The sequence below is a fragment of the Dipodomys spectabilis genome, unplaced genomic scaffold (assembly GCF_019054845.1).
Source record: "Dipodomys spectabilis isolate Male_0828 unplaced genomic scaffold, ASM1905484v1 ptg000233l, whole genome shotgun sequence".
Classification (NCBI taxonomy): Eukaryota; Metazoa; Chordata; class Mammalia; order Rodentia; family Heteromyidae; genus Dipodomys; species Dipodomys spectabilis.
In genome coordinates, this window is record NW_024870910.1 from 5,331,132 (window position 1) to 5,402,892 (window position 71,761).

The window sequence follows — 71,761 nt, forward strand, 5'->3', positions numbered from 1 at the left end:
AACAGCAGAAGAGTTGGGTGGTGTTGTCATGGAAACCCTGGAGGCTGTGTATACACACACACACACACACACACACACACACACACACACACTTCACCCACCAGCTACAACTCACACAAACCCCTTGTCATTTATATCCGGCAAGGGAGCTTAAAATACCAAACCCCGAAGTGAGCTGGGAGGCCCCTCCCACCCCGCCGTGGCGTGCTTGTCAGTGTATCTAATTACTATTCGCACCGAGGGTAAAAACTGTAAGTGGGGTTCAGCGACAGATTGCTGGCGGTGGAGGACTTCCTATTTAATGAGGAACCCACGCGCTCCCCCTCTCTGCTCGGAAGAAAAAGTTGAAGACGAAGGCGGCTTTCAAGATCCGCACTGGCCTGTGTTCGCTTTCCTCGCAGGATTAATTATCCTTGGCTAATAATGGTGCGTGTGTGTGTGTGTGTGTGTGTGTGTGTGTGTGTGTGTGGCAGGTAATTAGTGCTTTCCACATTGTAATTGAATTTCCTGAAAGCAAAGACTTGCATTCTACAATCTGTGTCTCTGTTATTTGACCAAGAACTGAATCTTAACAAGAAGAGGAAAGGATTCCTGGTGGTGGTGGAAGCATGGGGGAAGGAGGGGGCAGCTTGTTAACCCACATCTGGATTGAGGTGGGCAGCTCCCAGGGCACTGAACAGCTGCTCTACAGCGAGTAGCAGAAGTATAGGGCTTTTTAAATCCCAAAGGCTGTGCTGAGTATAAAATGACCTCTGAGGAGCAGACACAGAACAAGAGCCATGAATGAGTATCATAATCCAGTGCCTCCCACCCCCAGCATTTGTCACCTGCCAAGGCCAAGAAGCAGGAGAGCACTGTGTTGGTGACTTGTCCTGTGTGGGTGCCACTGAGACACGTTGAGTGCTTAGATCCCTTCCTGGGATCCCAGTCCCTCCAGTCCTCACTCCCTCATGGATTTGTCTGGCCTGTGTTATCCAGAGCAGAGCCTGAGCTGAAGGTTTAGGTGAGATATAGAATGTCTTTGGGATGGTTGATCTGAGCCTCAGGACATAGAGAGGACCGACACTCAGTGCCGGCATGTTCGTCACGCTGTGTCAGGTCAGCCCTTCCTCGGAGCCCAGGTGATCTCCTGGGCTCACCTGAGAAGCCATCTGCTGTCCTTACCTGTCTGGGCGGGGGGGGGGGGGGGGGGGGGGGGAGGGGGAGGGGAAACAGGGCTTTCTTTTTAGTTCCCCTGTTTGTCCATGGCCTCCTACAAGCCCTAAACTCTCCACTTCCCCAGGCTGCAGGTGAGCATGAAGCCATTTTCCAAGGGTGCCACCCTATGGTAGCAGGAATGCCCAAGGCTGGAAGCCAGAGATCCAAACAGGAAGCCAGAGATCCAAACAGGAAGCCAGAGACCCAAACAGGAAGCCAGAGATCCAAACAGGAAGCCAGAGACCCAAACAGGAGGCCAGAGGTCCAAAATGGAAGCCAGAGATCCAAACAAACAGGAAGTTCATCAACACCCAAGTGTAGATTTCCTGCCCAGAGGGAGAGGGGCAGGCCAGGAGGAGGCCCCGGAGACCCAGGGAAAGGTATCTAGCAATCTGGACAGAATACAGGAACCTGCCATCATTTCTTGGTCGTCGTAAAGACTGGACTGTCTATTTCTGACCCGAGGATACAGTTTTCCACCTCCTTCTTTAGTGTCTCCTCCAAGCACTACACGGTGCCTGTTTTGCATCCGCATCGATCCACAGCCTCGGCCTCACATTCTGCCCCGCTGGCCTGCCTGGGTGGCCTGGTGCCCGCCCAGACCCCTCGCCTTACACACTACAGTTTTCTATTTCCTACATTGGAAGGTCTCCAATCACACGCTCTTTAGTCTTAGAATTCCTCATGGTCACCCCTCTCTTGCTGCTTTTTTTTCTTTCTTTCTTTCTTTTTTTTTTTTGGTCAGTCGTGGGGCCTGAACTCTGGGCCTAGGCACTGCCCCTCAGCTCTTCAGCTCAAGGCGAGCGCTCTACCACTTGAGCCACAGTGCCACTTCTGGCTTTTTGTGCTTATGTGGTGCTGAGGAATAGAACCCAGGGCCTCACGCATGCAAGGCAAGCGCTCTACCACTGAGCCACCTTCCCAGCCCCTGACCCCTCTCTTGTTTCTATACATGCCACCTGCTGTCCCCTTCTGACCGGGCCCTGCTTCAAGTCCTGGCTCTTCTTCCCTTCTGTCTCCTTCCGTCTCTATGATCTAAGTCATTCTTTCTCTGCTGTGTCTTCCTTGCCAGCTCAACTTCCCTGGGGGAAATACTATATTTGGAGTAAATTAGATCTGAGAACTCGATATATTATTGATTTTTATGAGCAAGATTATGTAAATGGCTGGTAGTCTATTATCCTCCTTCCTGAAAACTCCTTCAACTGAATTATGAAGTAGAAGTTCTTTAACAGGAGGAACACTGAGAAAAAGGTGAATTTATAATGATCAAAGCATGGCGTGTGTGTGTGTGTGTGTGTGTGTGTGTGTGTGTGTGTGTGTGTATGCTGGTCCTGGGGCTTGAACTCAGGGCTTGGGCTCTGTCCCTGAGCTTTTTTGATCCGGCTAGCATTCTATCACTTTAGCCACAGCTCCAATTCCAGCTTTTTGCCAGTTAATTGGAGACAAGAATCTCATGGGCTTTCCTGCCTGGGCTGGCTTTGAACTGAGATCCTCAGATCTCAGCCTTCTGAGTAGCTAGGATGACAGGTGTGAGCCAATGGTGATGGGCTTGCATAGGTGAATTTTTTTTAACTCTCCTGTTGGTATTTCCAGCATTATACTCAGTCCCCACACAGCCTTACCCCCATCCATTATGGAAACAATATAATTTCTGCTACCTTTTGCCCAGTCTCTCTAAATTTCTTTTTCCCTTTTCCTCCAAGCATTTTTATATGACATCTGATTAGGACTGAACTTTGAGCTTTTTTTTTTTAATTTTCTATGATTTCGGTCACAAATTACTTATTTCTTAGAACTTTCTCTGAGCTGTTAATACAAGTTCCTGGGCTTTACAATAAGATTGCATCAAAAAGATAAACACTATATATTGAAAATACTGTAATATAAACTGCTTTTTTCTCAAACTGCTTTGTTGAATGGTCATTCCTTTGTACAACCAAAGATAATAAAAATATTTTTAAAAGAAAGAAAGAAAGAAAATGCATCCAATATACCCAGCTTCATCATTCATGGATGACTAGGAAATTCTCAGGAAATCTATTACAATTGGAACCATGTTCAGTAAGGAAACATCGGCATGGCACTTTTGCTCCCAGTAAGAGTTGTTGTCCTGGTACTTTCTGGAAGCCCACAAGGTTTGCAACAGGGCTGTGTGTCTGCCCCATGCTCCTCTGCCTGTCTGATTCCACATGTGTATGTTACTTCACCCCCACCCTGCATCATTTTTACTACCATTAGGAGCACTGTCTTCAGAGTCTGCAGCTGCATGCAGCCTCCTCTCTCACGGAGCTTTGCCTCCGCATTCTCGTTTTACGACGCGTCACTCACTCAATTTTCCTTGGGTACACTCAGAAGTTTTGTCCCTAGGAAGTTGTTAACCAGCAACCTCTAATGGTGAAGTGATGGTTAAATCGGCCTGATATCCGCTGAGACGGTGCAGAACATTTTCACACGGGTATTTAATAAAGGGTGGCTGAATCTACAATCACCACCCCCCACCCACCCATATACAAAGTCATCAGCAAAAGACTCACGAGGTTATCTCCTAACTACTCAGGAGGCTGAGATCTGAGGATGGAGATTTTGAAGCCAGCCCTGGCAGGAAACTCCAGGAGATTCTTATCTCCAAGTAACCACCAAAAAGTAGAGTCATGGCTCAAGTGAGCAGAAAAAGTCCAGGGAGAACACCCAGGCCCTGAGTTCAAACCCCAGGACTGGCACCCAAACAAAAACCAAACCAAACTAAAAGACCTCTCACTTCAGACCTGAAGGAAACCTCCGGGCCCTCCGGAGACATCTAGAATCATCTGAACATGCAGAATCACACCCTCAAACAATGCACAGCGCAACACCACACAAGTAGACGTTTCCTAAAAGCAGTCTTACTCCACAGAGGCCAGCAGAACTGACTTGGGAGCAGCTACCGCCCCCTGGTGTTGATGCTGGAATAATGCACTGCCTGTGCCTGGTACCAACCTGTACCCCTCTTCAGTTCCCCAGCGGGCTGCATACATCCCTCAGAAGGGCTGAGCGAGTGATGGAGAAGACACCACTGGAATAAACTCCTGCCCTGGGGTTGACGCTCTGTGGCTCTCCAAGGCCTCTTTCCAGGAAATTCACACCGGAGCTTCCAGACTTCCCCAGCACGGAGCAAAACCTTCCACCCTCAGCCCCTTGAGGGGCTGAGATCAGGCCCCTCTTCCCCATTTCCCTTCCCTGGTTCCACACACACACACACACACACACACACACGCACGCACGCACACACACACACACACACACACACACACACACACACAGTGAGGCTCCACAGGCCCTGGCCCAGAGTTTCATACAGCTGCAGTGACTTAGGTGAATGTTTCTAGTTCACCAGTTTACGTTGAGCGCATGCTCAGAGAAGGCAAGAGGCCTGTTGGTGAGTTTTACTACCTGCACAGAGCCTTCCCGGAGGCTTCTGTGGCCTGCTCTGGATTGAACCAGAGGCTCGGTCCAGAAAACAGAGAAAGTCAGCCGCACCCCACCCTGCTGCCCCTCCCGGCCCCGCTCCAAGCTGCCATACCCAAAATAAGAAGGGTGAAATAGCAGTGGGGAAGAGAGACCGGGGGTGCCTGAGAAATCATGCCCAGCCCCCTTCCCCGGGGTGTCTGCTGACAGTTACATTTTGTATTCTTCATCTTTTTCATCATCAAGTCCCGTGGTGCACAAGAGGTCCGGTCTTCAGGTGGACGTGCGACAAACTTCACAAACGGGCACGCCTCTGTCACTATTTTTTTTTTTAATAAAACGAATAGATGAGAAATCGGCACGGATGACACCGCCGAGGGGAGCGTGTTGGAAGGATCTCCGCTCTGGCTCGGTCCTAACATGCATTGCCCAAGACAGCCAGACTCACTCCAGGGTGGGGTGCTGGACCCCTGTGTCACCTGCCCCCCCCGCCCCCACGGATGCCACTGGGAATTTCTCAAGAGGAAACAGGAAAGAAAAGGGAAAAAGGGAACAGCAGGAATGCTGAAGATCGACCCCCAACCACCTGCCATGGAGACGGTGATGGAGCTTGGAGTGACAGCATCGGAGATGGGGTCGGGTACCAGCGGTCAAGTCTCAGGTCCTGAGAAATACTTAAACGATACTTAACCCAGAAAGGCAATGCAGAAGTCAGAGCTCCAAAACTAAGTGGCATTAACCCGCAGGTCATGACAGCCACTCCTGCGCTCAAAAAGAAAAAGAACATTAGACTTTAAGTCTGCAAGATCCTTCTAACTACTCACGCAGACACCATCTTGCTAATTCCTGGCCTGATAGCTGCCTGGGAAGCTGAACTATCCCGCTGAATAATAAGGGGACCAGGCATTGATCAGCTGTCTCTTGCCATCCTAGACTCTGCCGTTCACATCACAAGAATATGGACAAAGTATATTACAGCTATGTTATACTGGCTGCCACTACGGATGTGGCATTATGTCCGTTAAAACACTGAGAAACGTTAATACACACTGGTATATTTATATATGTATATATAATATTTCTATTTGTGGGAGTCAGGGTGTCAATCGGAGCTTATATGTATTTCTTTCCTGCACAGTACAAAAAGAGAGCCCCGAATAAAGAAAAGGGCACAAAGGAAGCAGAGTAAACATGTCTAACTAGTAAAACTCATCTTGCATTTTAACCCTGAAAGTTGATCTCGGATTGAGGGAGGGCAAAGGTGTTCTAAGATGTATTCTTTCCCCCTGCTGACCTGTTTTATTAGTTCAGAGAATTACAGAAAGATAACTTGAACTATCACCAGACCTCAGGCTCTCCCCAGAACCAACAAAACACTCAAGGTGGTCATTCTTATTCTGCTTTTCAGCTTCTGGAGAGTTCTGACAGGGAAATGTAGCGCTTTGAGTTCTAGGGTGTGTTGTGCATGATGTCGTGAGCTAGTACTTGTGATCCTGCTCTGGGCAAGTTCACTGCCCCCCATCCCCACCACCATCACCCCACACCCCCAGACAGGAACACCTTAGCCTCTGGCCTTCCATGGCCAGACAGCTCTGATGGATAAAAGCTCCTTTTCCTTGGGTTCCAGTCTTCTGTCTCTTGCTGACCCTTGCAAAGAAGTTTATCCTGGGTCTGCTCTCTAACCTTCCATCCACCGCCCTGTCCCTGCACCACATTGGATCTCAGGAAAGAACTTTGTGAGCACTGAAGAGAAAAAATCTGTTCGATCATCCATTCTATTCCATCAGTCCCTGTTCAATGGCTTGTGTTCCAAAAGCCCTGAGCTAGAACACGTGCGTCACCTCCACACCTCCGGGCAGCAGGACACACGTGCACCGTGTTTCGCTGCTAGAATCCACACTTGGAAGAACTGTGGCCAGTGTGACCCCATCCCACGCCCCAACTCCCCCTCTTGTTTCCTCCTCACCTACAAAGAGAACGCCAGAGACACCGGATGCTTCTTGCAAGTGTTTCTAGGTGAAAAGCAGAGTCACGTGCCATAAGTGGTCCCATCCACGTGAGCTTCCCTAATGACCTGTGTGCTAAACGCCTCTGCTCACTGGGAGAAAAGTACCTGGATTAAAAGAGACTGCGCACGCATGCGCACACACACACAGAGGGAGTTTGCAAGGTGAATCCTGCCCGCAGCGACTCCAATGGCTATAAGAAATTTTGCTTGCTTTTCCTGGATCCCATAGTTCAGAACCTTGAATACCAGGTTCTCCCCAAATATGGCTAAAATGCTGGCAAATACTTGCAGCTACCATTTGTGCAAAGAAAACGGAAGATACTTATATACAAACTTGGTTTACAGGCTGCCTACCCCATTGAGTTTCTTAGCCTAGAGCAAAACAGGGATACATGTGATTCTTAAATGTACCATGGTATCAAGTACAGCTGAAGACTTTGGGGCAGGGGTGGAGGGAGGGAAGTTGGTCTCTAAAGATCTCGCTTATTTCGTTTTCTCTATCCGAATCTCTTCAATGCTATTATGGCAAATCTCAATGGGAGAGAGGACAATGATGTTTAAAATGTAAAAAACATTTGTATCCTGTTCTTCAACAGCCACGTGATGACTGGACTTTCCCACCGAGTGGAGGAATCCTCAGGTCACTGGGATCCCCCTGAACTCCATGAGAGTCCTTTTTCCTCTCACTGGAGACACGCAGGCTCCCTGTGTGGTGTGTATCCTGGCGTGGGAGTTCTCTTCCCACCTTAGGCCGAGGAGGATGGAGGCTAAGCACAAAGATCTGGATTTCTAAGGGGTGACTCGGGGGCCACCCCCAAATCAGTCACCTGAGTTACAAACGTTATGGACAGCTGAAGTGGGTCCTAAAGTAGAGATCACAAAGTCCACCTCTCCGCCTGTGCCAGCTGAGGTGTCGCCGTGGACAGTGGCAGGCGGGAAGTATGGCTGTATTGACATGTCCGGGCCCGAGTTTCTCGCCGTATCTTCTTCCCCACCGCTGGTTCACATCAGAACTTGCTCTCGAGTCTCGGGCAGGCGGAGGGCAATCAGGCCACCCCCAACCAGAGAAGCAGCAGCGAGGAGGATGGGGACCACCTTGGTTATCCCCACGAATGAAGCGAAGATGGTGTTTCCCAGGATGGCTCCGAACTTGCACAATCCGTTGAGGATACCAAAGGCTGTTGCCCTGCAAAAGGAGAGGAGTGGAATCAGCGCCTCAAACCCTTGCACCTCGTTAGATGGAGAAGACAGGAGGCTTTCCTGGTTGCGACACATTCTTGCTTTAGTCAAAATTAGAAATAAGGAATAATGTGAAGATGGAAAGAGATCTAAAGCTGTCGCTGCTATCAACATTTTGGAGAATTGCCCTCAGGCTTTAAAAACAAACAAACAATCTTTTCTAATTCATCTCTTCTTAAACGGCTTAAAGGTAGAGCTCCTAGTGCCGGATTGAAGAATAAAGCAGAGATGTGTTGGTGTCCCTGCTCCATAGCACCCTCTAGTGGCAGCAAACTATCCCTATAGGCCACTTCTCCGCATGTGAAGACTACATTTCCCAGGCCCCCTTGCTGCTGCCGGCCAAGTGACTTCTTCTCGACCAATGAGATGGAAGGTAAGTGGCAGCTACTGAGGAAGAGGCATTCTAAGAGACATCCTGAGTGGCCTTCAGCTCTCTAGTCTTTAATCTCCTTATTTAGTTATTGTTCATTTTTGTTCAGGCTTAATCTCTGGAAAAAAGATGGCTCTCATCCTGGGGGATATTATTTGGGGTTTCTCTCCAGGTTACTGTCTGTCAAACCTATTAACCCTTAGCCTGCCATCATGACCTCATCTATAATACCAGGGCAGTATTTCCAGCACCACCCCCTTCTCAACTAATTCTTGCCAAAGGCCAACAGCCTCAGCCTATTTCTGCACTCTTTGCTTTGCTATTTACAGCTGAGCCACTCCATAGCTTTGTAACCCGGAACCTAGTGTTTTTGTGTGTAATACTCTCTGGTATATGTCTTCACATGCATGCTTTTCCAAACACATAGTTCGGGAATAATTTCTTTCCCCAAACTCCTAGAGGGAAGATGTACTCGTGTATGTTAGGGGACAAAAAAATCAAAGCTTGTCAAAACAGGAGGTATCATGACATAAACTGAAATCGTTGCTGTCTTCACAGATTCCTGGTTTTTGTCTTGTGGCTGTTTCATACGGATGCCAAAGGATGTTATCATCAGATGGACTTTAGTGGCCTTTTTAACTTTTTTTTCTCCTCCATGTATACAAACACATATGTCATTAAGTTGGTTCCTTACTGACAACCTTCTACTTGTCCCTTTAGCTCACTCTCATGAGTTTCCTAGGTGTCATTCTAGCCAAATAATGATCATTGATCATCTTCCCTCCCCTTATTATTATTTTTTTTGAAAAAAAAAAAAAGATGGGTGGCATAATTTTCCATAGCTCCCCAAGTCCTGCTACCTCTGTCGCTAATGTGGGGGTATATCATTAGTGTGTTTTTCAGAATTCCATTTACACATATCCCACACTCTTTCATCTTTTTGACCACGGGTCCACCATGGTCATCCTTAAATTTCGCAATGCCTCTCGGTGAGAAGAAACAGCTACTGAGTCCCAGTGTGAACTGTAGGCCTATAAATGAGGCCCTTTGCCACATGGCTTGCCTATAACGAAGGTAAACTTTGGGCATCCCTGCCATAGGCTCTATAAGCACCTTGGATTTTCATTCCTCCTTCCCACCTTTACTTCTCTTTGCTCCCTGTGTTATTCCAGCTCTCCCCTCCCCTCTCTCCCACACACAGGTGTATTCTCGCCTCTCTTTTTTTTTTTTTTTTTGGGTCCGGTCGTGGGGCCTGAACTCTGGGCCTGGGCACTGTCCTTCAGCTCTTCAGCTCAAGGCTAGCGCTCTACCACTTGAGCCACAGCGCCACTTCCGGCTTTTTTCTTTTTGCTTATGTGGTGCTGAGGAATCAAACCCAGGGCCTTGAGCATGCAAGGCAAGCGCTCTACCACTGAGCCACCTTCCCAGCCCCTCGCCTCTCTTGATTACACAGCCCTCTTCTCCCTCTTTCCCCTCTCTCTTGGATGTAATCTGCTCTTGGCTTTTGTTCCTTACCCTAGGATCTCAGGCCCTCGGCCACCGCCTCCACGCCTCCACCAGGTGCTGAAAAACCCAACAACTACCCCAGGGCTGTTTGGTGCATGACCACCTGGGACCAAGATGGCCGCCCATGGTGTGGGAATTAGTGGTAGACAGACGTCCACCCACACAGGTCCTGGAGGGGGACCCCCTCCCCCTCCCCCGGGGAAGAACTGACCTCTGGTTGGTGGGGTACAGCTCCACTGTGATCACACCCAGGGCGTTCCAGGCTGCGATGCTGGTGCCACAGAACAGACATTGCCAGCCGATCATCGCAGACTCGCTGTTGCCGAAAAACAGGAAGAAGCAGCAGACGGCTGAGATCAGCATGGACCCCCCTGCAGAGGGAACGAAGGTTGACGGGGGGGTCTTGAGCAAGTCTGTCACCCCCAGGGACTAGCCCATCTCCCCACAGAGGTAAGCCTGAAGTGCCCGTGGCGGGGGGGGCGGGGGGGGGTGGGAGGGGCGGCCCAGGTGACACCTCTGGCGGCTCACCCATCATCTTCAGCCTCCCGACTCTGTCCATGAGCAGGGCAGAAATGATGTTCCCGGGCAACACGGACAGACTGCCCAGGAAGCTGACGAGGTAAATCAGGAAGTCGTTGTCTTCCTCGAAGTCCATGTGGCAGCCCTCCTTCTGCTCCAGGAAGGTGGTGTTGATGAAGCGGCAGTGGATGAACTTGTGCTTGTAGAGGTCTGCGGAGAGCAGGAGGGAAGCCTTTGGTTGGTGGGAGTTGGGGGGGGAGAGGAGGGCCGGAAGGAAGTCCTGCACACTGGTGATCACAGATCGGAGCGACACATGGCCAAGAGTGGATGACTGGAGATACCTCCAGAAGGATAACAACCTGCCACATCCCCACCCTAGGGAAGAGTGAGCCTCCCGTTAACTTGAGGGTCATTGCTAAGTCCTGGGTGGTGTTTGAACCCGCTGGGTGACACAGAGGATATCTGCGGCCAGCTCACTCAGCGCGAGGCTCCTTGGCTTCGGAACCCGTAAGACGGACATGGAGTCCAGAGTCACGGGAGATTTAACCTGAGCTTTTGCTTCTGTTTTATATATGATCGAAACTGAGGGGTAGCCGGGCACTGGTGGCTCACGCCTGTCATCCTGGCTACTCAGGGGGCTGAGATTGGAGGATCACAAGTTGAAGCCAGCCTGGGCAGGGAAGTCCGTGAGACTCTTATCTCCAATGAACCACCAGAAAACCGGAAGTGACACTGTGGGCTTAAGATGTTAGAGTGCTGGCCTTGAGCTGAAGAGCTCAGGAAGGGTTGAAGAGCTCAGGAACAGCACCCAGGCCCAGAATTCAAGCCCCACTTGACCAACCACAAAACAAGCAACCGAGAGGCAGATCAACTAAGTTCCTTGGTGAATTCTGTGCACCTAATGTAAGCCAACTCTGAGGCTAAAATCCATTTCTCCTCCCGAAGGCTCAGCACCGGTGTCTACCAATGCCTTCTTTTCCTGCAGCCCCTAGCTACATCCTGGTCACACCCACCCCGGTCACGTGCTCCTGGAACTGTGTGTGTTCTCACCTGTGTTATAAAAGAAGGTGGATTCGATGGTGCAGTTCTTGAAATAGGTATCCGTCGAGGTGACGTCTTCGAAATAACACTTGTCAAAATACGTGTCCTCAAAGAGGACGTGTTTAAAGTACATCTTTGTGAACCTGTGGGGACGGACCGCATATCCCTGGGTGAGTCATCCGACACAGTTTTTAAGAAAGGAGATTTGAACCCAGAGTGGAAACAAAAATTTAGAAAGGCGAGACCAAGAACCCTAAGATGACAGATTCCAGAGCATAACTTTCTAATGAAACCCGTTTCCCCGTCAGGCTCTGGGGTTTGCCAAGATGAGGCGGTGCAATCTCCCTCCCCGCCAGCAGATGGCGGCGCAGCTCAAGAAAAGAAGCAGAGAACATTTTTATGGAGTTTCCTTGCTTTGTTGTTTTTTGAAATCAGTGTCAATGGTTCCTCTCAGGCAGATAAAGCTGCGGACTGGCGCACGGCCCTGCTCGGGGAGGGTGGCGTCGCTTGTGATTTGTTATTGGAATTATTGTCACTGTCATTGCCATTATTAATTCCTTCATGTCACAACAGAGCCTGGCTGAACCCTGGGAGTCTGGTAGAGGGGGCTCCTCTCTCTCTCCCCCTATCCCTCTCCCTCCTCCTCCCCCTTTCCCTCTCCCTCTTCCTCCCCCTTTCCCTTCTCCTCCCCCTTCCCCTCCCCCTCTCCCTCCTTCTCTCTTTCTCTGTCTGTCTGTCTCTGTGCTCTGTGTCTGTGTCTGTGTCTCTCTCTGTCTCTCTGTCTCTGTCTCTGTCTCTGTCTCTCTCTCTCTCCACACTAAGTGGATGTCTAGCTATCTGCACATCCCTTTGTCTCCAAAGTCTGTTCTTAGAGCAAGGGCAGCATTTTCACTTTGGTATACTCAGAGCACCATTTCTGACTCTTGGGAGAGTGCTCAGAGCACTCACTGTCCAAAGAGCTATGCCCTCCTTGCCTGCCTTCTGTGACTGTAACCCTCTGTCCATCACTTCTACAGTCTGGGGGGGGGGAAATCTTTTTAAAGTGCTCAGAGGACAGAGCACCTGGGGGAAGCTGCCGTCCACTCCCTCCAGCCTTGGGTTTGTGTCTCCACAGTGGCCACTCTAGGTAGATTACAGGAACTCGGCCCTGTCTATGCAGTGTGTGTGGACATCTGGACATGGGGGGGAGGAGGGCAGATATTTGACATTGAGCTTCAGCATCTTAAAAAAAAAAAAAAAAAAAACTATCTGAAGTGAGGTGCTGGTGGCTCACACCTGTCATCCTAGCTACTCAGGAGGCTGAGATCTGAGAATCGCGGTTCAAAGCCAGCCCAAGCAGGAAAGTCCGTGAGATTCTTTTCTCCAGTGAACCACCAGAAAAACCGGAAATGGAGCTGTGGCTCAAAGTGGTGGAGCACTAGCCTGGAGCAGAAGCAGCTCAAAAACAGCACTCAGGCCCTGAGTTCAAGCCCGATAACCAACAAAACAAAACAAAAAGGCTAGCTGGAAATTTTGAGCACCATTTTTAATGAACTATCCTGAGTCCTACATGTTCCTCTCCAAGACAAAAGATCCAGAGCTAAGCCTTCTCCAACGGCCACATCTTTGTCGAGAGAACATTCTCCTTCGGGCCTGCACATTCTCAGCTCATACCACAGCGACCCTTCACACCTGCCGAGATCGGTGCAAGCCACGTAGGGCCGGGGCCTCCTCAGACCTGACCCACGCCAGACAGGTGCGGCTGGGGGAGGGGTGGGCGCGTGCCCCGGCCGTGGGAAGTCGGGGCACCGAGTCCACAGTGGTAAGTACGGAGTGGCTGGTGTCACGGACGTGGGGTCCTGGGGCCGGTGTTCCCGCCACCAGCCCGTGACCCGTGACCGTCTTCCCACTCCTCAGTCACAGCCCAGTGGGCCTGCGCAACACATTCCAGAAGACTCTGAGCTGCTCAGCGTCAGCAGCTGATGCACCTCAGAGTGACATCTCCACTGTGCTGCGGCTCAGACGGAGGGAGGACACGGAGAGGGACTTCCCTCCTAACACTAGGCAGCCAGTGTGCTCCCCGCACAGCCCTGGATGACCACAGAGCAGCGATCAACCCTACGAGATTCGTACCGGGTGAAAGGCCAGGGCTGTGGCATCCCAGCAGGGGGAACCTTCCAGAATCAAAGCAGTGTAGCTCGACAGGCAGGCCATAGGTTATTTCTGTCAGCAGTGAGAGCTGTTGGCTGCTAGTTTCTGGGTCCCCTGAGTAGCCTGTGCATGCACGCATACACACATGCACATGCACATGCATGCACACGCACACGCACACATGCACGCAACCTCGCAAGCCAGTGAGCTTGCTGACTTCACTTCTAGAAGGGAATAGAAACTTCTTGAATATGGCGGGGGCATGGGCATGGATGGCCTTGTGATCCTGCCCGCACAGTGATCAGGTTCTGGGGACACGTGGCCGGGTGACCGTCCTCAGGGGAATGGCTGCACCCTCCTCGGATGAAGCCGGGGTGGTGAGGGGCAGGAGGGTGACTGGGGGATCAGCCTCAGTCGCCCTGGATCGGACGGGTGTGCGAGGGGCCAGGCCAGCACCGTGAGTGTGCGCGTGCACGCTTACTTGTCGTTCACCAGCTTCCCGTGCTGGTGGATCTGGTTTTCCATGGTGAAGTTGATCGTGGCGCCGTACACATGCTCCCCGAAAAACACTTTCATCTTCGACTTGTATTCTTCATCTTGAAAGTAGCGGATCATGTCGGGAAACCAGACGGTCAGCCCGTAGTAACTGCAGCGGAGAGGACAGAGCATCTGAGCTGAGCCTCGAGATTCGGGAGGCGGGGGGGAGGGGGGGGGGAGGAGGGGCAGGGAGCACCCAGCTCGCTGTCAGTGCTGCGACTCCGTCTGTGATCAGAAAATCTAGCAAGACAGAACTCGGCAAATTCATAGGCGTAAGGACAAAATCATGACTGGCTCCACAGAGGCTAGGAAAGCACTACGAAATTCATTTCTGATTAAAAAGAAAAAAAACTCTAATAGATTATGGGCTCATAGACACTTTCTTAACACATAGGGAAAAAAATGAGATAGCTCAGCTCAAAAGCTAGAAGCTTAATGAATAAGGAAATATGATGCTAGGGACAAGACAAGACACCCAGTGGCACTACTAAAACTATGGCTATTTGCCTTCCTGCTGTAGATCTTGGCCAACTGGTTAAATAAGAGAGAAAACGGTGTGTGTGTGTGTGTGTGTGTGTGTGTGTGTGTGTGTGTGTGTGTGCATAGATAAGCATATAGATAAGTATATGTATTACCTATCTACATATCCTATATACATATATGTGAATGCAAAATCACAAAACAAAACTATTTCTGTTGGCAAATGATACTATTTTATGCCTGGAAAAAAAATACGTTCAGTCCTACCGATAATAAGAAAACTACAACTTAAAACCGTATTGTTCCCTTCTCAGCGATGAGCCTGTCCAAACCTCAAAGTCTTCTCTCTTGGTGAGACTGTAGGTTGTAGGTTGACAAGTGCTTTCCCTGAATTTCCTGTTCTTCCAGAGCGTTACTCTTCTGGGAACTGATCCATTGATGAGCCTGCCCCAATTCAGAGTGGCCTGCAAACAGGATTCCTCATTGTGGAAACTTCCTGCATTCTGGTGACAAGGCCCTGGCATAGGATAAGGCCCTGTGATATTTTACTGTAGGTCGCTAGGCAGTAGCCATAAAGAAGAATAAAGAAAACCCTGAGGGGGCCGGGCGCTGGTGGCTCACACCTGTCATCCCAGCTACTCAAGAGGCTGAGATCTGAGGATCACAGTTCAAAGCCAGCCCCGGCAGAGAAGTCTGTGGGACTCTTATCTCCACTTAACCACCAAAACCTGCAAGTGGCGCTGTGGCTCTAAGTGGTAGAGCACCAGCCTTGAGCAAAAAGAGCTCAGAGATAGTACCCAGATCCTGAGTTCAAATCCCACAATCAACAAAAAGAAAGAAAGACGGAAAGAAAGGAAAGAAAGGAAGGAAGGAATTCCTGTATTAGTCCACACACAGCTCCAGACTAGGTCATAGAATACAAAAAAGCAAATGCAAAGTATGTTCTTTTGAATAAGAAAAGGAGGAAGAAATAAATAAGCATATATAATTATTTGCTTGCACATCGCTGGAAGGACGCATAGAAAATCCACAACGATTACGTACAGGAGGCAGAAGGAAGTGGGGCGGGGGGGCAGAGGGTACAATGCTGATTGTTGCTCCAACATTGCAATCCATCACCTAGGCCAGGAAATGAAGTTACCCACGAATAAATAGAAATAAGGTGTTTTTCTTTAAAACAAAACCAAACCTGTCATCATCCAGTGTCGTTGGCTTTGAAAACAAACAAACATTCTCTCCTAGTTGGGCTGGGAGCATTTGAGGCGGGGCAGGGCCAGGCTTCCCTGGTAATGTCTCCATCTGAGTCTAGAAGGCCAGCACTCCAGGTGCTGACACTTGATGGTGACCCTCAATGAGTCCAGGAGACCACGATGTGGGCGCCCGAGTTGGGCAGAACTTACCTTAACGCCAAGGTGAACCAGACCACGGCCAGGATGAGGGTGTTCATTCTGAAGGGGCCCAGCACGCAGTACAGCGCGTTATCCCAGACCTGTGGCACGGATCAGAGAAGGGGGGTTGGAAGAGCTCATCTCTCGGATGGTCCCCAACAAGCTGAGGGCACAGACCCCTGCGTTTCTCCCTGACGCGGGCAGCTCTGACCCATGACCAAGGGAATTCATCTCCCCTCGCTGGCCGCTCTCCAGAGAGCGCGTACGATGATGTGACTGAAAGCGCCCTGAGTTAGGATGTCACAGCACTACCTTACGGAGAGTCGTGAGCTCTGCTCCTTGACTGTGGGCATGGGTGGGAATCTAAACGTTTACTGTCCATCCATCCTGAGCCCCATGCGGTCTCCCTAGACGGGTAGCTGCTCAGCTACCCCAACTCCCAGCAGCTGACTTATTCCCTGCCTCCAGGGTCCAGCTCCCTGGAGAAAAGGTATTTTCCCCCAGAAAAGAATCACCCTCTGGGCGCTGGTGGCTCACACCTGTCAGCCTAGCTACTCAGGAGGCTGAGATCTGAGGATCGCAGTTCAAAGCCAGCCCAGGCAGGAAAGTCTGTGAGACTCTAATCTCCAATGGTTGGAGACCAGCAGCAAACCAGAAGTGGTGCTGTGGCTCAAGTGGTAGAGCGCTCTCCTTGAGCCGAAGAGCTGAGGGACAGCGCCCAGGCCCAGAGTTCAGGCCTCATCACCGACACGGAAAAAAAAAATCACCCTCAGGTCTCTTAACGCTCCCTCCAAGAGCCATGGGTTTCACTCTCTCTTTTCTTTTCCTGTGGATTAAATGGATACTTCTAGAGAGAGGGGTATTGACTCAGACTAGTCAAACCCCCAGCCTTGGAAAAAAGCAGAGCAAAGAAAAGATACAGAGGTTTGAGAGTTTGCACCCCCGGGACAATATGGCCAGTTGGAGACACACATGGGCTGGAAGCGAACATCCCGAACCAGAGCTGTGTCCTCTGCATCGCAATCGTGCTGCCTTAAAAGCTGTGGCCTCTGTTCTCACCCACTAAGCCTTCCCACGCCAACCGCGCCACCTTCCACTGGACACACATCCCCCCACCCCCGACTGTACCTGCTTGAACGTGGTGGTGAACCTGACCAGCCAGCGCTGGTACCAAGTTCCTGTTGAACTTTGGATCTCGATGAATTCATCCATTTGCTTGGGTGTTTTGATGTGGGAAACCTGGAAAGCAAAAGAAAGATGTGGGGGGGAAATATATTTGTTTCTATTATCATTTTTCTAACGGACGCTACCTGAGGGAAAACCTAGAAAGACATCCATCGAGATGCAAGGAATAATCATGACAAAGTGACAGGAAGGAGAGACAGGACTGTGATGGAAGTATTGGAAGGATGATCTTCTTTGGGCACAGCGGCTGTTACAGGAAGCCGCGTGGTGGGAAAGGGCAGCTGGCGCACAGTGTGAACACCTTCCCGGGATTCCCCCGTGGCTCACACTCGGTGTGAACACCTTCCCGGGATTCCCCTGTGGCACACACTCAGTGTGAACACCTTCCCAGATCCCCCATGGCTCACACTCAGTGTGAACACCTTCCTGGTATTTCCCCATGGCACACAGTGTGAACACCTTCCCGGGGATCCCCGTGGCACACAGTGTGAACACCTTCCTGGGATTCCCCCATGGCACACAGTGTGAACACCTTCCCGGGATTCCCCCGTGGCTCACACTCGGTGTGAACACCTTCCCGGGATTCCCCTGTGGCACACACTCAGTGTGAATACCTTCCCAGATCCCCCATGGCTCACACTCAGTGTGAACACCTTCCCGGTATTTCCCCATGGCACACAGTGTGAACACCTTCCCGGGGATCCCCGTGGCACACAGTGTGAACACCTTCCCGGGATTCCCCCGTGGCTCACACTCAGTGTGAACACCTTCCCGGGATTCCCCCATGGCACTCAGTGTGAACACCTTCCCGGAATTCCCCCATGGCGCACACTCAGTGTGAATACCTTCCCAGGATTCCCCCGTGGCGCACACTCAGTGTGAACACCTTCCCGGGATTCCCTCGTGGCGCACACTCAGTGTGAACACCTTCCCGGGATTCCCCCATGGCACTCAGTGTGAATACCTTCCCGGGATTCCCCCGTGGCGCACACTCAGTGTGAACACCTTCCCAGGATTCCCTCGTGGCGCACACTCAGTGTGAACACCTTCCTGGGATTCCCCCGTGGCTCACACTCAGTGTGAACACCTTCCTGGGATTCCCCCATGGCACTCAGTGTGAACACCTTCCCGGGATTCCCCCGTGGCTCACACTCAGTGTGAACACCTTCCTGGGATTCCCCCATGGCACTCAGTGTGAACACCTTCCCGGGATTCCCCCATGGCGTGTACTCAGTGTGAACACCTTCCCAGGATTCCCCCATGGCACTCAGTGTGAACACCTTCCCGGGATTCCCCCATGGCGCACACTCAGTGTGAATACCTTCCCAGGATTCCCCCGTGGCGCACAGTGTGAACACTTTCCGGGGATCCCCGTGGCTCACACTCACCGTGAACACCTTCTCAGGGGTCCCCTTGGCCCTCATGTTGGTGTCGTGGACTTGTTTGAGAATCATCCAGGCCTCGTCATGCTTACCCATCTGGAAAAACCCAAGAATGACACAGGAGCCCCCAAGGGTGAAGTGTTCAATCTCATGTTCAATCTGGAAAACCCTACAGGCCCAGACAGGGTGCAACAGCCTTGAGTCTGGAAAGATCGGGTGTGGACCAGTGACCACATGAGGGCCTGAGAAGGATTAGGATGAGTCTCCACCTCCCGGCCGCCCGTCTTGGGTGAATAGCAAAGTCGCACCTTCCAGGCTGGATGGGCGGTGGGGTGAGGTCCTGCCCCTCGCAGTGATCACTTGGGAAAAGGGTAGGTGGGGGTGTGACTGGCTAGGGTGAAGTCGGCCCAGCACGGTGGACGGGGCCTCTAATCTCACCTCGAGCAGAAAGCGGGGGCTCTCGGGCATGAACTTCAAGGCCACCGCGGACACGGCACAGGGCAGCACACAGACGATAACGAACACCCTCCAGCTGTGGAAGTGGTAGCTGGTCCCCATGCTGAAGCCCCAGCCTGTGGAGAAGCAGATGGTTGGTGGCAAACAGTCTCTTCCTCAGGCAGAAGAGTAACCCAAAAAGCACTGAGGACAAATGTAGATCTTCCCTATGACCTAGCCATACCACACCTGGGCCTCCAGCCAGAGCATCATAAGCCAGGGTACCATAAAGACGCCCACACACCCATGTTCACTGCTGCACTACTCACAAGAGCCAAGTGGTGGAGATGGCCCAGGTGTCCTACAATAGATGAGTGGATCCGACAATGTGGTTCCCATACATACACTGGGAAGAGCCTGGGCTTTTGCAATCACATAGATAAAGGTTCAAGTCCTGGCATTATCACTTTGTTACCAGAATATCGAGTCTGAATGCAAGTGATGATTGCTCCACAGATTTTTTTTTTAACCTGTGAAAGCTCCTGTTAGCCCATAATAACTCACCTGCTTCTTAGGTAGATTTGATTTTTTTTTTCTTTAGAAATAGCTACATGAGGGGCTGGGAAGGTGGCTCAGTGGTAGAGTGCTTGCCTTGCATGCATGAGGCCCTGGGTTCGATTCCTCAGCACCACATAAGCAAAAAGCAAAAAGCCAGAAGTGGTGCTGTGGCTCAAGTGGTAGAGCACTAGCCTTGAGCTGAAGAGCTGAGGGACAGCGCCCAGGCCCATAGTTCAGGCCCCATGACCAGACCACCCAAAAAAAGTAGCTACCTGATATTTAGTGCTAAGGATGTTATATTAAAAAGATCAGAAAAAGAACTATATTTTTTTAAGACCAGGAGTATAAAATAGACTGACGACACTTGATGCATAAAAGACAAAACTGTATTGCTGGGTACCAGAGGCTCACATTTGTAATCCTAGCTACTGAAGACACTGATATCTGAGGATTGTGGTTCGAAGCCAGCCTGGGCAGGAAGGTCAATGAGACTCTTATTTCCAATTAACCACCAAAAAGCCAGAAGTGGATCTGTGACTCAAGTGGTAAAATGCTAGCCTTCAACAAAAGAGCTCAGGGACAGTGCTCAAGCTCTGAGTTCAAGTCTCGGCACTCATTCTCACATGCACATGAGTACACACACACACACACACACACACACACACACACACACACACACAGGGGTAAAACTATGTAAACACTGAGTTCTAATTTTAGAGGGTAGTAATGATTTGGAGATAAAATTCCCAATTCCTTTCCTTAGAAAACATGCTGAGCATGATGGCTCATACCTGTGATCCTAGCTACTCACAAGCTTGAGATCTGAGGAACAAGGTTCAAAGCCAGCCAGGGCAGAAAAAGTCCATGAGATTCTAATCTCCAATTAACTAGCAAAAAGCCAGAAATGGAGGTTTGTTGCAAGAGGTAGAGTGCCAATCTTGAGCAGAAAAAAGCTTCTCAAGAGTAAAAGTCCCTGAGTGCTAGCCCAAGTTCTGGCATACACACACACAAAAATATATATATGATAGATAGATAGACAGACAGATAGACAGACATAATTCATGGATAGATAGATCGATAGGTAGATACTTATATGTTGGGAGCCGACAGTAAAGTTTAAAGGTCATCTTGACCCTGGTGCTCACTTGAAGGCATGTACAAGGAGCTGGCTTTCTTGAAAAACACCAGGTGCCCGGGATTGCTCTGCTATGTCTGCAGAGTTTGTTTTACTTTCTACCAGCTGACCTTGTCCTGTTTTTACTGCACTCTGTTTTTACTGAAATTTTCCTTGTTTTTCTGGACTATTGTAACCTTATGTTACCTCTTGACTTCTAATAGTATATATTAGGGAAAGTTAAAAATAAACGCTGCAGTCTTGAGCTGCAGACCTCCCGACCCCATCCTTTGTCTTATTTTTCTCGTCCTCGCCCCCTAATTCAGGATTCCCTTTTGTTGCCAGCAGGCTCCGGCACATATATACATATAGACAGACAGATAGATAAACAGATAATGAACAGAAAAAAGGTAGCTGGAAGGATGGATAGATGGATAGATCGGTGGGTGGATGGATAGACAGATAGATAGACAGACAGACAGATAAGGTTGGCTGCTCATTTTGTGTAACTACCTCTGTGACACAACTTACCCTACCGGCAGGTGACCCTAGCCAGTATCCAGGGTTCCTACCACTGTTTCCTTCTCTGTCTCTGTGGGGAAGGGATCGGACAGAGGAGGCAGAGCGCCACGGGGACGTGGCGACTCGGGCATGGTCTGCCGCAACAGTGGCACCGACTCATTCCGAGTCTGTCTGTTGGCACAGCGTGGTGCAGTGCCATCTCACTGGGGTTTGTTTCCTCCTTTTAATTTTAATTAAAAAGCCTTGCCTGCTTTCAGGGGACAACTCGGAAGAGAGATTTTTTAAAAAACACAAAACAATAGCATTATTTACACATCCTCAGCTCGTGTCCAAAATCTGTTCTGGCCTCATTAGAAATAAATCATCAGAAAACACCCAACAGCCAAACACGGCATAACCGGGGAAGACTGAGCAGCAGAAGGAAGCACCCTGCCCTGGAAAGACATTTTTTTTCAGTCTTTATAATGATATGCACACAGTATCCAGAATCCACTATTCCCTCATGCTTCTGTGGTTTTTATGGTAATTTCAGTAACCTGCCTTTAGTGTGTTCATTACACACATCTTTGGGGCCTCAAATTGAATACAATTAAATGGTAAACTGCCCCCAAATATTTGGAACGATACTGATTCGGAGGCAGAAATCGTCCTGTGACAGTTAGCTTGCCCTACTTGTAAGGCCGAACACCACACACACCAGCCACAAGGAGAATGAATCTTCCAGAGTAGAACATCTTTTTGTTGTGTTTTTTTTTTTTTTCCCTGGGCCATGCCCATGAGTGTCTGGGAAAGCCTTCTGAGCTTTGCGGCTTTCCCTCTCCACGAGTCATCTCAATGCCTGATGCCAACATCTCCCCTCATCCATTCCTACAAAAGCAACCAAAGAGGTGGCCCGGACCGTCCACACACGCACACAGGCACATACACACACAGCAAACCCCTTCCCGCACTGCCCTCACGTGGGTTAGAGGGGCAGTGTCTTAGCTAGAAATGTCATCGACTGTCTGCTGTGCTGTGAATAAAACAGTTTTGTGCTGGTAAAAAGTAAATAAATAAGTAAGGCTTAAATTATTGCCCTTATTATAATATAGCCTAGCCCACCAGATTTCTAGAATGGGTTTCCACCAAACCAATGCCTGTTTTGATTAATGTTCTGTTTGAACATAGAGTATAAAAGTCACTGATTTCATACGGGAAAGTGTATGAAAAATGTGCCAGATAGACAGACAGATAGACAGGTATAGATAGATAGACAGACAGACAGATAGTAGATAGATAACAGATAAATAGACTGGTAAAAGATAGATCGATAGATAGATAGATAGATAGATAGATAGATAGATAGATAGATAGATAGATAGATAGATAGATAGATAGATAGATAGATAGATAGATAGATAGAAAGATAGAAAGATAGATAGATGGATGCTTGGAAGTACCCCACATAAAGAAGAGGAAGAAGAAGAAGAAGAAGAAGAAGAGGAGGAGGAGGAGGAGGAGGAGGAGGTGGTGGAGGAGGAGGAGGAGGAGGAGGAGGAGGAGGAGGAGGAGGAGGAGGAGGAGGAGGAGGAGGAGGAATTTGTTTTTTACAAAACAAATAGGAAAACATTTTGTCCACCTGGGATAAAACGTTTATAACGCCTCCACCAGCCATGGCGGTGCACACTGGTAATCAACGAGGAAGATGAGGAAAGAGGATCACAAGTTCCAGACCAGCTGGGGCTACCCCTTTAGCTCGGCTCCAGGGGCTCACGTCTGTAATCCTAACTATTCAAGAGGTTGTGATCTGAAGATCACAGTTCAAAGCCACCCCAGGCAGGAAAGTCTATGAGACTCTTATCTCCAGGTAACCACCTGAAAACTGGGAGTGGAGCTGTGGCTCAAGTGGTAGAGCACTAGCTTTGAGCAAAAAAATTTAGGGACAGCTCCCAGGCCCTGAGTTCAAGCCTCACAACCAACAGGAATAAAAACAATTCACTACCTCTAGGATTTGAAAACCTACTGGATTTCTCAGCCAGCGAAAGGAAAAATGACTAGGACTAGTGAAGTAATGCACTGAGCTGTTTTCCAGCTACTTCTATCACTAGCCAGTTCTCTGTAACATTTCATACAAAATTGCAAGCTCCTAATAGCAATTGTTTCCTCCATCCAAATCCATGTTTTAAAGTCCCATGAACTATGCTGCTGGTTATAAGATCTTGGAAAATCCTCCCCTTGCACACACAATTCTTGGTAAACTATTTCCTGTGTTAACCAAACCCAGATGTGTTAACACTAAGAAGCTATTTCCACTGGTTTTGTGTGTGTGTGTGTGTGTGTGTGTGTGTGTGTGTGTGTGTGTGTGTGTTTATTGGTTGGTTGGTGGTGCTCAGGTTTGAACCCAGGGCCAGGGCCTTGCTTTTTTTTTTTTTTTTTAAGGCAGGTGCTCTATTGAGCATTGACATCATGAATGGGTGTGTAACGTTCGATGGTTTTGTAGGACAATGACAGTGATACACGGGAGCTGTACGTGAATACAGCAACAAGACGAAGGTGCTGGGCTCTTTGAAGCCAGGGTCTCACCGTAGTGGGGAATGATACTCCAGGCCATGGCCGATGCGTAAAGACCCCCAGCCATCCAGAAGATTCCCAGCCAGCTGAGGTGTTCTCCTCGCTTCTCCCGAGACAAGAATTCAGAAAAATAAGCAAAAACAATGGGCAGGGAACCTCCAATCCTGCAGAGAGAAAAAGCCCAGAAAGAATCAAATTAGATACTAAAAATGCTTATGGCAAAAAAAAAAAAAAATTGATCATGCACAGTTTTGCAGCTGAACAGAGCTGTTTACCCTGTGTGGGGTGGAAGGAAAATAGAGAATCCTTTTATTGGTGGTGGTGGTGGTGGTCGTGGAGCTTGAACTCAGGGCCTGGGCGCCGTCCCTGGTTCTTTTGCTCAAGGCTAGCACTCTACCACTTTGAGCCACAGTGCCACTTCCAGCTATCTGGTGGTTCACTGGAGATAAAGAGTCTCACGGACTTTCCTGCCCAGGCTGACTTTGAACCACAATCCCCAGATCTCAGCTTCCTGAGTAGCCAGGATGACGGGCATGAGCCACCAGCGCTCAGCCTAATAGACAATCTTGAGAGCCAAAATACTCAGTCTAAGGTTTCAGGAAAGAGCACACACACACACATCAGGAGTACCAGGACAGATGGACTTGAGCTAGGGCAGATGGACCAGGACGTATTCTAGTTCAGGACACTGTGAGAGGGCAGTTCAAGGTCACTGAGTCATACCCTATGCCCGAGATGAGTCTGCAGAAGAGGAAGGCTCCGTAGCCCTGCACAAAGGAGGAGAGGGAGGCGAAGCAGGCGTTGATGGCCAGAGACATGCTGAGGACTCTCTTCCTCCCCAGCTTATCAGCCAGGCCCCCCAGGACGAAGGCCCCCGCCATCATTCCTAAGTAGACTATCAGCCCTGTGAAGAGGGGACACAGAGGGACAGATGGGAGAGAGATGACCTGGTATTAGTCACATCGGAGGTTTAAAAGATCTATTACTCCATCTGTTTTTAACCCACCCTAGAAAGTCCATGTCATAGAGGTAGAAAACAGAAGGTGATACACTATCCATGGCAAATTAGTAGTTACAACTTTTGATACATGTAGCCTCACCAGTTTTCCCTAGACACACACACGCCAACACAGATCAACTGAAATTGGATAGACCTACCGTTCTTAAAGACTTATAGATGAGTAACTCACAGACAGTCCTTGAACTACAAAAAGTTCTGCCCCGGAGAGAGATGTTGAAAGAGAAGATTTCTGGGGTGAATTGCAGCCACAGACATACAGGGACAAGGAAAGGGAGACCACGATATAACAGAAAAAGAGTGAAAGCTAATGGGACTGGATGTCTTACTGAACAGTGATGGAAAACCCAGCTATAATCAAGGTCCAGACCTTGCAGCAAAATGGATGTGAGAGAGCCCTTCTGCATGTATGTGGGGGTACTCAGTGTCCCCAACACCATTTATTGGGGGGAGGGGACTACATCTGTATCAAGGATTAATTGACTATAAATTTAAGATCTAGTTCAGATTCTTTATTCTGTTCCATCATCTATATATATTTTAATTCATTTATTGTTATTGTAAAGGTGATGTACAGAGGGTTACGGTTACGTAACTCAGACAAAGAGTGCATTTCTTTTGAACAATGTCACCCCTTCCTTCATGCTCTCCTAGTTTTTCCTTCCCCTCCCCACCCACAAGTTGTATAGTTCATTTTCAACACAGTATCCAGTGAGTATCGCTGCTTTATTTGTTCACCCTTTGTCCCTCCATTTCTGCGCCCCTCCCTTTATCCTCCTAAAGACAGATAAATGAACAAACAAGACAAGAGGGAATGAAAACAAAAACAGAAACAAAGAGAAAAAAAAAACTTTGTTTCCATTTTCAAACACAAACAAGGTCACACAAAAGTACCAGCACAACTATGTTCATTGCAGCATTAGTTACCATAGCCAAGGTATGGAATCAACCCAGATGCCCCTCAGTGGATAAATGGACCAAGAAAATGTGGTATACATACACAATGGAATTCTACTCATCCACTGGAAAGAATCTTTTTTTTTTTTGTCGGTCATGGGCTTGAACTCTGGGCCTGGGTGCTGTCCCTCAGCTCTTCAGCTCAAGGCCAGCGATCTACCACCTGATCTACAGAACCACTTCCGGTTTTCTGGTGGTTTATTGGAGATAGGAGTCTCACAGACTTTCCTGCCCAGACTGGCTTTGAACCATAACCCTCAGATCTCAGCCTCCTGAGTAGCTAGGATTACAGGCGTGAGCCACCAGCGCCTGGCCTGGAAAGAATCTTATTGTACCATTCATAAGAAAATGGAAATACTTGGAAAAAATTATATTAAGCAAAATAAGCCAGACCCAAAGAAACATAGGTTGCATGGTTTCCTTCATTTGTGGTGACTATAACGTGCCTATAAATCTACAAGAAAACACACTGGATAGTTAAAAAAAAAAAAATACACTGGGACATGATAAATTATACAGGTCTTTAGATCTTCATACCGCGAGACCAAAGGAGGATATTCTTAGGAAAGGATCACATAGGTACAAAAGCTAAGTGCATCTGGCCATATAAAATAATATTTATCAAAATGAACTCCTGTATGTATACATTTTTACACTAGTACCATCAAAGTGTTTTGCTGTATTTATCTTTCAACTTGGTCTGGTTGAGGGGGAGCTGGTTATTGTTTTGGTTTTAATTTTTTTTTCCGCTGAGAATTTTTTTTATTATCCTTAAATAGTTGTAAGGAGCGGCCATTTAACAAAGCAGTTTATGAATACAATAGCATATTTTAATTATGCAAAGGGGTTTCACAGAAACACTTCCAAGCCTATAGAAGATATTATATTACATATTACATCATATATTATATATCATATATAATGTCTGATGTATATAATGTACTTAGATCATATGCACCCCTCTATTCTCTTATTTTCCTTTCCCCTTTTTATTTGTATTTTTCACAATTTTAATGGGCTTCATTATTCTTGTTTCTCAGCTGCAGACAATTAACTCTGACCATGCAGACGCCCCATCCCCCCCTCCTTTCGTCCTCTCTAGCTTTGAACTGCATTTGAAAATCAGGTATAAAACTGATGGCCTCAGCCTTGTTCTTTGAGCTCAAGATTGCACTGTTGGATGTCTTTGGTGTCCCCTACAGGTTTTAGGATTTTTTTTTCTATTTCTGTTTTTTAAAAAATTCCATTGGAATTATGATTGGGGTTGCATTACACATCAGATGAACCTGGGTACTAGGAAAACCTCAAAATATTAATTCTTCCAGTACAGACTCTAATTATGTCTCCTTCCATTTCCTTCGTCCAAGTTCTATAGTTCTCAACATATAGATCCTTCGTTTCCTTGGATATAATCCCTGCATTTTTTTTATGCTACTGTAAATGGCATCATTTTCTTGATTTATTTTTCAGACTAAGATTTAGAAGCACTACTGACTTTTGCATGGACTCTCCTCCTCGGTTGTCATTTGAAAACGCAAGTCCAGTTAGACTACTGATAGTTTTGAACCAAACTAAAATGGCTTCTAGGCCACCAACGAATGAGCACTGTATCAGGGGTGAGGCATTTGTTTACTTCCAGAGCAGAGCTCTGCCAGCTGCTCCCTGCCAGGCTCTGCAGAGACGGGGTGCCAGGGGGAAGTCCCGAGGGTGGAGAAGGACGGAAGCCTGGCACCACGCTGCAGGTAACCTCTTCTCTGAGGCACCAGCAGCCCTCTGCCAGGGCATCCGCTGAATGCAAACAGCAGACACCGTGGCACCGACCCCATCCTCCCTCACCAGCGTGGTGCCAACCATGGTGCCCTCTTCTGAGATTGGCATTACAGCTCTATCTGCGACCTGTAAACCCTTCCCACCCCTCTGTTTCTCTTTGTCGCTCTAATGCTACTGCCACTCCCTGCTGTCATTACTGCAGTAATGCTGCTCATTTTGATGGTGTCACTGGGGTTTTGAACTCAGGATCTCACGCTTGCTGGGTTATTTCAGCCATAGCTCTAGCCCAGCCGTACAGATGAGTCAAAAAAAAAAAAGCCAAAACTTATTTAACCGGTTAATTTTATATCAAAGAATCTCTCAAGTAACTGGTAGAATTTCTGTCTCCTGATGATTCCCACTGATCTAGACACATAGGTAAATTGAGAAATCTTAGACATGAGGCATTGAATTCAATCTCTCAGCTTTACCAAATGAAGAGGTTGGTCCACAAAATGATCAGTGATTTTCCCCGCCCCTCAAACCCCCCAACCATGGAGGAGGACTAGCTGTTGCTGCATCCCTGGTCACCTGTCTCCCTGCTATTTACAAGCCAACCTCCCGGTCCAGGGGAATGAAGGGACCAGAGAAACAAGAGGAGCCTCTTCCGTGCTGGGTTTGGAGGCTGGGAAAGGAGCAGTGGAAGAAAAACGAGCCAATCCACCAGGGAAGCGACACATGAAATTCACGATGCCTCACAACTGGCTGAGCTATGAAACTCATTTGAAATCTGTCTCTAGCAGAAGAAATTAAGACAATAAACTTGGAAAAACAAGAGCGCAGCGGAGTGATCGAAAATGACTTCAGCATGAAGCAGAGGAGGGACTCGTTAGAAAGCCAGGAACTCGGTCACCCTTCGTGTCTGCTCCACAGGCTGAGTTGGCCATACTAGGCCCCACCCCCAACCCCTCCATGCCCTGAACTATGTAGGAAAATTAATGGTTGCTACCTGCAAAGCAGAGGGGACAGGAGAAATGAAAAGACTGCCCATCCCGATTTGATCATTACGTATCATAGGCCTATAACCAATCATATGGTAGGAATAATTATTATGTGTTGATTAACAAAATGTAAGGGAAAATATTCAGCCTTTTAAATAGCTAAAACAAAAGGAAGGCTCCACATCTGTGGGCTATAGTTTGCAGATCCCCTTTTCCAAGCGAACTCTGAGCCTCCTGTTCATCTTTCCTGGCCTCCACAACTCAGACCTCTCTCTGCTGTTGGAGATCTGATTGTCCGGTGCTTGTCAAATTCCTGTAACTGTCAGCTTCTGAAGGAGGAGGGGGAGGAAGAGGAAGAAGAGGAGGAAGAAGGGGAGGAGGAGGAAGAGGAGGAGGTGGGTGATTGGAGGAGACAGGAAGGGAGGAAGGAGGAGAAGGGAGGGGAGGAGGAAGAAGAGGCAAGAGAGGAAGAGAAAGGACCGTGCGGGCTCTGTGTCATCGAGTTCCCCATCATGCCTTGCACTCAGCATAGATGTTCACATAGTAGCTGCTCTACTAATGTTAGTCCAATAAATCAGACAGAATAAAAATAGTGCACACTCTAAAACAAGCTGAGAACAAAAGGCATAAAGGGTAAAGGAAAAGAAGAGAAACAAAAGCAACCATCGATGATCTCACTACTCGAAGATGCTCGGGGTGTTCTGGTGCATGGCTGGCTTCCCAGTGGAGGTTCACAGTGGAAAGCAGTCTCTTGATTGGAAATTTCCACCCCGGGGAAGAGCATCTTTGTGCCTGTGTTCTTGTGAGCCTCTCTAAGACATGGAATCCTAAGGTCAAAGGGGATCAGGGATTTTGTGGTTCCCAAGCTGGGTGGAAATTTTTCCTTCTAGGGAGCTGGCAAGTTCACAGATCTCACAAGTATTTCCTCCCATCATCAAAAGCTCAAGGATAGCACCCCAGCTCTGAGTTCAAGCCCCATGACCAACCAAAAAAAAAAATTACTTGCTGATAGCAGAGATGTCAGCAAAAGCTTCTGTATGGATGATCATCTTGGTTTAGCAATTAACCAAAGACAAAGAAGGCATTTCCCACTTTTTCTGCATAAATGCCAAAGAGGACCCTGAGCTCCCTCTTCCTGCAACCCCTCAAGTATTTATTTGACCCTCTGCAGGAATAAGCATCATCATCTCCTGACTAAATCACAGCTCCAAAGCTATGTTTCCTGACAAGTCTTCTCCATTCTTCCTTCCATAACAAAGTACCTCTGTTGTGGTACTAGGAGTTAAACCAGGGCCCTGGGCATAGTTGGCAAGCACTTGGCCTCTTGATCCATGCCCTGCCCCCTAAGCTATCGTTCCTTGAAGGGTGATATTGTCCTGGACGATGGTCAGGGAACCACAGACCCACAGAGTGACACATGGGATAAAGGCCAAATGCATGACCAGAATCCCCGAGAGACGTCTCACTTTGCGATTACATCATGGAAGAAATCAGGGCATCCATCTGTATACCCCATGGAATCACATCAGATGCGGGCGGGGGTGGGGTGGTCCCCAATGGGACTGCTCATGTAGTACAGCTGAGAACTGGAGGTTGAGACAAAGGTAACCAGAATTTTATAGCGTAAGAACTCTATAATTTCGTCAGATGCTGGTGGTCATGTTAGCTACTCAGGAGGCTGAGCTCTGAGGATTGCTGTTCAAAGCCAGCACGGGCCGGAAAGTCTGTGAGAATCTTTGTTTGCAATTAACCACCAAAGGCTGGAAGTGGTGCTATGGCTCAATTGGTAGAGGGCTAGCCTTGAGCAAAAGATGCTCAGGGACAGTCCAGGCCCTGAGTTCAAGCTTCAGGTCCCACACCCAAAACAAGAAGCCTATGATTTTGAGGATAGGTAATCTATAGTTTTACAGATTTATTCGGCTATAGATTAGATGGATACCCTGCAGTACCACAGATGGAAAATCCAGGGTTCTCGGAGCTGAAATGAAATACCACCAAGCTATGAAGCCAAGTGTACCCTCCGAGAACTCGTGTAGATGTTAGCCTCGGATGGTCACCCTCCTTCCTTGCCAGCATAGGTTTTTTTCTAATTCAAGTATTAACATGTGTTCAGAGAAATCCCCTACTTTCCGCCCGCCCCACCCGCATGTCCACTCAACACTAGGAGATGCATCATCATCTTTGTCTCCTTGATGTTTTCTACACCTTTCTTTGCACGACAAAGGGTTCTATAAGATTGTCCTTGGGCCTCACGCCTTGTAACCCGTTAGCACACCTCCTCTCGAGGGTAAGAATTCCCTTTCTGTGACCCGAGGACAGGTGAGGGAGAGAGGCCAGGGAAAAGATGGGACTTCTTCGCTTGTTTGTTTTGGCACATGCCCAGCAGAGATGAATATGTACGTGCCTCCTACTCAACAAAACTGCGCCTGTGAGCAGGGGAGGCTCACCCTCTTAGGGCAGGGGCAGGGAGGGGGTCGCATACAGAGTCTTCCCTGAACTCCCCAGGGGCCTGGCGAAGGTGATGGCAGATCCAGGGCCAACTCCTCCTTCCCCTCCCCCTCTCCTGCTAATACCCATGACGTTCAGGTTCTCAGCTCTGGAAACAACCTGGACTCCAGCCCCATGCTCCCCAGACCCACTTCTTTTCTACTGCCCGTGAAAACTAGATGCTCGAGAGCCACACATGCTCCTCTTCCTCAGAGCTTAGAGAAGAGGTACAGTGACACCCCAGTATCTTTGGGATGGGCTGGGGGACATTTATTCTCTGAACGGGATTCACTTTCTTGTGCAGGAAGGAAATAGAACACCCAATGGGGAGAAGCCTGAATGGCGGGGTGAGGACTTCTCGTACTGTGTTCTTTTTCTGGCCCGTTGATGAGGTGTGGAGCCTAGAGGCTCAGAGGGTGGCTTTTCAAGCCAAGAGAAAGGAAGGGGGAAGAGACAAAGCTGGATCACTGCTGGAACACAGAAGGCCTTTCCCCAAGCAAAGACCTGGCAGCTTGACCTTAAAAAGTCCATGATGCCTAACGGGGGCTGAAAGAAATGTACAGCATCAGCCGAGGGACCCCGGGTCTGAACTCGGATGGCTCACCATTATCAAACCAGCATCGCTTTCGAGCGTTAGTCCATCTTCAACTGACAATTAGTAACGGCGAAGAGATCTGACACGATGGTTAGATGACATGGGCAATAATTTAGCCAAGACAAATGGCATTCTTCTTGGTCAGTCTTCACAAATACCCCCTAGGACGGGGACATCACCATCACCCCTACTTTGCAGACCAGGAAACCAAAGTAACAGAGCCATGAGTAACTTTCCTGAACTCACTACGTGAGAGGCAGGCACCAGTGGGTCACACCTGAAATCCTATCTACTCAGGAGACAGAGCACCGGAGGATCACCGCGGGAGGCCAATCCAGATAGTAAAGTTGACTAGACTCCATCTCCAACGTCAACTGGCAAAAAAGCAGGGCTAAGGGTATGGCTCGAGTGGTAGTAGACAGTGTAGCAAGCACGAGGTTCTGAGCTCCAGCCTCCATGTTACCTGGGTAGTGGTTGCTTTACCTGTATCACCTGGGTTCATCTTCGCGACGAATGCGTTATTACCTCCACTGACACTGGCTGAGTGGCACTGCCAGTTGCCAAACTCTCGTGGTGAAACACCACCAATTACTCATCACTGAACTAGGTTTCCTTTCTGCTGCAAACCATCTGTGCTCGGGCAGCTATTTATGAGGTACTGGGGACAGGGAGAGACCGGGCATAAAGAACTCTAGTTTGGCAGAGCAGAATGGGCAGAGACAGACTCAGACAGACCAGGCACCCTAGCCTGGCAGCCTTAGATACTGAATCACCTTGAGTGTCAAACCTCCAAGGTGGCACATGGCTGTCCTGGTATCAGGACACCCCACATCCACTCACACACACACACACACACACACACACACACACACACACACACACACATTCTCAAACAACAGTTGAGTCTGCCCTTTGGGGGCCGATTCAAAGCATCTTCCTAGCAAACATGGCGGGCAAAAGTGCCCAAAGATGAGCCCTTCAAGACCCCATTTCCTCACCCCCACCCCCACCCAGGCTGTGACCTGGGAGCTGGCAGGAGCTAGCGCCCTACTGCGGTTCTCTTAATGAGGAGGCCGGGCACCGCGGTGCCAGAGAGATCAGCAGAGCATAAAATCATTACTGACATTGCCAATGTTGGCTAACGGAGATCCAGATTTCAGTTGTACCACAAAGCAAATTAGACCAGCCGGGGGTGATTTGGTGTGCTATTTGGATTTTTGCTTGTCTTTTTTATATTTAAAAAAAAAATCTGTTTATCAGTCAACCTCAAATACATTTAATAGACTGCACACACACACACACACACACACACACACACACACACACATTAAAATTCCACTGGTTAAAAAAAACAACAACAGAGTGATATTCTTGTTTTTCAAATTATTGCTTCTGTTTGTATACTCCATCAATCTTGTTTTCTAATAGTCAGGTCTGGCGCAGTTCTAATCATTTTAAATGGCACTGTAGTTAAGCATGAATGCATAAAACAACTTGAAAACTCCCAGTGACAATCCTTTATGCAAATGCTTTCTTGATTTTTATATTCCTGTCTTACATTAGAGTAGCTCTACTTCGGGGCTAGCTGTATCTGGCCCACTGCCTGCTTTTGTAAATAAAGTTTTATTGGAACACAAGCACATCCGCTTGTTTACATAGTGTCTAAGAATGCTTTTATGCTACAGCCGCAGACTGGAGTAGTTGTGACAGAGGCCATCTGGGCCTGCAAAACCTGAAGTATTTACTACTCAGGACTTTACGGAAATGTTTGACAACTCCTGCTCTCAAGCCAGTCTTGAGAACCAGACTCACGCGAGGCATTTCCTAGCGCTTTTCCCCACAGGAATTACATAATTCACTGTACTCAAGGGCTTCTTGTCCTGTGATGTGTGTGCACGGGCAGAGACTAGCACAGTGCAGACCAGAAATATAATTTGCTGGATAAGCAAGCTGAGTTGTTGCGTAGATTTGGAGCTCTGGGGGCCGTAAGTGTCCTCGGTCTTGAATGAGAACCTAACTACACCAAAGCCTGGACAACCCCATGCTCACTGAGTCTGGTTCAGAGCACGTGTGGCTACGTGATGCTGAACCTCTTCTCCACCATGCCACGCATGCCCATCCTTCTCTGTGATGTCACAGAATCCTCTCTCGCCCAAGCCCTGATTGTCCTAAGCTCGGCTCACCCGATGATCTCCTAATTGACTGGCAAAGCTGGTCTCATTCCTGGGGAGCCCATCTGCGCTGCACAGCCAGGGCTCCAACACCCGCAGGAGCCCCGCTGGTAGACTCAAGCCCGGTACTCATCCGTAAGGCACACGGGCCCTCCGCCACCAGCACCGAGCCACAGGAGCAGCTGCCACTGCTTTCCAGAAGGACGCAGGAACTCAGACTGAATGGCAGAGACCTCTGATCTGCTGCTCTCCAAACGCACTAGGCATTCGGACAGGGAAGGCAGTTGGATGCACGGAGAGGAGTCAGCCTCACTAGAAAGCCATAAGACTTAGGGGACAAACTAAGAGCTCAAGAGTCAGACAGACTTTGGCAGGGAACCAAGCTCCCATCCATGCATGAGAGCCAATTCACTGATGGCTCTGACACAAGGATTCTTCATGGTAAAATGAGTATAAAATGATCATTTTCACATGAACACTTTGGTGTAAAGTACCTAGAAATAATATACTTTACATAAATATACTTTACATATCATTATATATTTTATATATAAAGTATAAAGTATATATACTTTTATATACTTTATGTATACATAAAGTATGTATACATACTGCACCAGTATATATACATATACATAAAGTATATAAAAGTATATATACTTTATATATCATTATATATGCTTCATATATACTTTGCATATATATCATTATATATTTTTATACATAAAGTATAAAGTATATATATACTCTGTATATACACTTTATATATATAAAAGCATTCTTTATCATTATATATGCTTTGTATATACTTTATGTATATACACTATATATCATTATAACATAGAATTGTATATATTAATATAGTACATATAAAATATAAGAAATATTATATATCATTGTGTATATGTGTGTATGTATATATATATATATATATATATATATATCATTGTTCTCATTTCATATTTTTAATACCCCAAGGAGAATGATCTTGGGAAATTTCCACTTACCAAGCATTCCTTTCTTGGAACTAGACAGGCACATGTCCTTCTCGGCACTGGGCAGGGCAAAACTCACCACAAACACCTCCACCCCATCGGCCATCAGGGCTAAGCCCAAGACAAAAAAGAGGGTCCACTGGAAACGCCCGTGACCGCACTCCTCGATGATGGTCTCGTACTGGTGGGCCAGCTGCTCCTCGTCTTCCATCCGCTCAGCCATCAGGTCTGTCTGAAAGCCATCTGCTCTGGAGGGCGCCATCTTGGCCTGCTTGCCCTTGAAGTCATCCGGGTGGGGGATGCCCTGGTACTCGCCCTCATAGATCTCATCCTCCTCGTCATGGCCTTCGGTGGCATCGCTCTGCGCATCTTCTTCCTGGTTGGACTCGTTGCCCCCTCGGTAATAGCCATCGCCGGGGGCATAGCCCTCATAGTTATCCTGGTACTTGTAGTCATCCATGCCTTGGTTCCACGGCTGCCGGGCTGCCTCTCGAGCTATATCTCTGGCCCCGTGGTAGAGGTTTGGGTTGTTCCGGTAACCATCATCCATTCTAGGGTTGATGTGAGGAGTGGGTCATGTGACTTCTTGGGTGGAGAAAGCCACACCTGTCTTCTCCCTTTGTTTCTCAGATCCACCACTTTGTGCCAAGATGGCGTCCTTGTGCACTGGCTGTCTCTTAGAAGGTCTTTGGAAAGTTTTGGACTCTGGCCTGGGTCTCCTTCAATGACCCAGAAGTGTTGTTTGAGGAGAAGTGCAGATTAAAAATGGGTCCAGCTGCTTTCTTTGACAAGGTACAAGCAGCACTTGGCAGCTTGCTTGCTGGACAGATCTGTTCTGCTACTGAAGGTTATGCCCTGAAAGGAGAAACAGAGAGAGAAAGAGAGAGAGAGAGAGAGAGAGTTTCAAAAGGTTGAAATTCTGACAAGATATTCTCAGAATTATACCGGTATATTTAGTTATGCCCATGCATCATGTACAGGGTAGAGATCATCTTGATTAGACTTTAGAATTCATATCCATTGAGAGCCTTGAACCTGGGTCTGTTTAAACTTTAAGCTCTGTTTAACCCACAAAAGAAGACATAGGTAGAGGCCCAGATGAAATGTGAAGCAGACAAAGAATTTTCAGTACACAAAGACAACCTTTGTGTTCATGGATTTCCTTTTAGAATGGATCAAACCTTTACCAACCAGGAAGGTTTATTACTTCTGTTATGTAAATGCCAGCCTTTCGAACTTCAGCATGCTTTGGATCTTGAAACCCAGAGCACAGCCATATCCAGGATGGCTGTTTCCCTGGGGCCCAGGTTGCTTTTGTGACTCAGCTTCGCAGTTCAAGAGCCATCTGACCTTGTTCTGGGCCTATGTGAGCAGGAACAGAGCGCAATCACTCAGATTTGAAACAGGATTCTGCAGCCTCATCCGTGGGGGGACGTGCACCTGTCTTTCTGTGCTCCAGTTTTCTCGTCTGTTAGGTGGAGATAACAATAGCACTTAACTCAATGCGGTTACACATGGGCCAACCTGCCTGAAAACATCATTTAAACCTTGATGTGACTGTTGATTTTTTTTTGTCCCCTGGGGATCCAATTCTGGAAAGCAGGGCCCAAGACTGTCTAGAGTCAAAGCCTTATCCTATATCCCTGCTCTCATCTTTGGGTCCCAACTCTTGTTTGTTTGTCTTGCCTAGTCCTGGGGCTTGAACTCAGGACCTGGGTGCTCTCCCTGAGGCTCAAGGTTAGCACTCTACTACTTGAGACACAGCGCCACTTCCAGCTTTTGCTGAGTAGTTTATTGGAGATAAAAAGTCTCATGGACTTTCCTGCCTGGGCTGGCTTTGAACCACGATCCTCACATCTCAGCCTTCTGAGTAATTAGGATGACAGGTGTGAGCCACTGGCACCCAGTGGAGTCCTAACCCTTGGGTCCAACACTCAACTACCCTCTTCACATTGTGAGTTTCACAGCATTTGGAGCTCTCACTTAACGTGGTTCTGGGTGTACGACTGACACGATCAAACTGACTATAGTTAGGATTCACTACAAGGTCCACTTCCCAAATCCTCAACCCACACTTCCCAAAGGCTCTTCAGAGGGGCTGTAACATTAGATCGCCCAAGGGCTCTAAAAATACAGATGCCCAGAAGGGCTGTTGGGAGCTCAGAAATCTGCATTTTCACACAGCTCCCCCTCTGGCCCCAAAGCCCCTCAGGGGTAGAGGCCAGGCCCCCATTCACCTGCTATTCCACTCCACGCCCAGGTACCTGAACGGTGACCAAGAGGGAAAGCAAATCATGGCTGCCAGACACCCCCTCTGCCCCCGCCAACAAGCTCATAACCCATCAGTCCTAGAAGTCCTATGTCACACCCAAAACACCACCCCTCCCACCCCCAGTGCACATGGTGGACCAGGAGTTGAACCATCCTCATGGCTGCAGGATTCCTCTCCACAGCCCATTCCCTGGCTTCTGCCCCACACCTGCACCCCGGCTCTCCCTGACTTCAAGCTTGGATAGAATCCAGCTCTGGGAGTCATCTGATCTCAAGAGTAAAATGCATTTCCTTCTGGAAGGATGCCAGAGTGGGCCAGAAACCACTCAGGGTATGTGGAGAAAGAGTCTTCATTATACATGCAAATCCCGGATAGGTACGCACCGGTGGCTCACGCCTGTCATCCTAGCTACTCAGGAGACTGAGATCTGAGGATCTTAGCCCCAAGTCAGCACAGGTGTGAAAGTCTGGAGACTCTTATCTCCAAGTAACAAGGCAATGGGCTGTAAGTGCAGCTGTGGCTAGAGCAGCAGCCTTGAGCAAAACAAAAAACAAAACAAAAACACTAAGTGAGAACTCAAGGCCCTGAGTTCAAGTCCCAGTACTACACACACACAAAAGGAAAATTTTATAATGCAGATGTAAGTCCCTTCTTCCCTCCAAGGCACTGAGCCTTCAGTGTGACTGAGGCCTGGGAATCTGCATTTTTCTACCAATGCCACAGAGAATTCAGGAGACTGTACTTTGAGGACCTGCTGTTGGAACTGGCAAGAACTATTTACTGAGAATAAGTCTCATTTTATCCTCTCATAATTTCCACCATCTCCAGTAAATAAATTCATATTAGACCTTGCTGGCCTGAACCAGGTCAGATCCATATTCTAAATCTGTTTTTATTATGTGCACTGAGAGACTACCAAAGGAATATAAACGACAGGCCAGGAGTGTTTGCACAGGGATATGAAAATGGAGACAGAATGCCAGCTGCCTGAGGTCTGTGGGGGCCGTATCGACTCCGGGGTGGGGGGAGCCTGCAAAAATGTCATGAGCCAGAAACAATAGATTTGCAATTCCAAAAAAGCACACAAGGGAAATACCACTCTGAGCAAAGAGTCTGGGATTTGCTCTGAAAGCAGATCTTTGTCAAAACTAATCCCACTTGCCTGGTCTAGTCAGATGGTCCCCTGAACAAAGTCAGCCGGCGTCTGACACTGCTCTGAAGAGCAAAGCCACCAGGGTGACCTCTCCAAGGGAGCCAACCGCTTCCGTGCCATCAGAAGCAATCAGCCATGATGCGCGTCAGGGTCGAAGAAGAAAATTCTTCCATTCGCTCTGCTTGGAACTGGATACCCTCAGCAACCCTGAAGCCGTGTGGCAGGAACGGGTAGGCGTGGAGGCATACGGGGGTTGGAGTGGGAGAAAATGATCTTTGAGAACCTCACGGCAATGCGATTGACATGAGCAAGGAAGAGGGTGAGCGAGTGAACAAAATCAGATGGGTGCTAAAGAGATATGCATATAGTCCAGACAAGGTAGGAGTCACTAAGAGCATTTTGTTGTTGTTATTGGTCATGGGGCCTGAACTCTGGGTCTGGGCGCGGTCCCTCAGCTCTTCAGCTCAAGGCGAGCGCTCTACCACTTGAGCCACAGCACCACTTCTGGCTTTTTTTTTTTTGCTTATGTGGTGCTGAGGAATCGAACTCAGGGCCTCATGCATGCGAGGCAAGCGCTCTACCACTGAGCCACCTTCCCAGCCCCACTAAGAGCATTTAAGACACACCGCCCCAAAATACGGCACCTCAATCATTAAACAACAGCAGCAACAGGCAAGTTCTCACCGATTTGCACTTTGTTCTGCCTCCCCTAAAACAAGCCAGGAGAGAATTCTCTGGCCACCCTCTAAAGTAGGTCATAAAATCTCCCCACGGAGCCAACTCGATGCCCAAAGAGACGCAAGGGCACAGGGAAGTGTGTGAACAAATGCTCCCCTCGGTTCAGGGTCAGAAATGCCGAGGTGGCGGGGGTGGGAGGGGGAGAATAGGGGAAAGACTGCACCCCTAGATTAGAGGACCAGACCTGTAGTTCAACCCTGCCGACAAGTCTCAGTGGGACCTAGGTCAGCCACTGGCCGTCCAAGGCGCCAACCTCCCAAAGAAGGACCATGTCCAAAGCCGTATGCAGTCGTGTGACTCAACAGCTTCCTGAGTATCTGTGAAAATGGCTTGAGCCCCCTGAGAAATACATGATAACACTTTATATATAAGAACACACGTGGGCTGGGAAGGTGGCTCAGTGGTAGAGCGCTTGCCTTGCATGCCTGAGGCCCTGGGTTCGATTCCTCAGCACCACATAAGCAAAAATAAAAAAAAAGCTGGAAGTGGCGTTGTGGTTCAAGTGGTAGCTCTAGCCTTGAGCTGAAGAGCTGAGGGACAGCGCCCAGGCTCAGAGTTCAGGCCCCACGACCAGACCCAAAATAAATAAATAAATAAAAATTAAAAAAAAAAAGAACACACGTATTCTTAGTTTCATGTCTACAATTGTGTCTCTTCGGGATTCGGAGCAGCATTTAGAAATGAAGTAACCTCTTGTAGGCAATTTGATAGCTCTTGATTCTTAAACATTTAGAATTATTCTCCAAGGTCCCCTGGCATTGTATTTCTGTATTATATTATGTGGTAAACACTGGTGTTTCTTTGTTTATGTCTTCCCCTCCCTCCCTCCACCACCACCACCTATAAGGAGACCCATAAGCAGAGTTAAGATAGATAAGCACTGAGTTTTACTTATTGTTTGGATCTCCTGAACTGAATGCTGCCTCAAACAAAGAAGGTACTTGAAAACGTTTGTCCAATGAAGAAGGTTAATAGCCATTCTATCAAATCTAACCCAGAAGCCCACGCTTGCTATTCACAGACAAGCAAGTTTAATATGGTACTTTCATTTGTTTAAAAATAATAAATAAAAGCCAGGCACCGGTGGTTCAATGCCTATTATCCTAGCTACTCAGGAGGCTGAGATCTGAGGATCCTGGTTCAAAGCCAGCTTGGGGCAAGAAAGTCCATGAGACCCTTATCTCCAAAAAACTACTCAGAAAAAGCCAGAAGCGGTGCTGTGTCTAAAGTGGCAGAGCGTTAACCTTCAGCACAAAGGGGCTCAAGGACAGTACCCAGGCCCAGAGTTCAAGCCCCAGGACTGGCAACTGAGTATATAAGGAAATAAATAAGGAAATAAATAAATATAAAACAAGGAGGTCATGTCAGCTGACCTCTAAACTAAGTCTCACACACACACACACACACACACACACACACACAGCAAATTTACTCTCTGCCTTCTGATGCCAACAAGTTCCCAGCTGAGATGCTGGGGGCAACGTGTTCTAAGATGGTTTTAGTTGTTTGTTACCAACTCTCTGAACATAAAATATGTTCCAGCCACCTGCGAGGCTTCCTGAAATACACTGTTTGATGTTTCGAAGGCCGCTTATATCAGCCATGGGCTGAAAACCGACTGGCAACGGGAGACAGCATTCTCTGCGCTTCTTCCATCAGTCTAGACCTGCCCCACTTACCACAGAGCTCCACCTGCAGCATGAGTTGCACGTGAATCCCCACCAGCCTGAATCACCATCTATTTGTGTGTGTGTGTGTGTGTGTGTGTGTGTGTGTGTGCGCGCACGCGCGCACCAGTACTAGGACTTGAACTTGAGGCCTGAGTGCAATCCCTTCATTTTTTCACTCAATGCTGGCGCTCTATCTTTGAGCCACAGCCCCATTTATGGTGATTAATTGGAGAGAAGAATCTCATGGACTTTTCTGCCCAGGCTGACTTGAACCTCAATCCTCAGATCTCAGCCTCCTAGAAGTTAGGATGACAGGTGTGAGCCACCAGCATCCAACATCTACCATCTTAAAACAGAAAGGTAGCTTCTAGGGTGTATAAAACTATGAGGAATGTCATAAGAAGAGTCTTCATAGCTCATCCTGTAGGCCCATGAGTTCCCCTGTAAGAATTGTTTTCATAAATTCCCTCCGGTGTCTCCCCATCCTGGTCACCACCACCAGATTCGGTTCAATACCAGGCCTGAGTGCCATTGGCCCATGGCCCCCTTGTGCTGACACGGCCCCGCCCACTGCTGATGAGGCCCGCCTCCTCCAAGTCCTTACCCCTAATTCAGCCTTAGCAATGTGTAAACTTTGTCATTACAAGGGGCTCCAACGTTGCCAGGAACGCCAATGTACTCAGTGCTCAAGCCTAGCACTGGGCTTCATTCCAAATAAGAGAGGATCAGAGAAAAACTAGAGGGGAGGAAAGCTTTTGATGAGCCAATAGTCTATAAGTACAAGGGCTTCCTAACACACCATCTCATTTAATCCTCCTGGAGTCCAGTGGGTGGAGAGGAACGTGGTTAGGCAACAGGAGTTCAGAGAGCGAGCAACAACACCAAAGCCAAGAAGCTGAGAGAGGCGGGCCACACTCAAACTTGGCTTGCTACGTTGTCACTGCCTTCACACTGGCCGGGGGTCTGTGGTTGGGTGTCTTGGGGTCCCCACCGCCCTGTCCCCCAAGATCACAGAAGATCTCAGTGTGGCTGGGCTCCCCAAGGTGGGAAATGACCCCTGTGCTGATGGCACTGCCTGGTTTTCCTATTCCAATGACTCTGACCAATGAGGTTCTCCCTGATGAGTGGTGGCCCCACCCACCTCTCATTCTTGGGGTGATGGTAAGGTAGTCATCACTTTGAGAACAGAGTCCACCCAACTCATCTTTGTCACCCACGTAGCAGGTTGCTGGCACTACCCGGCACATCAAGAGAAGGTTGTTTTATTTACTTATTTTTATTTTATAAAAGAAAAGGTCAAGAAGCTGGGCGCCGGTGGCTCACGCCTGTCATCCTAGCTACTCAGGAGGCTGAGATCTGAGGATCGCGGTTCAAAGCCAGCCCGGGGAAGAAAGTCTGTGCAACTCTTATCTCTAATCAGCCACGAGAAAATGGGAAGTGGCACTGTGGCTCAAGTGGTAGAGCGCTCGCCTTGAGCTGAAGAGCGCAGGGACGGCGCCCAGGCCCGGAGTTCAAGTCCCATCACCGACAAAAGAAAAAGAAAAGAGAAGAATGGACTTCTGCTCCGGTCATTGTAGCATCTTTTAAGCCAGATACTCAGATACAGAAACGACTGCCGTCACTGGCGATTACTGAGGGGAGCAGAGAGACTCTGAGCTGGGGGACAAGAAGCCACATGTTCATGTGTACAGCTACCCTTTGGGTCCCTTCCTCTTCCTACATCACCTCATTTTATGGAGGTCTGTCTTACACAATAAGGAGGGAGACGCTGAGCTGTGAGAAGACCTGGCAGGAATGCTTTCCTATAACAACAGCTTCTAGAATCATCCTAGAAACAGATGGTATGTCACGTGACATGCTGCAGGGAGGACAATTCCCACACTGGGCATTCACGGGCTCATCCTCCCCCCCCCATCTCCCCACCCCTCCCCCCAGTCCTGTTTGCTGCTGTCATTGGAAGCCTTGAAGCCAGACACAAAACATCTCTCTGTGTCCCACAGGATGTCCCTGCCATCCCCCAGGGATCTTTAGCAACCTCCACCTCGGAAATCAACCCACACAGTGTTGTTTGCACTTTCCTCTCCATTACGAAATACACAGTAAGCCTGGCACCAGTGGCTCACGCCTGTAAAGCGAGTTTCTTTGGGAGTGTGAGATGTGAGGATCACATTTCAAAGCCAGGCAGGAAAGTCTGTGAGACTTTCATCTCCAAGGAGCCACCAGAAAACCCAAAGTGGGAGCCGTGGCTCAAAGTGGTAGAGAGCTAGCCTGGAGCATAAAAGCTCAGGGACAGTGCCCAGGCCCAGAGTTCAAACCCCACGACCAACACACACACACATACACACACACACACACACACACACACACAAAAGTGAGGTGACAGCAACCGTAGGGGAATCTCTGTGACCTTCTCCGGCCTCCTTCCCCACCCGAAGCAAGCCAGAGCACCCAGAATTCTCCCCTGAAGGAGAGCATAAATCTGGGGGAGCTGGCTGTCTGACCTCCTCCCTGGGTTCAGAATCTGCCTGTCTAATGATTTCTTTCCCCTCCTGCTCTTCCTGGCAGGCACCATGGTAGCGTGAATAGATTTTCTACAACCTCCTCAAGCACCATTTCTTCCTTTTTTTTTTTTTATGACTAACTTCTAGCATGAAGAGAATTTCAGAATCTTGGCCTCGGTGTGAACTTCTGATTGATTTTTTTTTTTTTTTTGCAAGAAGGTTCAGCATAACAGAAATGATCTGGATCTTGAAGGCTGCCAGTCATCATGGTGGAGGGGAACAACCCCCACCCCACCCCCCCCCCACCCCCCGGCCAATCTTAAAGCCACAGGCACACGGAGCCAGGTTGTTTTCCGGCACACTTCTCTGGTCGGAGCTAGTCACCTGGCCATGCTTGCATTTAGCTTGAGAAGATGAAGAACCCTCTGTGGGTTTTCCCCACAGAGAGCCAAGTTAGGACAAGCTACTGTCAGGAGACAGAGCATCAGAACCGACCCCCAAAATGCTGCCTCTTTTTGAGTCAGAGTAGAAAAGGCCTTTCTTTCATGCCTGCACCCCTAAATGGGGGGGACCCCGTTTTAGTGGGTTGTCTAACAGCCCTAGGGTGCTTCCATCAGAATTTCTGCAATCATCATTAATTCATTTCTGGAATAGTCTAGAAAGTTCTTGAGAGAGAAAAGTTAAGCTATAATGACCCGGCACTGGAAGCCACCCAAGCGCTCAAGAGGTTAGCCCAATTTTATCTGAAAGTGTAGCCCGGAGATGTGAATGGACTAGCAACATCATGCACCTTCACGAGGCAGAGCTGTGGGGCCGCTCTGGACTCCCCGGCCAGGCCCCACTGCAGTGCCCATCGCCCACCGAGCCGCCCAGCCCAGCTCCCCGCTTCTCTGCCCGCCCCGTAATGCCATTTCTGCTGGACGGAAACACCTTTCCCTCCTCCCCTCCAACCCTCCCAGAACCAGACACCAAGCAAAGCTTCCCCTGGCTACCCCAGCTGATGAATTCAATTCTCTCTTGCTCTAGCCATCAATGAGGAGTGGGGGGGAGCTCTCTGGTTCATCAACTGTTAGCTAGCAAACACAAATGTAGGTTTGGCAGAGCACCAACCTTGAGTGATAGAGACAAGCAACAGTGCAAGGTCCTGATTCCAAGCCCAAAGGGCCGGGGGAGGGGGGGAGGGTAAGGAGAATGACCAGTGGGTTGATCTGGAACACAAGTGGTTTCTAATTCATTGGCTCATTGGAGGAGTTTCTAAGTAACTTCGCTGGCCAAAGTTCATGTGCATGTTGAAACTAAAGCACATTCCTCTGGTCTCCAGATTCTCTGGACTTGAGATGTAAATGTGTAGCACCGACAGACCCTCCTGGCCTCTTTCTTGGCCTTAGTAGAAGTCAAATGGCTTGGATGGCAGAGCTCTAATTGTATCACCTTGCCTCTCTGAACTCATTCCTTTTGAATTAAGGTCAGCCAAATGGAAAGAGGAAGGATGGATGAGTACAGTCATAATATTCTATGTAACATTGTAAAACTAGAACCAGGTAACTTGATGGGAGGGGTGGGGTGGGAGAAGTGGGGGAGAATGTTGAAAGGGAAGGAAGGAAGGAAGGCAGGCAGGCTAGTATAGAAAAATACTAGCAAAATAAAATAATTCAATGAAAGCGGATCTTAATAGACTAAGTATAGAATTAAGCACTATATTTCTTAATGGTAAAGCCTTGAATGTCTTTTTTTTAATTGTGAAAATGCCATGTAGAGGGGTTACAATTACATGGGCAAGATAATGAATACATTTCTTATCAAGCAGTGTAGCCTCTTCCTGTCTTATAAGCATGTGATACCTTCGTCATAATTGCTATTTTGTCTTAGAGTGCTAAATTAAAGCAAAATGGAAGAAACCAAAGCTAGTTTCACTTCCAATTATGTGCTTCAGTTCTTCAAAAAGCTCTAAGCACCAAAAACACTATGATTAAGAGAAATATAGCCAGTATCAGAAAAAACCACAGGTCCCAAGAGCTACTCCTTAGCAAATGAATGTGGAGAAGTATTCATTATAACTGACACTCAAGTTAAAAATTTAACACATCTATTTATCTCTGTAGCAAGGACAAAAAATTAGGTATTGCCTCAAGGGGGAAAAAAACCCATAAAATCCAATGATTTCAAGATGAGCCCTATTTTTGTAAGCACAGAGAAGTAGTATTTTGGCTAAGTTTTGAAAGCAGCGTTTGAAGAGCTGAGGCATAATCATGTCTGACTGCCTCAGTCGTGAATGGAGTCCTGAAGGTCAGGTAGCTGAGCTAGATGTCGATAAGAAAATGAGGTCTGTGGCGTTGATGGAACAGGGAAGTCCTGAGTAGGCATTTCTTCAAGATCATAAAGGATGAAGCCAGAGGGAGAGTGTGGAGGGGAAACAGAAATATAAATCAGGGAATAGAAAGGTAGAAAAAAATGCCAGGCACTGGTGGCTCACACCTGTCACCCTAGCTACTTAGGAATCAAATGTGAGGATCTGAGTTCAAAGCCAGCCCAGGCAGAAAAGTCCCCATGAGACTCTGATCTCCAATTAACCACTCAAAAACCGGAAATGGCGCCAGGGCTGAGCAAAAAAAAAAAAAAAAAAAGCTCAGAAGACAAACAGGGCAGCCTCAGTGGCAGTGGGACATTCTGAGTGGAAAGGATCATTTTAGACAGCAGTAGCCATAATCAAATCGGACCGCAATGAATAACTCAGCAATCAGACACAAAAAGCAACTCTAGTAACAACAACAACAAAAAGTGAAATAAATAAAGGACCCATCATCAGCTCTCACACATCAGACATCCATCCCATGATGCCGTCCCATGGAGTCTCAGAGACTGCCATTGGACTTTCTGTTGCACACTACCCAAAGATCCAGAGGGAAATCAGTGACGGTCTGGGAAGTACTTTTGCTCGGCCTTATTACAGAGTAGTTTAGATAACAACTCTATAGACAATTGCTTGGGTCTCCCTCTTTTGTACTCTTGTATCCAGTTTTAACCTTCACTTTAAAATACAGGACTTGTGCTGGGTGCCAGTGGCTCACACCTGTAACCTAGCTACTTACGAACCTGAGATCCTGAGGATCGTGGTTTGAAGCCAGCCCTGGCAGGAAAGTCCTTGAGACTGTGATCTCCAGTTAACTACCAGAAAAAAAAAAAAGAAAGAAAAGAAAAGGAAAGAAAGGAAAAGAAAAACCAAGCTGGTGGTGGAGTTGTGGCTCAAGTGTCAGAGTGCAGGTTTGAGCAAAATTGCTAAGGGAAAGCTTACTCAAGCCATGAATTCAAGCCTCAGTACTCTCTCTCTCTCTCTCTCTCTCTCTCTCTCTCTCTCTCTCACACACACACACATACACACACACACACACACACACACACACACACACGATATCAGTTGAGGTAGATATACATTATATAATATATACTTATATATACTTTTTTAATTTTTTAATTTTTTATTTTGTCTGTAGGTCGTGGGGGCTGAACTCTGGGCCTGAACTCTGGGCCTGAGCGCTGTCCTTCAGCTCTTCAGCTCAAGGCGAGCGCTCTACACTTGAGCCACAGTATCACTTCTGGTTTCTAGTGGTTTATTGGAGATTAGAGTTTCATGGCCTTTTCTGCCTGTGATGGCTTTGAACCTCAATCCTCAGATCTCAGCCTCCTAAGTAGCTAGGATGACAGGCATGAGCCTCAGGCACCCGGCATACATTTTTAAAATATATTTTATATATATATGAGTTGGTATAAGTCTAAACTTGGGAGTGTATTTCTCTGAAACAATCCCCCTAAGATGGCCAACTCGATTGTTGGCTCCTCTGTTACGCCTACAATGCCATCTGGCCTTCCCCCTAGACGAAGTCCCACTGCAGATTGGATTTATGGAACCTCACAGTCCTTGGGCTTTCTAATTATCCCTGGCATTTGTCATGATGACAGGGGAAATGGAAGTCCTGGTCCCAAAGCCGTGTGAGTGACAAAGAGGAAAAAGATCATAGAAGTAAGCAAGCTGGGCCAGGGCCAGTGACTCACAGGGAGACGCAGCGGGGAGACGCTGACTGCTAGCCAGGGACAAACAGCATGGAAGACAAATTCACTTTTCCTGTTGGCCTTTGAAAATGTCGGTGTCTTCATCTGCTCATCATTTCTTTGTGTCCTATTTTCACAATTCGCTTGACACCCTTAATAACTGCTTTGAGACAGAGAGAAAGGAAGGGAAAAGGAGGAAGGGAAGGGAGGAAGGAAAAGGAGAGGGAGAAAGGAGAGAGGGAGGGAAGAAGGCAGGAAGGAAGGGAGGGAGGGAGGAAGGAAGGAAGGAAGGAAGGAAGGAAGGAAGGAAGGAAGGAAGGAAGGAAGGAAGGAAGGAAGGAAGGAAGGACTTTTGGATGATGTAGAGACAGCACAGCAGAGGACAGAGACACTGACAACCTGACCCATCTGTCTTTGCCATCCATGGGAGAAAGACAGATTCATCAACAACCAGTCTCCTTAAAACATTCCCTAGAACACTACTAATGGACAGACTTTGTCAGTGCCCAAAGGAAAGAGAGCAACAAGGCTGATCTCTGAGGGCATTTCCTTAGGAGCAGGGGACTGCCAGCCAAACCAGAAAGCTGCAGTCATCTGTCTCCTCGGGAGAAACCCACGTGCTTTATGACCGGAGGCCCAGCTGCTGAGATCCATTCCACCTAACCACTCTGCGAAAATTAGCTGCCAACTTGACACACGACCCGAACCCACAGTGCCAGCAAGAGTAAAGGAAGCAGCAGCAACTGCAGCAAGCCAGCACAGCTGCAAAAACACAGGCAGCCCACATGTCCACGGCCACACAGGCCTGGCTCAACCCCCATCTGAGATCAAACGCCCTCTTCTCAGAAATAACAAGAAGGAAGATACTCCCGTGACCTACTTACTATCTGTCTTACACAAATTAAGTTATTCAGCTATTAGAAAAGTACCATTCATGTCTCTACTGAACAGCAGGTAAAAACGGAGGCACAGAAAGGCCTCACCACTTGCCTAAAATCACACAGTAAAGCTCTGATTCAAACCCCAGGAAACCCTCTTCCCAATTACCCAGACCCAGGGAACGCCACTTCCCTGGCTTTCCACACATAGCACAACTGCCAAGAACCTGAGGGTTCCTGAGCTAGACTGACTGACATCCACATTCTAGTTCTGTCTGTGACCTTGAAGTCCACCTTCTTGAGCTGCAGTGTTCTTGCCCGCAGAGTGGACAGAGCCGTGGGAAGATGTACATGTGTGAAAGCATCCAGCTCAGAGTCAATCCACCACAAAGAAGAAGGAAGGGATGTTTATTTGAGATCTCACAAATCCTGCTAATTCCCAAAATAATATACATTCAAAATTCTCTATCCAAAAGTGTCACACACACACACACAAGCCCAGACACAAGCCGGGCACTGATGGCTCCTGCCTGTCATCCTAGCTATTCAGGAAGCTGAGATCTAAAGATTGTGGTTTAAAGCCAGCCTGAGCAGGAAAATCCATCAGACTCATCCACCGAAAAGCCAGAAGTTGAGCAGTATAGCTCAAAGGTAGAGCGCTAGCCTTGAGCACAAAAGTTCAGGGACAGAGCGTAGGCCCTGAGTTCAAGCCCCAGGACCAGCACATACACACACACACAAAATATAGATAGGAGTTAATTATATGGGCCTCCTAGTTTACAAATAAGGAACAGGCCAGCTACCAAAGAAGAAAAGGAACACAAGTGCTTGCTTGTCTGAGAGCTAGCCCTCCACTGGGAAGCTGAGCATCTCTGGGCTGGCCACAGGCATGGAAAGTCTCCCTTGCTTTTTCCCAGGTTACATCTCCCTTTAAAGGAAAGGCCTTTAAGTTACTAGGGAAAAAAAAAAAACTGTGTTCATCAATTTTTAAGAAGGCTTATGTCAGGGAGGAAGGAACAACTGCCTGCCATTTTCCCAGCATTCAATATTTTTCCATTATTTATTACCAGTCCCTCTCTATTTGGGGGACAAATGAGCCGATGCTTAAAGATCCATGGAAGGATCAACTTGAGAACCAAAGACATACAAGCAGTATGTGCTCTCAGAAAATATGACTCACCATGAAAATTCTTAGTGGAGATGTTTGTCTGCCTCAAGTATATCAAGGAAAAGTGTATCTCCAGCATGCTGCAGCCACCAAACCAGCTTAATCCTGTCTTTTACCTTTGCATTTAGTTATTTTTTTTAAATAAATAGGGTATCAGCTAAGAATTTCATCTGGGTCCCTCTGGTTAGTTCCTCTAAGTGGAGAGCTATTGCTCAGTGTGTCTAGTTTGTCTCCGGCCCATACTACAGGAGTAAATAGCACTTTCCATGGCAAACCCAGGAATTAGAAAGGCAGCTCTGTGTTCTATCTTCGCCAAGAATGAAAAAGCAATCTCGTCCATTATCACCACCACAAGATGGACAGTTGTGCTTGAAAGGACACAAGACTCTCGCTCTCCAGACAGACTTTAATAGGTGAGCCTGGCCATCCCCAACTATAGAGAGAAGAGGAAAAGAGGCAAAAAAAGAGCTGGAGGCATGGTCCAGCCACAGATTATCTGCCTAGCAAGTTTGAGGCCCTGAGATTAAACTGCAGCACCAACACCAAGAAAAAACTTAAAAAACAAGAAGAAGGATAGCAATGCATCTAAGGGCTGAGGATAGGCACCTTGATTCCAGCACTCGGGAGGCTGAAGCAGGAGATTCCTGAGTTCATAGGCCAGACTGGGTTAATAGCAGGCCCCTGTCTTAAAATATTTCTCAAAGCAAAAAAAGTGACATTTTTAAATCACACCCATCCTGGGTCCTAGGTCTTCCTTCACTTACTGTCAGAGTGGTCTTGAGCATATTACCCACGCCTTCTGAACTTTCGTCTCCTGGAAAATCAGGATCCAAACCAATTGTTACAGTGATGGTTGGGACGATGAGACTTTGATTCGGTTTTTCTGCTGTGATCATCTTCTCACCGCATCTTAGCTTCTCTAAACTGCTCTGGGGCACAGCCCAGCCTTCTCTACGAACATCACCATCACCCATGTGATCAGGCTGTATTTATTCTGCTTCTCATTAGCTAACTATTAGGTTGGAGGCGGAGGGGAGACAAGAAATGCATATCATTTTAAGAGCAAGCAGCAGAATTCCTTACAGGAAATTCTTCCCTCAGCTCTAGAAAGTACCTTGAAATACATCTTAGGGCACTGGATATCCTGAAACATGAGTTAACAAGAGAAATAAAAAAGGAGCAATCAGATTGCTGTAACTTCAAGTGTTGGTCGAGTGTCCAAGCCATAAACTAAGTCATTTGCTTGTATTCTCTCATGCAGTCTCACAAGGGGTCATTAATCCTTCTTTCTGCTATTTAGACAGGCAAAACAAGGCTCATGGGAACTGGATACTTTCACTCAAAGCCTTTGCAGTACAAGAGAGGACCTGTCTGTTCCCTTCAGCAAGCGGAAGGAAGGAAGGAAGGAAGGAAGGAAGGACAGGAAGCGAAGGAAGGAAGGAAGGAACCGGAAGAAGAAAGGCCGAAAGGAAAGAAAAGACAGAGAGGAAAGAAAGAAAGAGAAAGAAAAGAAAGAAAGGACGAGAAAGAAAGAAGAAAGAAAGAAAGAAACACGACAAGGAAAGGAAAGAAGAAAGAAGAAGAAAGAAAGAAAAGAAGAAGAAGAAAGAAAGAAGAGAAGAAGGAAAGAAAAGAAAAGAAAGAAGAAAGAAAGGAAGGAAAGAAAAGAAAGAAGACAAAGAAGGAAAAGGAGAAGAAAGAACTGAAAGACAACGGAGGGAAGGAAAGAAGAAGGAAAGGAAGGAAAGAAGAGAAAGGAAGGAAGGAAGGAAGGAAGGAAGGGAAAGGAAGAAGAAGGAAGAAAGAAGAGAAGAGAAAGAAAGAAAGAAAGAAAGAAAGAAAGAAAGAAAGAAAGAAAAGAAAGAAAGAAAGAAAGGAAAGAAAGAAAGAAGAAGAAAGAAGGAAGAAAGAAGAAAGAAAGAAAGAAGAAGAGGAAGGAAGGAAGGAAGGAAGGAAGGAAGGAAGGAAGGAAGGAAGGAAGGAAGGAAGGAAGGAAGGAAGGAGAAAGGAATGCAGGCAGGCCAGAAACGAATGCAACCAGTTTGAGAGGTGCAGTGATTGTTCTACCACCCTCAGCCACAAACCCAACCACCCTGGCTCCCGTCACATCTTCGGCTTCCATCATAACAATAGCACTATTTAAAGAGAAGGGAGCATCTGTTCATCTGAGGCGGTACAGGTTCCCCGGGTGGTGCCTGATGCCCAAAAGAAACCAAAGCCATCCGGCTCTCCTGATGTGTATCAACTCACAGCAGGGCTGTAATTAATGAGGGTCCCCTTCCACCCATGCTGTTTCTGAGGGAACACCGAGGCACTAATACCAGAAAGTAGTCAGGGTGAGAGGAAACATGTCTTCAGAAAGAAGAGGTGCTCAGGCCACAGAAACAGCTGGCCAGGCTGTCACGCTCACCCCTATCCCCTACATCCTCCCTCATCTCCTTGGGGGGGGGGGGGGGGGCAGGGGAAGCAGCGGTTTCCATCCTTGAGAGTCGGACCTGCTGTCAGGCAGTTTGCCTACCTGAGCCTGGCACTTCCTTCCTTCCCTGGAGAAACAGCTGGCCCCACCCAGTGAACTAAGCCGGTGGGGAAACAGAAGACAGAAGGGACTGGCTGAAGACGGTTCCCCAATGATTCCACATCACGTGCCCAGGACAGCATGTCCCAGAGGACGGAGCCTTCCTTCAGGGACTCTGACGCCAGGAATCCGCACAGAGAGAGAGGCTCTCTCCTCCCCCATCAAAGATATAGCAGAGGCCCCCCAGAGAACAAGCCACCCCCAAACTGACTGGGTAATCTCTAGCTGTCAGATGCCTTCACCCGCATCAAACCACCCAGCAAGCTGCTACACTCTGCCTACTTACCTGAGCTTCCCACCTAAGCGACCATGCACCTAACACCCAGCCAAATTATCCACAGGGGACACAAGTCGCTCTGCAGCGTTTCAGAGAGCGATGGCGTTTCACCCAGCATCCTGGAGGCCCGGGCATCTGTGAAAGCAGTCGTTCTTGATGGTGGTCAAAATGTGGACCGAGTGGTGCATATTTACTTTCACATCCAACCACGCCCAATAATAATTCCAGGTGGGCGGGGAGGAGAATAAAAAGGAGCTTGGATCATCTTTTCCGGGCTGTGTGGAGTATCTTGAACTGTCACACTGGAGTCTGATTAATGCTCGCTAGTCGAGACTTTCTCACAAAGGAGTGTTGGGTGGAGAAAAGCTGTGGAACACAGAATCCTGGCAGCGGGCAGGACTTATCATTGCAGTGATCTTCACTCTTCAGCCAAGATGCTTGCTGAGCTTCCCAATGGACAGAGGAGAGATTTTAGGAGAGACAGACCTTAGTTATCATCCTGCCTTCGCGAGCTACTGGCTTTTTGAACTTTTGACAGAAGAAGCATTGTATATCCATCTTTCATCTCTGAAATGGGGAGGGGGTGTTTGCATCCTCTCCATTTCACAGAGCAAGGGTTCGATTCAATGAGCTAAGTTAGCTAGAGTAGCTAAGGGGGTACCAGGCACTCGGTAAGAGGCCGGTAAATCCTTATTCCTTCTACCCTTGGCCTCTATCTGGATTGATGGACAAAGAGGCTCTTTCCTATTAAATGGACATAGTTTGCAATTCAACCATTCTGTCTAGGTTAAACCTAGACTCTGCTTTCTCATCCTTGGAAGAAAATCTTGCTTGTAGGGCTGTGGTGAGGATTGGAGATGATGCATGTATGCACGCACACACACACACAAACGCACACACACACACACACAAACACACACACACACACACACACACAAGCATTTACTGAACAACAGCTAGCTCTTGTGGTTTTCCCATGGTGTCTGTCCTTCAACTCATGGGACCAAATAAGTAGGTTTGGGCTGAGATGTCTTTCTCTCTCTCTCTCTCTCTCTCTCTCTCTCTCACACACACACCCACACACACACACACACACACACACACATACACACACGTGCGCGTGCGTGCACAAGCGTGGGAGGATCTGAGACCAAGTGGCAGAGTGGGAAGAGGAAGGGACGCTATGTAGTCTCGGTGGAGGGGGGGAGAGGAGGGAGGGGGGAAGGGAGGGGCGGTTATGGCAAACCACCATTCCAACAGAGGACAAGAATGCTCCTCAACAGACAAGGTGAAAATAAAAATTCTTAGATACCACAGTGACTTGTGGACCGCGGTACATGATCACAAGTACAAATCTGTGATGTTAACTTTGGAACAGAAAAGCATTTCATTACGCTGCCCAAGTTGGCCTCCCGTTCCTGGGCTCAAGTGCTCCTCCTGCCTCCGCCGGCCCCAGCTCACGCTACTGCCTGGCTCACTGGAGGAAAAAGTAATATCCCACCTTTGGGAGTAGCAGGGGTGATGGGGAAAGGGTCTGGAAGCAAAGGACAGGCGAGTCCATCCCTAGGCACCAGGAAGCTAGGGAGGCGTTTGGGTGCAGAGCAGTGTTTGTGATCACTGGTGCTCTCATTTGCATTTTGAAGCACATCTCAACCTGCCTGGCTCTTTTGGTTTGTTTGGTATCAACCATCCTACAGAAAGGCCTCACACATGGGTGGTAAGAACACAACAGCACATGCGTGGTCACTACACATGCGTACTGCAGGGCGTCTAGGATCCTCAGTGACTCACTGATACCCAAAGAGTCAGGAAAAGCTCCGGCCAGGGGTTTCATTACCATGGTGTCTGGAGATGCCTAGGGGACCCTGCAGCCTGGCACAACGGGACACGTGGGAGCAGAGGGTGTAGAAGTGGAAGTGTAGCCTCCAGACAGCAGCTACCCAGCCCCTGATTCCTGAGCAGCAGACAGAAGCCCCCCTCCCCCCACCCGGCCCGAATCCAGCCCAGATCTCTCCTGCAGACCCTTCTGGAACCCCACAGAATGGCAGGATCAGGTTCAAGCAGGAAGTTGAGGCTGCTGTAGACATTCTATTTGTGACTGCCTCTGAATAATTTAACACTCTCTCCAAAAGAGACTATCATTAGAATTTGTCAATTCCTGTGCATTTGAGCAGACAGATTCAAAAGAAAGGGGGGGAAAAAAAGGAAGAAAAAGTTCCCACACAGACTGCCTTCAAGTAGTAGAAGAGACAGGTGGTTATTCCATTTTATTCTTTTACAAATAAATATATTTTTAACATTTTTTTTTACTTTTTCATCAAAGCTTTTTGCTCACTGGTGCATCTGACACAACCAGAAATTCCATCCTTTTGTGTCTAATTAGCCTTGAGACCAAGTCAGCACTAGAGACACGAGATGTAGGCGGTCCTGCTTAATTCTTACAAGGGCTCTGCTAGCTTTTCCCACCTCCACCACTGGTTCCCTGTGTGCTGGGAGTCAACCCACTTAACCTTGATGGGCTCCCTCTCTCTACCTGAAAAATATGAATCATAAATGTAGCCTCTGCTGCAGGGTGCTGGAGGATTAAATGAGCTAATTGGGATAAAGCACTGCTCTCAAAGTCTTTGATCTCCTATCCCTTATTACATACTGGCCGGAAGTAAAATAGCACTAGGTGCTAGGAAGAGTCAGACAGGCCCCAGCTCCATTTCCAGCTCTACATCAGCCTACTGGCTCCTCATCAGTTAGGCTGCCAGACACTCACGGGAAAAAGCAAGCAGTACACACATACATACACCCAGGCATATCATCATACGTGTCTGTACACGCACACACATATGCGCGTGCACGTACGCTCTCTCGTATGCATGAATTCATCATCCTCCTATTAGCTCCTGAACTTGGCTCCGTCAACCATCTCCTCCCAAGTGCCGGTGGCTCACACCTGTCATCCTAGCTACTCTGAAGGCTGAGATCTGAGGGTTATGGTTTGAAGCCAACCCAGGCAGGAAAGTCTGAGACTCTTACCTCCAACTAATCACAGAAAAAGCCAGAAGTGGTGCTGTGGTTCAAAGTGGTAGAGCACTAGCCTTGAGCAAAAGGGAAACCAGGGACAGCAGCACCTAGACCTAGAATTCAACCCCCAGGGCCAACAAAAAAAAATTTTTTTTTTGTAAGTTATAGGGCCTGAACTCAGGGCCTGGGCGCTGTCCCTGAGCTCTTTTGCTCAAGACTAGCTACTCTACCACTTTGAGCCACAGCACCACTTCTGGTTTTCTGGTAGTTTATTGGAGACAAGAATCTCCCAGACTCTCCTGCCCAGACTGGCTTTGAACCGTGATCCTCAGATCTCAGCCTCCTGAACAGCTAGGGTGACAGGCATGAGCCACCAGTGTCCAGCATGAAAATAAAAATTTTTAATGCTCCATTTACCCATACCCTACAGACACTTCCCTCTCCTTTCCCACTCAACGTCTCCAAGAACGTCTGGGCTGCTGACCGGTGCCTCCTCACCCTGGCGTCTGTGTTCAGGGCTCCCCAGCGCTCATTCTCACCCCTCTGCCCCCACTCTCTTCTCACGACTCACCAGTCGTGTTCAAATTGCCACCTGGAGCCCCTCTTGGTCCCCAGCCTCCTCCGTAACCCCTTCCTGGTTGAACTGTGACTGTGACACCAGCTCTCAATGGACTCTGTTGCTTCCTGGATCCCCCCCACCCCCACTTCCTTCCCTCCCTCCTCTCCCTTGTCTCCTCTCCCTTTCCCCCTCTCCCTCCCTCTCTGTCTGTCTCTACCTCCCTTCATCTCCCCTCTCTCTCTCCAGCTCTCCCTCCCTGTTTCTCTCTCTCCCTTCCTCTCCTTCTCCCTCCTCCTCCTCTCTCAGCTCTGCCTCTCTGATTTCAGCTACATTCACCACGTCACACTTCAGACCCAGGCTAGCACACCACCCCTGCACTGGCCTTGCCCTGGACCTTGCTAAGATTCCTGGGCCTCCCTGCTCAGAGGCCCGGCCTTTCAACCCCAGCCGGAGAGTCTGCGCTTCTCCCCTCCACTGCACTTGCCCGGAGCCTCAGCCGCTCCCTCCTCCTGCTTTCAGGCTCCACAACCCTCATCCACCACAAAGCACTCAGGCCCTCGGCTCCCAATCTACCCACCTCTGCCATCTCTGTGGAGGGGTTGTCAGGGCCAGCCATGCCTTGTTGAGCTCTGGCTGGGTACCAGGCACTGAGCCTCACCCTGGCACACAGTATCCCACTTGCCTCCCCCGAAGTCTCATACACACCAGGAGGCCGGGCTGAGATTCGAACTCAAGCCAGTCATCACACATCCATGTGGTCTGTACTGGTAGACCACGCTGGACCAAACGAATCCCCCTCCACTACACCCCCTACTCCCAGAGAAGCCTCCTTCCACGTAGACTGCAGGACCATCCATGGCAGCCATCATCCTCACCCACACCGGGCTCGTGGCCCTAGGCCTCCATCCCATGTCCCCCCTACCTTGGGGCTGGCCATCTCTGCAGCCCCGCCCCTGCACACAGGCCATACCCCGGTTCTGAGCTCTTCCCAAATGGACACCTGTTCGGATCCCTGCCATCTCACTCCGCTCAGTCTTGAGCCCCTCCTCTGCCGGTTCCGACCCCAGAAGGTTGAATTTCTCTCTCGGGCGTGGCCCGGCATTTGTCCCTGGTGTGGGACTTTACCCTACCCTGGCTTATCAGAGGGTCCTTCTGCACTTCCGCCCGCTGGGGTGGCTCATGGTCTTGAGGGCAGACACCCTCTGTGGAATTTCTATAATAAGTCGTGTACCGACCCCCAGGCCAGTTCAACATCTGGTGAAAGGACTTGACCTCAAGATCTCCCACACACAGACTCTGTTTGAAAAGCAGAGACAAGCCGGGCGCTGGTGGCTCACGCCTGTAATCCTAGCTACTCAGGAGGCTGAGATCTGAGGATCACGGTTCAAAGCCAGCCCGGGCAGGAGAGACTGTGAGACTCCTATCTCCAATAAACCACCAGAAAACCGGAAGTGACGCTGTAGCTCAAGTGGTAGAGCGCTGGCCTTGCATGCCTGAGGCCCTGGGTTCGATTCCTCAGCACCACATAAGCAAAAAGAAAAAAGCCAAAAGTGGCGCTGTGGCTCAAGTGGTAGAGGGCTAGCCTTGAGCTGAAGAGCTGAGGGACAGCGCCCAGGCCCAGAGTTCAAGCCCCACGACTGACCAAAAAAAAAAAAAAGAAATCTCAGATTTGACCCAGAGCAGGTTGTAGATCTTAGGAGCATCACTCACATCTATAATCTTATGTCAAGAGGCTGAGATCTGAGGATCAGGGTTCAAAGCCAGCTAGGGCAGCAATGTCTGTGAGACACTTATCTCCAACTAAACACCAAAAACAAAAGAGAGAGAGAGACAGAAGTGGAGCTGTGGCTCAAGTGGTAGAGTGCTAGCTACCTTGAGCAAAAAAAAAAAAAACAAAACTCAGGGACAGCACCAGGCCCTGAGTTTAAGCCCCAGGACTGGGAGGGGAAAAATATACCACACTTATAAGCAGCAAAGTTAAATTTTGTTGTTGTTGTTGGCAGTAGTTGGGGTTGAACTCAGGACCATGCACTTGCTGAGCGGGTGCTCTACCACTGAGCCATACCTCCAGCCCTCTTTTGTGCCTGTTGTTTTCCAGATAGCATTCACTGCTGGCCCAGGGACGGTCCTGGGCCTCGAGTCACCTATTTTAGGCTGGCCACTATAGCGAGGACGGCAAGCTTGCACCAGGATACCTAGCTTCTTCTGCTGGGATAAATTCGTGCAGACTTTCCTGCCTGGGCTGGCCTCAAACTGCGATCTTCCCAATCTCATCCTCCCACGCAGCCAGGATGACAGCCGAGAGCCACCAGAGCCCAGCTTCGCCAAGGGAATGTGTAAGGAGAGAACAGAGCCGCCTTTGCGTTCCGATGCCTCTTCCTCTGGCCCACCTCCAAAGTGACTCACGGCGAGAGAGACGGAAGCAGGCCCCCACCAGCTGGAAACCTCTGCTGGACACAGGCTGGAGCTGGGATGGCCTCCCTGCCCCAGAAGCACAACGCATGCGAAGCCTCCCGTCTGAGTTGAGATGAACTGAAGGAAAACAAGAGCCCTATCAGATGTGCCCACCTCCCTCCCCTGGACACCCCAAAAATCATTTCCCCTGCAGAGCATCTCCTCCCCAGTCTCCTTCCGGGCCATGAAACGCATCGTGGTTGATGCTCACGATGAGACCCGGGCACGCTTTCTGTGCTCCAGCAGGCGGATGCCACCCAGAAGGCGGCACATCCTAGAACAGCACACAAGGACCCCAGGTCACCCCCTGCCCTCCGCTCACACGTCTCCAGCCCGCCCGCCTGTCTCTGCAGGGCTTCTCCTTCCTCAGCCTAGAGGTTCTGGGTTGCAGAGAAAATGCCATCAGAATCCAGAGAGCCTGCCTGCGCAAGCTGCTCTGAGCACATCTCCTGAGCTGAGCACTCCTGCTGGAGGCTGCAGGGCGGAGGCTGCAGGGCGGAGGCTGCGGGGCAAGCTCCCAGCTCCCGGCCTCTGGCTGTGTGGGTGTGGGAAGAGAGCAGCATCTTGGCTGCCTCCCACCAAGGGCACAGCTTACCGCGCTGCGCCGGAGGGTGTGGTCAATCTGTTTTCCAGTCTGGCCTCTTTGCTCCTTAATTAGGACATCTTGGGAATGTTTACAATTGCCTCTCCACACTCCAGTCTCATCCACACCTCTCTCTCTTTTTCTGTGATGAAGCAGATCACACAAGAAGAAGAAGAAAGAAAAAAAAGGACAGAGAGCATCTTCAGCTCTGTCTGTCACATGCCCAGCAGGGACCTGGGAACGTGATATTTACTTCCCAATCCTCACGAGAACCCTCCAAGGAGACTCAGGTATCATCCATTGGATAAAAAGGGAAACTGAGGCAAGCCCAGAGAAGTTAAGTGACTTGCCCCAAATCACACAGCTAGTGATGGATGGAGCTGGCATTTGAATCCAAGTCCTCTAGTGCTAAAGCCTATGTCATCCTGGGCCTACATCATCCCAGACATACATCATGTGTCTACAGTATAGAAGTAGTGATGGCGGACACCTTTGCCCTGCTCCTGGACTCTTACTTCTTCATCGAAACCCTTCATCAGATTGAGAATGTCCCTTCTCACCTAGTGTGAGGTGTGTGTGTGTGTGTGTGTGTGTGTGTGTGTGTGTGTGTGTGTGTGTGTGTGTGTGTGTGCATGCGTGCATGCACCTGCACTGAGGCCAGAACTCAGGGAACGCTTTCTACTCTTGCCCGGCTCTTTCACTCATGGCTGGTGCTCTATCACTTGAGCTGCACTTCCATGTTGGTTAATGGGGGATAAAAGTCTCATGGATTTGTCTGCCCCAAGCTGGCTTCAGATGGTGATCCTCAGATCTCAGCCTCCTAAGTAGCTAGGATTACAGGAGTGAACCGCCAGCCTGGTGATCCTCCCTGTACCTCCGTTGGGAGAGAGGCCATCGAAAGAGCCTGTTAAGGTAAGAGGAGGCTGTCACAGTGTTCTCTAATGAAATGCCTTTATTCTCCTTGCAAGAAGAAAAGGGAGAGAAGACATAGGCAGGAAGTGATTCTCTGTACTCCAAGGACAGGTCATGTGAGAAAACAAATGGTTTAAACCACCAAGTCTCTTGTGTTTTCTTATGGCAACACTAGAGGGAAAAATATGCTGGGCGCTGATGGCTCACGCCTGTCTCCCTGGCCACTCAGGAGGCTGAGATCTGAGGATCCCGGTTCAAAGCCAGCCCAGGCAGGAAAGTCTGTGCGACTCTTATCTCCAGTGAATCACTAGAGACCTGGAAGTGGAGTTGTGTTTCAAGGTGGTTGAGTGCTAGCCTTGAACAAAAGAGCTCAAGGTCAGCTCCCAGGCCCTGAGTTCAAGCCTCATGACCAACCAAAATAATAATAATAATAATAACGATTACTCATAGGGCTGGGATGATGTTCAGAGGTACAAAATGTGCCCACATGTGTAGCCCTACATTCTATACCCTAGCATCACAAAAGAAAGAGAGGAAGGGATGGAGGAAGAGAAGGAGGAGGAAGAAGAGAGAGAGAAAATCCACTCCCCCTTCAAGAATAAATGTTAGCCTCCCTGGACAGCAGAGTCTCGGCGTAGCTTGGGAGAAGAAGACGTGAAGATCTGTTACGGAGTAGAGCATGCAGGCTTTGCAGACGCGGCCTCCCCAGGACTAGGGAGCTGTGTCTCTCGCTCAGCAGAGAGCTTCTCACTTCTGAGGAGGGAGGTGCCAGTAGCTCCCCCATCCCCGCCTCCACCCCCGCCCAAGTCTTCATGGAGGCTCCCAATCGAATCATGCCTCATATACCTCTGGCACCACAGATTGGGGAGGGGGGGTGGCGAGGAAGGACTGTAAAAATCACAAATCGCAAATGACAGATTCGTGACTTCCCCGGGGAATAAATAGCTTGAGCAGATGGGCCTCGAGGCTGGAAGATTTCACTTCAATCTTAATGGAACTTCGATAATTTGGTGAATGTGGGAAGCGAAGCACTGGTTAAGCCAAGCTGGCTAGGACACATCGCCCGGCTTTGAAGACAACCCCAGGGAAACATCCCCCTACTCAAGAGCACAGGGCCACAGGAACAAATATCCAGGGATCTGAGCACCCTGCTCCTTCTGGGAAGGGAGAGGGGTGATATCCACAGCAACACAGGGTACTCCGGCTCCTCTGTGCACCTACAGACTCTTCTCCAGGCAATCATCCTGAAGACAGTCCCAGGTGGCTTCTAGATAAAGAATGAACGTATCTACAGACCTGCAAAGCAGGCAATGCTCAGAGCCCTCGACTGTCCCTTCCAGCGTCACCTGTCTACTTTTCCCAAACTACCACACCTAGCCTTTGCCAGTTAAGCACTTCTGTGACCATCTATGGTGAAGACATGCCCCTGGACCAGGTGGACAAGGCCGGGAATCCAAAGACCTGGGCCACACAACTCTACCTTTCCCCTCAAAATTCAAAGGAGTGGCTTAGCTTCTCTGTTCTTGCAGGAGTTTTGTTTTTGTTTGTTTGTTTGGGTTGGTTGTTTTGTTTCCCTGCCAGTGCTGGGGCTTGAACTCAGGACCCAGGCACTGAGCTTTCTTGCTCAAAGTTGGTGGTTCATTGGAGATAAGAGTCTCATAGACATTCCTTCCTGGGCTAGCTACCAACCCTGATTCTCAGATCGCAGCTTCCTGAGCTGCTAGGATGGCAGGCATGAGCCACCATCACCTGGCTCTTGCAGGAGTTTTAAAGCACAGCCTGGGGCTGGGAAGGTGGCTCAGTGGAAGAGTGCTTGCCTTGCATGCATGAGGCCCTGGATTCGATTCCTCAGCACCACATAAGCAGAAAAAACCAGAGGTTGCTGCTATGGCTCGAGTGGTAGAGTGCTAGCCTTGAGCTGAAGAGCTGCCCAAGCCCAGAGTTCAAGCCCCACAACTGACAAAAAAAAAAAAAATTAAAGCACAGCCCACTCTCCAGAAAATAATAGATGAATAACTGGACTTTAACAACTACAAACCCTCAGCCCTCCAGCGTGCGTCCCACAGGGACTGCTCTGAATATATTTCCTGCCTGGAATAGACACAACTCAACCCTGTGGGATCCAAGAATACCTGAACGCACAAAGGTAGGCTACATGGCTGCGCTGTATCTTCTTCAACTTCTTTACTGATCCTAACTGACCCGGAGACATTGAATAGACTTGTCTGATGTAACGTGTGGTTTGTATAGAGGTATGCACTGTGCAGTGGTTCCAGAAGTCTGACACACATCACCTCAGACACCTGTGCAATGAGAACTCTTAAAGTTCGACCGATTTAATGACTCCAGAGCCAGACTTAATGAATCTACAACCTCAGCAACTCAGGAGGCTGAGATCTGAGAATCTGCTGGATCCGTCTGGGCAGAAAAATCCAGAATTTCTGATCTCCTATTAACAAGCCCCTCTCAAAAAAAAAACCAGAACTGGAAGCATGATTTGAGTGGTAGAACACCAGCCTTGAGCAAAACAAAAAGCCAAGCACAAGGCCCCGAGTTCAAGCCCCAGTACTGGCACCATATAGACGCCTCAGTACATACATTGTTATGCAGTAGATTGATTCTCTAACTAAAATTTTATGTCTTCTCACCCAGCTCTCCCAGAACCCCTTTATCTCTCTGCCTCCGATCACCCCTACTCGACTCTCTGCTTTATGAGTTCAGCTCTTCAGATTCCACAGTTAAGCAAGGCCACGCAGTACAGTGAACATCCTCCGGGTGCCGGCCCTTGTTTCATAGACAGTTTGGAAAGCACGGGACTAAAGAACAGATCCGAGTCCCAGCAGGTCTCCTCCCCCATGCACACACGTTGGCGAGGACACTGGGTTTTGTTAAGTCGCTCCGATGAAACAGGCAAGGAAAAGCAGGAGGGAGGGCGGCAAGGGAGGGGGGGGCTGCCCAGGGGAGCTAGCCACTGCCAAAGGAGAGGCAGGGAAACGGGATCCAAATGGCACGCAAGCAGAAGGATGGGTGAGCCGACCCAGCCGGAGAGAGCTGACTCGTTCAAGATGACTCAGACCCGGGAATCCACCCTGGGGCACACTCCTTTCCAGACTGAGTCCCCAGGGAGGATGCTGGGGACCTCCTTCGTGCAGACGATGACTTAGCGCTTTGGAAAGATGCGGGGAAGGCATCTTTGATAAACACCTGCTTGAAGATGGCACCCACGATACCCTTCGGTTTATAAGACATAAGGCAATAAAGGACGCCCGGACTTTACCGAACGGGAGAGTGCTTGGTGCACAGTTGGGGGTAGGGTGTCGGGGGTCAGACTTCCAGAGTCAACGGGTAAACTGTTTAAAGTGTTATTCATATAAATAGACGTTGATGCTGATCTCATTCAAGTTAAAGCTAAAAAATGATAGAAGACAAAGAAATAGATGGAGGTTTATCCAAAACAAAAAAAATAACAAAACAAAAAAAACATGCTTAAGACCAGAAATGTTTTCAGGTTTTGCAATAGTTGCATATAAAGAATATGTGGAATATTTGCAATGAGAACGCTTGGGGAATGAGTCTAAGCTTAGACATAAAACTCACTCATGTTTCATTCAGATTAAAGGAAGAGGAAGAAAGAGAAGGAGAAGAAGGAGGAAGAGAAGGAGGAGAAGAAGAGAGGGAGGAGGAAGAGGAGGAAGAAGAGGAGAAGGAAAGGAGGAGGAGAAGAAGAGGAAGAGGAGTGGAGGAAGAGGAGGAAGGGGAGGAGGAGGAGGAAGAGGAAAGTGATGATAATGGTGGTGATAGTGGTGTGTGTGTGTGTGTGTGTGTGTGTGTGTGTGTGTGTGTGTGTGTTCCTGAGAATTGAATTTAAGACCTTGCACTTAATTAGCATGGGCTCTACCACTTGAGCCACACCTCAGTTCTTTTTGCTTTCAGTTTGTTTAACAGATAGGGACACAAACATTGTCCAGGCTAGCCTTGAACTGAGATCCTCCTACCTCCCTCCCCACCCCCCCACCCATAGCTGAGATTACAAGGTGTACCTCCACACTCGGCCTCATGTTATTCTAGATGATATGTTTAGTGCACCTGAGTTTTGCCTGCCATCTGTCGCATGAGGTCAGGTGTGATTGTGCTCAGGGCCTCATGGATGCGAAGAATGTGTTCGACCACGGAGCTAACCCGAACCCCAGCTCACTACTTGTATTTCAAAGAGAGAAAAGAAAAAAGGTTTGCAACAGAAGGACAAAACTTAGCACATGCACAGTCATTCCCTGCCACTCTCCACCAACTGAAGCCTTCAGGGAGAGATAGCTGGGATTTCAGAATCAGCCTTGAGCAAACACGCTAGCTCTACCACTCACTATCTGAATTATCTCAAGTAAACAGGGATTACATGAGAAACAAGAGTGGAAAGCCCAGGGCGTATTAACTCCTCAGTAACGATTAGGGTCTATTATTTAATGATCACTCTCTAAATACAAAGCTTTGAAGAGGGATGAGGAATAAAAAATGGAGAAATGAACACACCAGGTTTTAGAAGACTGATTTTCAGCCAGTAAGTTTGTCATAGGATGATGCTGTACTGTAATTCCTATCCAAGTTCCCAACAGGAATGTTTTTTTTTAACTTGGCAACACAGCTTAATAGCTCATCTAGAAGAACAAAATGTGAAAACAGCCAAGCAGTTTTTTGTTTTCTTTTTTTTTTTTTTTAAGTAAGACCAAGGGCTGGAGCAGTGGCTCATGTGGCATAGCTCCAGCCTGCCAAGTACAAAGCCCTGAGTTCAAATCCCCATACCACCAGAAAGAAAAAAGAACAGAGAAGGATTTGTCCTGTGCTCAGTGACAGGGACACAATTATACGGGTGGATTTTCAGTTTCCTGAGAGGGAGGGGGAAGGACTAGAAATTAAATGGTACCCCGGAAAGAAAAAACTAAAGACAGTTAAAATGAACTAAAATGTAAGCTTTTGAACTGAGTAATACATTTCTGGGTTATTTATAAGACGATTTCTTTGTTGCTTTGTATGTCCCTCCCCCACAGTATAACCCCTGCTTTCACTGTATTTGATGTTGGTATAATTTGTGGAGGGGAAGGGCAAAGACAAATCGTTTAAATAGGGATACAGGAGGACCCATTGCAACAAGGAGATGTAAAAGTCATCATGTCAAAAAACGAACTTTACAACTTTGGCTGGAGGTGGAGGGTGGGAGATGGGAAGGGGTGGGAAGGGGAAACAAAGGAGGAGGCTACCATGCTTGATAAGAAATGTACCCATTACCTTGCCCATGTAATTGTAACCCCTCTGTATGGTTTTTCACAATTAAAAAAAATGAACTAAAATGTAGATCCTTACTTTATACCATAAGCTATTTTTTTTTTTTGTCAGTTGTGGGGCTTGAACTTTGGCCTTGAGCACTGTCGCTCAGCTCTTCAGCTCAAGGCAAGCACTCTACCACTTGAGCCACAGCACCACTTCCAGTTTTCTGGTAGTTAATTGGAGATAAGAGTCTCAAAGACTTCCCTGCCGAGGCTGACTTTGAACTGTGATCCTCAGATCTCAGCCTCCTGAGTCGCTAGGATTATAGGCATGAGCCACCTGTGCCAACTACTGTAAGTTATTTTCAAAAGTTCAAATAATCCAGTCACCAGTGGCTCACACCTGTATTCCTAGCCACTCAGGAGGCTGAGATCTGAGGATCATGGTCAGAAGCCGACCTGGGCAGAAAAAACCCCAAAGAGACTCTTATCTCTAATTAACCACTCAAAAAACCAGAAGTGGCGCTGTGGCTCCAGTGTTAGAACACTAGCCTTGAGCACAAAGAGGCTCAGGGACAGTGCCCAGGCCCTGAGTTCAAGCTCCACCACCAATAAAATAATAATAATAATAATAATTCTCTCGCCATAGCCACATCTCAAATACTGGATCCCCTCATTTCCTTCCCCATCCACTTCAGTCATTTGATTTCTCCTTGCCAGCTGAGAGACTGTCCAATTAGGACAGGATTTCTCTTAGGCCAGCTCTGGCCGCTGGAGAAAGCTTCCCACAGGTACAGATCCTTTGCTCTTTGCACATCACGGTGAGCCGCTCCCTGCCCACATTTTATTTATGTGTTTCAGCTTCTGCCTATTCTAAAAATAAGCAGATCAAACTGGCCAAGCATCCTGTGGTGTGTTCCACCTGCTGCAGGCCAGAGAGAGCCGTGGATTAAGGGTAAAAGCCGGGAGCCCCAAGCGGATGAGCCAGCGTGCCCACACCCACCCGCCCAGCCACTGTGCAGAAAACACTGAGGATCCAACAGGCCTGCAGGGAGGAGAGACAGAGCTATAAAGAAGATGGAGGGGTGGAGAAGGAGGTGGATCGACTGGGTCCATTCGAACACAGCACCTGAGCCAATATATGTCCTATTATGACTGGGCGATGTCCCTCCCAGGCATTGCTGTGGTTGAGATGGGTCCCTTTAATTCGGGTGCTATCCCTGGGATGTTTAACCTGTTGAGGAACCTCTCCAAAAGGGGCAGCTGGGTCTCACTTCAAACTAGACAGCCTCTCCTCTGGGCAGATTTCTCCATCCCCAAAGCTTCCATTCCTCCCCTGAGTTTTTCCTCTGGGGCCTCCTGTACCTTCCCAAGCCCCCACCCATCAAACGCAATTAAAAAAAAACAAAAGATCTTTCAGTAACTCACACCTGTCCTCCTAGTTCTCACTAGAACTACAGTGCCAGGGCAAGCCAGGCAAAAAGTTCCGAAGACTCTCATCTTAACCGAGTAAATATAGTAAAGAAACTAAAACCACAACAAAGCTGGGGTGTGGCACATGCCTGTCATCACAGCTACAGCAGTGTGTAAATAGGAGGGCTGTGATCCAGGCCCTAGGAAGAACAGGAGACCTCTGAAACATGACCAGAGCTAACGGGCCTGGCGGCACAGTTCAAGTAGATGAAGGCCGACTGAGCAAGCGCCACATCCTAACTTCATCCCCCAGTACTGCCAAAAAAGGAAGAGAGAAAGAAAAGGACAAGAAAAATGATCTTTTATTGCTGTCATACTGAACTCTCACTCATCTCTCCCTGCAGACGTTTCCAGATGACGTCCAGGAGACATGCCACACCCTCGCAATGCCCTCTTTTAAATGGTCCGTCCACTCTTCTAGTATCACAGGCTAGCAAGCGCCCCGCCAGGGTGACAGAGGCCCTGTCTCCCTTTTTGTCAGCATTGCTGGTCTCCACGAGGCCCTCTCCCAGAGGCCCTTCGCTTGGCTTTATGAGAACCCAGACATCTTTCCAGCAAGTATACGCTATAGGCCAAAGATTCTTTCTTCCCCTTCTATCCCAACACATAAGAAGATCTAAGGGTTTGGAGTTGAGGGTACCAAGTCCAGTTTGAATATGCCTCAGGAACTCATTAAGGCTGGGCATCAGTGGCTCACATCTGTAACCCTAACTACTCAGGAGGCTGAGATCTGAGGACTGTGGTTCAAAGCCTGGGCAGGCTGTGAGACTCATCTATTATCACCAATAAAGCTGGAAGTGGAGCCATAGCTTGAATGGTTGAGTGCCATCCTTGAGTGAGAAAGCTAAGGGGCAGCAGCCAAGCCCTTAGTTTAAGCTCCAGTACTGGCACAAAAGAAAGGGAGGGGAGAAAAGAGAAGGAAGGAGGGAGGGAAGGAAGGAAGGAAAGAAGGAAGGAAGGGAGGGAAGGAGGGAGGGAGGGAGGGAGGGAGGAGAAAACCATTAGGGACCCCAGTGATTTTTTTAATGTAGCATGTCTTAGATTTCTTCTCTTCAGACTTGTAGTCAGAATGTCCATTTGGAGGCAATATGAAAGTCCCGCCCAATATCCTACCACGGAGAACTTGTTTTCATAGATAGTTATCATACCTAATTCTTTTCCATGTAACATGGTAACAATCCATATCCATTTTTTAGGCCAATAAATGAATAGGCTCTTCCACTGAGAGTTCCACCAGTTAGTGTGGTTTCATTTCCGTGTGGTCACATGATCTCGCACTATGAGAAGATGTACAGGTCACTGAGTTTGATCTGGTCATGTGATTTGCCTTGCCCAATAAAATGTCAGCAAATATAACTGATACAGAGGTTCTTCATATGCTAGGACATTTGATATCACTCCTATCTTCTACAGAGAGGGGGAAAAAATGCTCCTGGTAGATTCTGACAGTGTCTGGGTAAGCCAGATGACAGATAGCTGGTGTGAAGTTGAAGCTGACCTGCGTGTTGACAGCCAGCCCCAGCCACTGGAACACAATGGGTGTTGTAAAATTCATGGAGATCATCAGAGCTCTTTTGTCAGGCCTCGAGAGACCCTATAGTAAAACTCCGACCTGTTACACACACTGTAGGAACATCTCATAGCCAAAGTTAATCCGTTCCTATTAACAACTGTGAGATGAAGAACTCTTCACTATGATCCTGGTTTCTAAAACAAACACAAAAAAATGCACAGACGAGAAAAGGGAGGCTTAGTGCACTGAATTACACACCAAAATAAAGGAGCAAAAGATGGCTGTAATCTCAGTCCATACTTTGGTACAAGCCACAATGGTGGCCAAGACCCACGGGGACAAGCCTGACCAGGCCCCAAGAGCAGAGGTCATGTTTCAAGCTCTGTCAGTGCGTGCCAAGAAGATGTGACAGGTTTTCCTTCCAGAATGGGTGACCCCTCTGTGAACCCTGAAGAGAGGGGCATCTCACAGGGACTTCCAACCGGGGAGCCAGCCGGCCATGGTATACAACCATCCTATAGTACACCGCAACCCTAGCCTTCATTAATTTTTCTTTAATTCGCTGTAAACAAATATCCCCGGGCTTTTTTCTTCTTCTTCTTTCCTTTTCTCTTTCCTCTTGAAAAATAATGATATCATCACCAGCTGCCAGGATTATCCAAATAACGTGATAATAGCAAAGCAATATGCTGCCCCGTGTTCAAACACCACCACAGGAAAACAAAGCAGCCCGGCGTGCCAGCTCATCTCCACAGTCTGCACATGCCAAAGCGTCCCACGCTCCCTCCTGGCCCCGGAACCACAGAGCGCCAGGCAGGCATGGGATGGGCTGGTGGGGTTTCTTCCTTGCTTTCTTTCTTGTACTTCAGCTTCCAGAATGTTCAATGCACAGGGAGAGGAGAAAGCACAGAGTCCTGTTCTTTACTGAATAGAAATCTCTGTGATTGATTCGCCAGGCTTCCCTGTGTGTGCATCAGCTGAGCTGCCCATTCTCAGGGTTGCAACAGCACAACAACTCCAAAGTGGACAGTGTCTGTACATACATACATGTGCATGTGTGATGTGTGTATGTATGTTTTGGAGACATGTCCAGAGCTTCCTTATAAATGGCTATACTACATACACCCCAGAAAAGCAGGGTTCTTGTCTCCTAGGCTCCTGATGGTTAGCACAGTGGGCAGTCAATAAGCATTTGCTGAATAAACAAGCAAGCAAATAGGGATTTCAGATGAAAATGTCCACCTTTGACTCTCGTGAGCCTTGTGTCCTCCCACGTTTTTATTCGCATCTGCTAGCTGTCATACCAGAGCGGGGGTTCATAGTGCTGCGTCCATATCTGCATAGATGGGCCCCATGGAACGCACCCCTCAATCGCGCTCCGTCACACGCCGACCTCCTTCCCCAGCCAATCTCAGCAAGCCTCGGTGCTCCATCTTCACATGTGGACGTGAAAGTATTTAAACCACCTTCACCTTCCTTCACTCTCTGTTCTACGCCCCACACACACACACACACACTCCTCCCCACACCCGTAGACAGGCTACGTTTTACATTCTGGAAAAAGCAATTTATGAACAGGGGGCATCTTGAGCCACGGCACCCCTTCCGTCATTTTCCCCCATCCCTCCCAACCCCACCTGGCCCCTCCATCTCCTTAACTTCCATCAGATTGAAATCGTGTGAGGTTCAGATCTTGAACTGCAAGACTAGGACAAGCAAGATGGCGGTGAAAACTGCAGCCCTTAGAGAAGGAAGAAGAGAGCATCAGCTCGACTTTGAAAGCCTGCCCAAAGCGAATGCCACGCTGGCGCGGGTGTGTGTGCGGGTGTGTGTGTGGGGGGGGGGGGGGTCTGGATCTTGTCTTCCCAGAAGCTATGTTCCATTCCTACAGTAGCAACCCCCTGATCTGCCTGTGAAGAACCCTCAGATCTCACAGTTGAGGGCCCGGGGTGTGGGCATGGACCTGCACCTGGGCCAGGCAGGATTGTCTCATCTAAGAGTGAGATGAAGCTCAATAGTCCCCAGCAGCCCCGAAACAATCCACAGTGTTGATCCTGAGCTGAGCACACAAAGCTAGCACTCATCGCTGAGGCGGGCAGTGTTTCCAAATGGCTCAGCTGTGACCAAGGCAGCTTCCACCACACACAGCGGACACTTCCCTACAGCACAGGGTGGAAATCACAGCAGCCCAGGAGTCCTTGTCTCAGGTCCTCGTTTTGCTCTTTCTGCAAAGATCCTTTTCCTGACTCTCGCACTGAACACCCACCCAGAGCAGAGACACAAACTCCAAGCCTGCAGACAGGAGCTCGGGTCATAAATCCACCACCAGTAACAAGTCATGTCTTCTTTCCACCAGGGGCCTCTGTCTCTTTCTCTGTAGTATTGAAGGCACTGGGATTAAAGTACCACAGTGGAGCCCTACAGGTTGGTTCAATAGAAACTGACCCATGGATCCTAGGCCTTGGTAACACAAAGCTCACATTGTCTGAGGCCACGAGGCCTGGAGTTTAAAGCAGTTAATCCCTTGGCTGAACGACTGGAACAAAGAGGATTAACCTCAGACGAGAGAATCGTTGTCCAAATATAGAACAACCCAGGCACCCACACCGGGGTGGGCACAGGCCCCGGCCTCCTCCCATGCAGCCTTGCTCTCCAGCCCTTCCAGTGAACCGACTGGTTTACCTTTTACCCCACTACACAATAATGAGAATAATAATCCTTCCTTTCTAGGAACGGTGAGGATTAAATAAAATCATGCATGTGAAATCACTTCATCAGACTCCACACCCCTAAAGAATATTATTTAACGCACAGGGCTGTCCCTAGTACTTAGTACAGAGATTCACGTTCACCATAAAACAAAAAAGGCCCAGCTCGGGACAGGTAGCTCACGCTGGTTATCCTTGCTACTCCGGAGGCTGAGACCTGAGGATCGAGGTTCAAAGCCAGCCCAGACTTGAAAGTCTGTGAGACTCTTACCTCCCATCAACCACCAGAAAACCAGAAGTGGTGCTCTCTGTGGCTCAAAGTGGTAGAGCGCTCACCTTGAGCACCAAGAGAGCTCAGGGACCGCGCTCAGGCCCCAAGTTCAAGCCCCATGACTGACCCCCCCCAAAAAAAATCTGGAAGCAGCAAGACACCAAACTGAGTGACGGTGAGGTCCTGTGACCCTGCTCGCTGGACAACAGAGGAAACGGGATGCCGCCAGCCCTGTGACCCGGCACAAGTTCTCTCCCATCGGTGGTGTAGCTGGTCACACCAGCCAACAGGGGTGATCCCTCGTGGGAGCAGGAGAAGGACATGACCTCGCTGCCCACCCGGTTCCAGCCCTTTCTCAGCTACTTGGTGACGCCCCTGCAGTTCATCCCCTGCTGGGCGCTGCTAGTTTCCCCTGGCGTTCAGGAATTCCCTTATCTTAAAGCTCCTCGCTTATGCGTTGCGCAAACGCAGTAAAGTGGCTGCATTTAACCCGTGGGCCTTCAAGCCATGGATCCGTGGAGCGTGTGTAGGTGCATCTCTGTAGTCTCAGGAGGAAGAGGCGGGGCTAATGACATCCTCAAGCTCTCCAAAGTCAAGGTCAGGAGCGCCTGGTCGCTGTGTCCCCTCTCCAACTCCATCCCTCAGGCCTAGGACTCTGCCTGGAGCACACCGCCACCCCCACGCGCCTCTTCCTTTCCTTCAGAGCCCCCCACACACATGCCAGCTGAGCTCCGGTCCTCCCTGCCATCTGTCGTATTCCAGATCAGGCAAGAGGCCACGGTCAGATGCTGTGCGGGCAGAGTGGGGGCCAGTGGGGGAGCGCGTGCTCACTGCATCTCGGGGAGCCAGAGAAGGACCCCAAGGATGGCTGCATTGACAGGAAGTTGGCCAGGGCCTAAGCCCCTCCCAGCTGCGTGGAAAAGTCGTGAGTTTTTCAGTGGAGAGGGTCCAGGTCACAGATTCCTGTTCTCTCCTGTGAGCTAATATGGCTGTAGGCCCTTCCTGGTCCTTCCTCTGCATCATTGACTAAGACTTTATTTATGGCATTCCCTTCTCCAAATGCAGCTCCCTCTGTGGCCTAAGATAAAGCTTCGAGGTCCTACTTTCTAAGCATCTGTCAGCTCTGAAACCTGAAGATGCTATCGTTCAAGGAAG

General features: G+C 48.6%; 1 protein-coding gene across 1 annotated transcript; it reads right to left on the reverse strand.

Annotated features, from left to right (window-relative positions):
• Window positions 1-6,832: 6,832 nt before the first annotated feature.
• Sv2b (synaptic vesicle glycoprotein 2B) lies at window positions 6,833-35,197 on the reverse strand. The gene is made up of 12 exons (XM_042698544.1): window positions 34,594-35,197; window positions 24,332-24,512; window positions 23,621-23,772; window positions 18,868-19,001; window positions 18,436-18,525; window positions 16,991-17,101; window positions 15,875-15,963; window positions 13,939-14,103; window positions 11,337-11,470; window positions 10,296-10,496; window positions 9,979-10,138; window positions 6,833-7,838 (listed from the first exon to the last, which is right to left on the reverse strand). Exons 1-12 carry the CDS (start codon window positions 35,129-35,131, stop codon window positions 7,655-7,657), a joined length of 2,139 nt encoding a protein of 712 aa, XP_042554478.1. The 5' UTR covers window positions 35,132-35,197; the 3' UTR covers window positions 6,833-7,654.
• Window positions 35,198-71,761: the final 36,564 nt, after the last annotated feature.

Bases quoted from the DNA above. Each gene is read 5' to 3' on its own strand.
- Sv2b (XM_042698544.1), bottom strand. From the start codon at position 35,131: ATGGATGATGGTTACCGGAACAACCCAAACCTCTACCACGGGGCCAGA. The intron at 15,964-16,990 runs GTACAGTCGGGG...TCCGTGCCACAG, and splicing joins TCACCACCACGTTCAAGCAG to GTCTGGGATAACGCGCTGTA. The intron at 11,471-13,938 runs GTAAGCGTGCAC...CCGTCCCCACAG, and splicing joins GGGAAGCTGGTGAACGACAA to GTTCACAAAGATGTACTTTA.